Consider the following 72,089-nt stretch of genomic DNA (forward strand, 5'->3'; position numbering starts at 1 on the left):
GAAATTTTCGAAATAGGAGAGCTAGAAATAAGGATAGCTTTAATTTTCTTTTGCTGTTCTGTTTCAGTCAGAATCGTCCTGCTCAAGTTTCCTTTCATTTGAATTTTTGTCTCCGCCTACTCCGTCACCGAAAAGCAGATATTAAATTTTGCTTCAGCTGTGTTTTGTTGGAAAGTGTCGGCTTTCATAAGTGGGGGGGGGGGGGCAAGTTGCCCCCCTGCCCCCCCCCCCCCCCCCCCGCTTGATACGCCTATGCCGACAACTAACCCGAATATTGAGCGCGTGGGAAGATAATGCCCATCAAGTCGCTATCCTTTTCGGCTCACTGTTACGTGCTTTTTCCCGCACCCACAGTGTATGGGTCGCTCATTTATGTGGCTTTTGGATTTAATATGGAACATCACGGCGATGACAACAGCGAAAATTTGCCTGGAGTGTCGATATAATTACTTTCCCCATCAAGCGCGAAATAGAATATATATATATATATATATATATATATATATATATATATATATATATATATATTCTTAAAGTTTGCCTGTGGCAGATAGCACAATTCCAGTTCAGGAGCTGGTCTACTCGAAGAGACGGACATTACTTGCACAAGAAATTGAAATACATAATCGAATAATTAACGGAAATTCACTAATTAAGCTTTTATATAACTACCTGATGGCCCATATTGCAATTTATAAATTGTAGCCATGGAGTTCGCAAGGCGGATCCACTTGGAACGAATTCTCGGGATGACACCAGTTTCGAGATATTAATTATCAAACTTTGCGGAGAAATGCATTGGCGTTCCAGTTAGTGTCTTAACAAAACGTCGCTTTGTGCATTGAAGCACAAAATTAACTGGAATGCCAATGCATTTCTCCGCAAAGTTCGGGAATTAATATTTAGAAACTGGTGTCATCCTAAGATTCCAAGTGTTTCCGCCTTGCGAACTCCACGGCTACAGTTTGTAAATTGCAATATGGGCCATCAGGTAATTAGTCCACAACTTAATTAGTGAATTTCTGCTAATTAGTCCATTATGCATTTCAATTTTTGTGCATGTCCGCCTCTGCGAGTAGACCAGCTCATTAACTAGAATTGGGCTATCTGCCACAGGCAACCTTACATAAATCTTGAAAGTGTTCGCTGAAACACCCTATATATATATATATATATATATATATATATATATATATATATATATATATGTGTTTTAGAATGCTGGTCGGGCCCCAGCCCCCCCCCCCCCCCCCCCCGCCTGGAAAAATGAAAACTTTTCGCTTATGGTCTCATGTACATTGCGATGCATGTCTTCGTTGTTTTCAATTGGTGTTATTACAGTTTCAAGGTCTAAATGAAGAGATGTAGAAATGTTTTTTAAGTGCTAGGTATTGCTCAGAGGAGCACCTTATAACACCGTGATGATGCATATCGGCACGGTATTAAGGTGCTTCTCTGGGCAACCCCATGCACTATGCACTCATAAACGGCGGAGAAATTTTCGAAATAGGAGAGCTAGAAATAAGGATAGCTTTAATTTTCTTTTGCTGTTCTGTTTCAGTCAGAATCGTCCTGCTCAAGTTTCCTTTCATTTGAATTTTTTTCTCCGCCTACACGTTCGAAGCGATTCCCGCCACGCTACACAAAAAAAAAAAGATGAAAAGAAAAACGTTTTAACAAGCGCGTACCCGCTCGAGATCGTTTCGTGTTCACAGATCGCACGCGCGCACTAAACCAAAACAGGGAGGCAGAAAAGTGAAACGCGCTAGGTGCGCTTAGTACGCGCAATCGCCCGTGCGGTATTGTGCGCGTGTGCGTGCGTGCCTACCTGATCGCTTGTTAGCGATAACAGGCACGGCGGACGTCCGAATCGATGGAGCCGGCGCGCACCACTTCAGAGCCCTCTGGCACTGAGTCCGATAACTACAACCGAGTCAGCGGAGCCGACGCAGCGGCGGTCGGAGCTGGCCAGCTAGAGTTTTAGGAGAGTCGCTGTGCGCGAAGAAGGGGTTCTCTGTAATATCAAAGCCCGTTTTTCTTTTCTTTCGGAGCCTTTTTTTCTCGCTAGAGCCAGTGGGTGCCGTTAACCAGTCCGAACCATTTGCACGAAACTTTTAGGGGATCGAGCAACGCGCTGACGGACTTATGTGAAGGGTCGAAAGTCGGTGCGCCCAGCTCTTCGCATCCGCCGCTTTGATCCGGTGTTGGTGAGGTTGCGAAAGGTCTAGGCCTAAACTTGCAGCCGATCGGCGCTGTGAAGGAGCGATGCATCCCGACAAGAAGGCGTGGCTCTGGGTAGCTGTTCTCGCGTCTCTTCTTTGCACAGCGTACTCGACTACCATCAAGGACAAATCTAAAGACTCCGAGGAATGGGACTTCGAGTTCGAGGAGCACTCGCGAGATGAGGTGAGTCGTGCGGAGGAAGCAGCGCTAACCTGCTCCTGCGCTTCATTTTTTTGCGATCACACTGGTGGTATTTCTGAAAAATGCAACTTCATCTCGTGCGCCCACTACTTGTCACAAATCGCTGGCGCTTGTGCTGGCAGAGTTGTGTAGGGGTGTTAGTTACGCTAGCTAGTTCCTGCTGCGAGAGCAAATCACCAATATATCCTACTTGTCACCCTCCTCTAGCGATGAGAAAGGAATGTGTATCGAACGCCACCGATAATAAACGCCCGTTTATTATCGGTTGTGTTTTATTTTGGGCATGACGTATTTACGAGAAATAATAAACCGTACTAGATATTATGCGCTTAGAAGTGGTCAGTATTAAGTTGCTTGCGAACAACGAACAACCTTCGTTTATAGTTGCTATATCCCCGATAGTTGAGGTTTGTTTTGGTCCTGATGGAGCGTACGCCTTTCCGATGTTCTAACTTTTTTTTTTTTTTTTTGTTCAGATGTTCTATGGCCCGCCCTTAGTTGCTGCGGGTAATCGACAAGAAATATACGTATCAGTTTTTTTATTTATTTTGCTTGTATTTTTTCGCGGATCGCTGCGCAAACTAAGGCGCTCAGTACGCGCGTATGTGGGGTGTGTCAGGTGCCGACGAGGTCACGATCGGATGTCTTGATCTCAGCATTTCGTGCTAGAGGAAAGAGGTATCACCAGTATATTTGCTATATTGTTTGCCTATTTTATTTTTTAGACTTCGACGCAGAAGGATTCCATGAAAGATCTAAAAGCGACATACAACGCTTGGTCCTTCGCCGATGGTGAGTAGCATGTCAAGATTTTTGCGATGCACTGCCAGAAGATAAAGGAATAATTTCGATTTGTTAACGAAACCTTGATGCAAGCTTAGCTTAACGGCAGCTCTTGTGTGTTTCAATCTGTCTCTTATGTTCTACTCCTTGGTGTTGCAGCCGACCTCTGTCGCGCCGTTCAATGCAAGCCGACACAGGAGTGCTTGATTCAAGATGAAAACACCGCTATCTGTGTCAGCGCGAAGAAAGTCAAGAAGATGAAGTAAGACATTTGTGCGTTATAATATATTTTATAATCACCTATAGATGGTGTATATTTACTTGCTGGGCGTATGAATATTGTGTATTTTCCTGTCAGTTATGTAAATTCAGTCCTATAAACTGGATTAACTGGAACGGCAACAGCTTTAAGCAGCAAACTGTATACGAATGAAAATTTATATATCGGCTGCTGTAATACTCATGTGCAAAACTGTTTACTCTGTTTTAAACAAATATTAATTTGCTATTCTCCACAACCAGTGCACATGTCATATACAGCTTCCCTTTATGCATTATATATGCTTCTGTGTCACCAATTATAATGTTCAGGTACCAACCCTCGGGAAATGAAACGAAGGCAAGATTATCCTTTTCTACCTGAAATATAAAATTTAACATTGCATAGGTATTACAGGAAGGTGAGCCTAATAAGCTCTTGCTTTCATCGTGATGCCATTTTTGTCGTGCAACACTTTTACCATTGTTCAATCACTTAATCTGCGTGTCACCTCTGCGGAAAAAAACAGGTTTTATATAGCATTTCTTGTACAGGAACACCAAGAGCTAAGATAGAAAGAAGGTGAGCATACTATGGGAAGAGCTATGGGAAGGTGAGCACAGTAACCTGCTCTTCAGTTCATGGATTGAAATACAAAAACATCAGATGGAGATTATGGGAAAGTGCCAGCTATGTTTTTTATTTGCTTCCTTTGGTCCTAGAGGTGAGGGTTGTTTTGGACAGTGACAGCTGCAGAGCTGAAACTATTAGAAATAGGAGGTCAATCAATGTATATATTTATTTTAATCACATCGCTTATCTGTAGGCATTCAGCATTGACTGAGGCTGTTATATAGAGGGTGCTAGATTAGTGCAGGGTCAGTGTGAGTGGTGATGGATCCATGATAGGAAACATTGTGAGATGAACACAAAACAATTGTGTAATTTACTGTTAGCATGGATACATTGAATGTAATGGACAGGAATGAAAGGCTGAAAGGCTTTAAACATTTGGCAAAGATGTGTGAGCTATGCTGTAATTTTATGGATGCACTATAATGGGAAAGAAGTAAAAGTAAGTTCACTTTTCACAGCACAGAGTCATGAAGTTAGAATATGTGCCTCAGCATTTGAGGGTGAAATGTTAACAATGAATTACCTATGAAAACTTGGGCTTCAAGGTTTGACATCAGTAACTGAGTTGGTGCTTTGTGCTGTGCTCTAAAAGGGCTTCTCGTTGAGCAATAGGAAGCACCATGTAAAAAAAAAATGTTGCTTTTAAATGTGGATGCTTGTGTGTGCCACTGTGCTGGTTTTTAAAACAGTGCTGAAAAATATTCACCCACTGCTGACACGGTTCATGCCACATCATCATTCTGGGCATCTGGAATTACTGGCACTGCCATCTTTTTTTGTTGGGATAAACATCATCTTGAAGGCACCCAGCATTATGAATACAGTGTTTTACACAAAACTAGAGTGAATTGATGAGGTCCATTTTTTTTTTTAGACAGGTTAGATCGCAATAAATTGTCAAACTAAGCATTTCCCCCCTCCTTCCCACCTTATCATTTCTCCTCCTGCTCATGACTGGCAAATTTGTGCTGGGGGGCCTATAGTGGAAGAAGACAATGTACTGTTATGACGTTCATGCAGAAATCATTTTATTTTTTTTACTAGCCTCACTTCAACAGTACTAAGTTAATCTTGAATTTAAGAAAAAGTTGTGGCCAAGTGGGTACATTGCTACACACCGCCACTATGTTCCTTTAGTTATTCACTGCCTGTTACTTGACATGGAATTCTCTGTGATGCTTGAGGCCCCATTGCCCTCAGTATACCTTAGCAAATTATCAGTGCTGCACTTGACTTCTCAGCAGCAGCATCTTGCCTGTCAACAGCCAACATTGAAGTGCATTGAAGGTAGTCAAAGGAAAAATGGACGCCGACCACAAACATAAATAATAACAAGACGTTCAGCTCCCACGCAGGAGCCTTGTTCACAATCTGAATTCACAATTGTTAACAAGGTTCCTGTGTGGGAGCCAAAATGTCTTATTATTTATGTTTGTGGTTGGCATTCATTTTTCCTTTGACTATGATTAAGCCCAGCCAGACGAGTTTTCATCATACCTTGACTGTATTGAAGGTGTCAGTATTTGCATACAGATTTTTCTTCTTATTTTTAGCCTCTTTCACACAGAAAATTTTGAGTGAAGCTGGGGTGGACGCATATTTTCCAGTTTAAATTGAAGAAAGTGCAGGGCACGTTTCTGTAGGTGAATTTTGTACCCCATTTTCGGCACTAGTGTTTAAATTTGATGTCTATTTTCATTTTTTAACCTTTTAAATTTAGTAGGTAATGAAGGGGTATCAAGCCAAGTCTTTATAATGCTGTAATTTTGTGCCGTACTTTGTTTGAGTACTTGCTTTCTTTTTTGAGCCTCTACTTAGCACGCTAAATTTTGAAATATGTACTGCTATGACAGCTATCTCTTAGTTATAGTGGTTGTGGTTATGCATAATCTACTGCAGATATCTGATGTGGCATTTCAATAATGCCTCAATGTTTCATGCATAGACTGAATGACTTGAGAAGAGGCGTGAGTAACAGCTGAAGTTTTTACAGACTATAGGACAAACAGTTTTTTTTTTCTCTAAGTTCCCATTGGTGTCGCCAATTCGTACTTTAGTTGTTCCTTTGCATACTGAAAGTATAGCTGTTTTCATTTTTTTTTTTTCATCTGCAGTTTCCTAATTGGCCATTTTCATTTGTTGCCATGGGTGACCAAGTAATGCAGCCTGCAACATAAAGAAACAAATGAAGCAAATATTGTGTTCTGTTTTTTCTTTTTCCCCTAGACTACAATATTTCATTGTTTATGCATGGAAATTGGGAAAAAAAAATTATTTCCAATTGGAGGCACAGCGCGCAGTTTGTGCATCTTCATTTATTTTTAAGCGCTTTAGTTGTAGCTTTACAGGTGTGTCTAGGCTGTCACCAGGTTTTGATGTGTAATGCACTATGAGCCCTCATTAGTTGGCTTTTGTAGTTTGGGTGGCATGCCCTCCACCCGAAAATTATTGTGAATGGCGGGTTTGGTATAATCCAGTATATGTATAAATTGTTTGTTGCTTTCTAGCCACAGTTAAAAATGCCTTCTTCATAAAGTATGCCTGCTGCATATACACTCCCCTCTGTATACATTATTTCTACATGTTGTACCCCTGTACTTTGTAGTTGGGCTATAAACTGGTTGCTACAGCATAATCCAAACTCTTCTCGGTAAAAGAGCATGCATTTGTAGTATCCCATTGCAGTGTGTAGCTGCAGTGGAGTACTACAAGAACTGGGTTTCTTGGAACCTTGGGTCTTCTCACCTGATCCTGTCTTTTGACGTACTAATAGTGCACGCCTGTGGTCAGGCTTTCTCAGTCACCATGTATATTGAAAAGTGCCAGAACTGGCTCGAAGTTGCAGCTGACTTGAGAAGTGACTGGCCCTTATGCCAGCCCCTTGATGCAGTAATATCGGCTGTTGCCATCTTTGTTTCTGTGTAATGAACATTATATTGGTGACGTGTATTCAGGTGCCACACACCTGTGCTCTCCCCTGTATGCATAACTTGTGATAGGGAGTGCAGTGACACAGCTCTCCTGGAACTACTTGAAAACTGGTAGAATTCTCTGCTGCCAAAATGCTTGGGACCCCTACTTGAGTTATCCCTTGTATGTTGAGTTATCAAACTTTGCAATCATCTTCACTTCACTAGATGCATACTCAATGCAGGGGAAAAGATTATGCAAAGCCTCACTGTTTCCATTTTGGTATGACCCAGGAAGTTGGCCAATTAGTAAAGTTGCATTATTTAAAGCGATGCTAACGAATAGACACACAGAGAAAAAGACAAGCAAGGTGATGTGCCTGTTACAAAATGTTTAAAAAAATTCACAAATAATTGCGAGAATGGCAAGGCCTCCACACAACCACAATGTCAGCGTAATAAGTAACCAGTAGACCAACGCATAGAAATGGTGCCCGAACTGATTCTGACCAACGAGTCTCATTGTTCGTGGGGCCGCCATGTCCCAAGTTCTTACACTGTAAAAGAGTTTTGTTATCTTGCACCTGAACTGACCCTTGTGTTTGTACAAGATAGCACCTTTGTATAGCGCAGGTAAACAGTAAAACAGGTTGCCGTGCATGATGAGGTGCAACTAGTCTCAATGTAAGACTGTTTTTGCACTCCCAACTTGCACATAAATGCAGAACCCTGCCTGATTGGTTAAATCATAATCGTGTACTGTTTTACAAACTGTTAAGATAAATATATAAATCAAAGAACGAAAGGAGTGAATGAAAGGAAAGGGAGGTTGGAATATTATTGACAACCCAATAACAAAACAAAAAATCGAAACAAACTAAGCAACTATTTTTCTGTCTCCCACATTCCCCGTGTTTTCCCTACGTTCACTATTGTTTGATTACATGTTGAATAGTGCATCTAGAGTTCATGTTACATTTGCATGTTTGTTACACTATTCAATTGCAATTGTTTCACTTTTAGGCTTTATGTGCTCAAGCCAACCTGCATAATTTATAGCATTGTTGTTTGAATTTGTTATAAGCCAGAATATTGACTGTGTATTGGCTGGTTTAGTTATTAATGTATATTTCGTTCACAATCACTTATGCACAAGCACATCAGTCTTTTTTTCTTCCCCCATTTGGTGGATCTTGCATAAGTTTGCTTCCTGCTTTCTTCTTCCACATTTATAGCATCCAACTAAAACTGATCAGTACGTAAAAAAAAAAGAATGGGCTGTTTGTTGCTCAATACATTTAAGGATATTAGGTTTCACGAAGAGGCTTTGTTAGACCAATATTACATGTTGCTACATATACAGACTAGTCACTGTGGATCATGCCAAAGCCCCTGTTTGTAATTGATCCATTTGGAACTAAATGTGTCTACTTGCTCATAATTTCACAGAATACATAAAGTTCTGTACTCTTGACTGTAGTCTGGCCTTGTCAGACAGTTGGATGCATGAAAAAGTTATTGGCAGAAGTTACGATAACTGCGCACATGAGTGTCATCCTATAAAGTGCAAGAAAAGAGGGCCCTCCTTTGCCGCATATTCACGGCAAACGTGGTTGTAGCACTTGTAATGCAGAAGGCATTGGCACTTGTGAAACCTCTGTGGCACCTGGTAGTCGACCTGTACGTTATCGGTGATGGTTATCTGCACACTTCTTCCGAGTGCACTCAGAAGAAGTGTGCTGTGTCTTAGTGCCAGACAAACTTTGTCCATGTTGCAAGTCTGCATATATAGTTGTGTCACCATTATTATGCTTGTAAATGTGTGTTCTTATGCTGATAACCCCCTGTGTGTGCATGCCTTTCTAATTGCTTGTGCCAATGGAGCAGTGATCAAGATGGATACCTCACAGGCCATTGATTACTGCTAAGTGGCTCCATTCACATCCATGGTATGAAAAGGCAGCTGTTAAAAACACAGACATAAGAAGGAGAACAAAAGTACAAACACCGACTTGTGTCCGTGTTACACACTGGCCTTTCTATACCATGAATTCCTAACAACTTGCTGAGCTTTCTGTCATTCTAAGCTTCATTCACATTGTCTTAACTATATGACATAGCAGTTTATGACCGGCGGCCGCATTTCGATGGAGGCGAAATGCAAAAGCGCCCGTGTAGTGCATGTTAAAGAACCCCAGGTGGTCAAAATTAATCCGGAGCCCTCCACTACGGCGTGCCTCATAATCAGAACTGGTTTTGGCACGTAAAACCCCAGAAGGAAGAAGAATAGCAGTTTATGACACAACATTTTTCAACAGAGCAATATGCAGAGCAAATTGTGTTGAAAGTTTAAGGCAGCATGTGCAGCCCACATTTTCACTCATGACATGCAGCTTGCCCTATATGTTCAAAAGAAGCAGTTATGAAGATTTCACAGTTTAAAATTTGTTTGCACATCTTGCATCCCTTCACATAATGGTAGGCTGCTTTAGCTTTGCAGTTGCTTTTATGACTTCACTGTAGCAGTCACTTTTGACATAACTTCTGACCTTTCAGTACTGGCATAGTGAACCGTAACTTCTAATGTGTCATACACAACCTCTAATTAAAGAGACTCTTGTAAAGGATGGGGCTGCATACACCAAAGGTGTATGCAGCCTCATGCCCCCTGCATTTTGTGGTGGTTGAAGTTCTAACATTGCAGAGTGCTGTGTAGCCACACAGAAGAGATGTGTAGGGGAGGCATTCTGTAAGAGTTCACCTAGTGGACATGTACATTTCGTCTGCTGTTGCAGTTCCGATTGGCCGGGCTGGGGTGTGCTTTCACACATGCCACAGCCAATCAGCACTTCAGCAGCAGACGAAATGGACATGTGCACTAGGTGAAATCTTACAGAATACCTCCCCAGACCACATGCATACTATGTGTTTGAGACAACTGCTCAATATTTTAACTTCGTGAAAGCTTTTTTGAGCATGTCTCACAGTGCCTTGTCTGAATAGCTCAGTGCTGCACGAGTATACAGTGATGACATCTCACTATGCTGCTTTCTTACAGCACATTCTAGCACTGCTTATTCTCTTATAGGTTCAGTGCTAAGGGGAATGCTCTTGTACAATTTAGGGTGATTGTTTCTGCATGTCTGATGGTACACAGCCAAGCTTCAACCTCATGTGTGTGCCCGCTTTGCACTATGCAGAAAGGCATCCCTGTCTGGCAGCTGGGGCAGCTATGACAGGAAGCAGAGCACAACAATGCCTTCCACCTCGACTGCAGCCGGTGCTGGCAGCACTGCAGCAGTCAGCACCACTAGCAAGCCATGGAGCAGTGCAGAGGCAGAAGATGATGACGACGATGATCAGTATCTGGAAGAAGATAGCAGCCAAGAGGAAGAGCTGCGCTGCCCACCGTGCCCCATGTTCAAGGCGGACTATGTGTGTGGCACAGACAACCAAACGTATTCGTCGGAGTGTCGGCTCCAGTACCACAACTGCCGCCAGCGCACTTCAGTACAGGTCTCCTGCAAAGGATTCTGCCCCTGTAAAGGTGAGCGCACCACTGTAGGTACTTTCACTCATTTGGCTGTAAGTAAGTTCACAGTTGGAGTGCATACGGCAGGCATTTCCAAATCCTAACTGGGAGATTACCACTGTCGTTGAAAAGAAAAGTGTACTATCATTGCATTCTACTGGTGCTAACATATGGGGCAGAAACTTGAAGCTTAACAAAGAAGCTCGAGAACAAGTTAAGGACCGCACAAAGAGCGATGGAACGAAAAATGTTAGGTCTTACGTTAAGAGACGGGAAGAGAGCGGTGTGGATCAGAGAACAAACGGGGCTAGCCGATATTCTAGTTGACATTAAGCGGAAGAAATGGAGCTGGGCAGGCCATGTAATACGTAGGATGGATAACCGGTTTACCATTAGGGTTACAGAATGGATACCAAGAGAAGGGAAGCGCAGTCGAGGATGGCAGAAAACCAGGTGGAATGATGATGTTAGGAAATTTGCAGGCGCAAGTTGGAATACGCTAGCGCAATACAGGGGTACTTGGAGATCACAGGGAGAGGCCTTCGTCCTGCAGTGGACATAAATATAGGCTGATGATGATGATGAAGTTCACAGTAAGGTAATCTAGGACAAACAAAATGCATATGTACCGTATCTATCCTAATCAAACACATACGTTGTTTCCAGGAATATGGGTCCGAAAATTGCTTGCGCGTTAGAATTAGATACGAAACCAAAACCATCTTTGCAGCATCGGCAACAGCCTGCCGTCAGACGTTGCATCATTGCTATCACAAGATGGTGACAGAGCACATTTTTGTAAAGGTTGCTGTGGGCGTGGCTGTGGGTTCATTTTGTGCTCGGCTAGAACCTGGAGCAGCATTCTCAGTCAATCACTTTTGGAAATACTCGCAGTGGTGGCCTAGCGGTAGAGCATCTGCCTCGTATGCGGGAGGTACCGAGTTCAAATCCCCGTACTGCCGGAAACCCACCGGTTTTTCTAATGGGTAGAGATGTCCCCTGACCTGGTGCTCGGCTGTCGTGGGGGTTCACATCTCGAAAGAGGGCCCAATAGAGATTTCAGGACTTGTCTCTGGGTGCCTCTTGTCCAACCACACACGGCCTTGTTGACGAGCATCCGCCGCAGCTGTAGGAGGCAAGTGCTGCCGCCGGGCACCTACCGGTAAAATAGGTACAAGTGCGCTCCCGGCCTGGTGCTCAGCCATTATGGGACTTCAACACTTGGAAAGGGGTGTTTGTCCTCAACCCGAAGGCGCACAATTGTGGCGCCCCAAGCACCTCAATAGGTGCTTAGGGCACCACATAGGTGCTTAGGGCGCTACATGGGAAATGGCCGCCATGGGAGCAGCCCAAACATCACTTTTTTTTTCTGTGCTCACAAGGGCTTCGACGGGAATTCAGGGCGCAGGCTCCTTTCCCAAACATATCAACATATCACCCGCGAAGGAAGCCGAACGCCAGGCCAGAGTACACTTGTACCCATTTGAACCAGTGGGTGCCCAGCGGCGGTGGGAATTGAACCCACAACCTCCCGCAGCCGAGGCGGGCGCTCTACCACTAGGCCACGGCTGCGGTACTATTTTGGAAATACTATCACTTTCGCGAGATGTCACGTGACTCGGCACCAGATGCGTCGGCGTATACGGCTGCCAGCATTTTTCGCACTGTGCCAAGCTATCTGCGCAGTGCCGGGAATGCATTCAGCCGCATACGTCAAGTCCCATGCAGAGTCACGTAATATCTCTCAAAAGTGATCGCTCGAGAATACCGCCCCTGTGTGCTTGGTAACTGAGGCCAATGAAGTGGAAATGGTGACAACAATGTGCGGCTTGCATTGTGAAAGCTCACCAAAAAAATATTTCCCTTCTGTGAAGCTAAATTCTCCACGTCTCATTTGTTCTGATCACGAACGGGGAGGGGGGGCATGTTACATTCAGATGCACTTTTATTTCCTTTCTTTAAACCCACGAAACTTGGGTGCACGTTAGATTCGATGGCACGTTAGAAATAAGCAAATGCACATATAACAACAATACGTGAAAGGTAGAACAAGTACTATTTGCTCACATTATTTTCACCTTTCATGTACAGTAAAATCTCGGTAAACCTTAATTGCTTAAATGGAATTGCAGGTTAAACAGTGCAACACACTCTCGATTGATTTTGTATTCGAATAATGTAGAAAAATCTTTCATTAATCGGAACCGAAATGTTCGCAACTCCCTATAAACGTTACTATAGCATCAAGCTCTAACAGTGTTTTTTATGAAGAGCCAGGTTCTGATTTTTTGGCATCGCCTGTCTTCCCTAAAGAAAGTCATTTTTACTAGACGCGCACCATGCATCCAATGTTTTTCTTTACATGTTACATAGTGATGCTTTTGTCCTCGATGTTTGCACCAACGAAAGCGGCAATGAAGCAAGGGAAGGACTCGAAAATGACTGTTGCGAAAAAAAAAACGTAGTTTTTGGCTATCGGAGTGCAACCAATCTCTGTTCAAGTTGAGAGAGGATGCAGATTTGGTTCTTGCATTAACCGTACTTTGGTTTGTCTGTATTGACAGCACGACAATGGTCAAAGTACAGACTGACAAGGTCGCACGCAAGCATATGTGCATGCAGCAACACATTTCGCGACCTTTTATTTTTTGTTCTTTTCTTTTTATTGTCACTTGGAGAATAATTAAATCACTTAACTTCTGGCAAACCCATTATTTTGGACTGCCGTTTACTTAGACTTGTAAGCGGTCCCTGCCGAGTCCAAATTATCGGTCGGCAACTGTACTGGTTCCGGAATAAGTGCTAAGCACCTGTCAGTTTTTCTTTATCTAGTTGCTACATTCACTTGTACTCAACATTTCTGACAACTGTGTTAAGAGGGTGTATAACATATAGTGCTGCACCCCTGCACATCTTTCACAATAAACATAACTCTTGCATATCGGAACATATCGCTCCAGTCCTTTGAGGTTCCATTTAACAAGATTCTACCGTGCAGTTGAGTCCCACCACAGTAAAATTGGCTGAGTGTGCAAAAAGTTTAATTGTTTGTAGCTTCCTAATCAGCTCAGATGGTAGAGCAAGCGCCCAGGAAAGGCGTTAGTCCCGATTTGATCCGTGTACCACAATCAATTTTTCTTCCAACTGCGAAGCCTTCTGTCTGAAAAACCTATGTAGGTTTCCTTTGTTTGTAGCTTCTGCAAAACTGGGGGAAGCCTCGTAACATTTAAGTCGTAGCTCAAATATAATGTGTTATACTTTCCCAGGTAGCAAATTTTGCAATTGTAGTTATGTAAAATGTTTTTATATGCAGAAATTTTGATGCACTTACAGGAAGTTAACAACTATGGTAGACTGCACTTAAGCAGAACTTGTGGAGAAAGAAAAATAATTTATTCCAAGTTTCATTTAAATAATGGAATCAGAAATCTTAAAAGATATCTCTATTTCAAAAGTGTGAGTGTTCTATATATTACTGAGGTGCAAAAAAATTGTCTAATTGTACTCTATCTGCATTTTGATGGATTCCTTTTGACAAGTTTTATGTTTGTAAAGCAATATACATTGCGCAGGAATTATGCAACCATCATATTCAACATACTACTGGAGAATTTCAATTTTCATGCCTTTCTAGTTGGTTTGATAGTGTTGCACACACTCGCATCAAAACTGTTCAAGTCACCATCGCATAGCTCTTGGCTCTTTTTGATGATCTCACTCGTCATTTCAACTGAATAAATTTTGATGACTTTCATTATTCCAGCAAGCATAATTGTATTGCACAGTCACTATTTCATTGTTTCAATCATATCTATCATCCATCATATATTCCATCATATATTCACAACATATCATGTGCACTAATAAGATGAGTAAAAATGATGCGGAGGACTTGTTGACCTAACAGTGAGGAAAACTGTGAATTGAATGCCTTGATAACATGAATTATTGGGTTGGTTGGTTCGTAGAATTGCAATGCATTTTTGAACCCCAGTGCAAAGGAACGAAAGACAAAGGGAAGGCAGAATGAATGCTAAACTTCAGCTGAAGTATTTGCTACACAGAAAAAATTAGCTTTGAACACATATGCAAAACCACACAATATTTTGTGCAGGCGTACATGAAAAACATATGTTAATCTGTGCACATCATCCATGCATTTGTGCAGCTGTCACAAAATTCTTTGCAGATGAAGAAACTCTGCCTGAGCAGTGAAAGTTTACTGATACAATTATCGCACTCTTTCTTGATGCAGTATGCTTGTTAGATTTCACTAGAAATTTGCCTGGGGAACTTATGCAAAATACAAGTGCACTTGAACTCAGATGTGTAAGAGCACCAGCGACAATGATCAGTTGATTGCCCCCTCCCCCAATTAATGCCTTTAGTGCTGCATAGTGCGCATGTAACCTTTTGTTGAGATGAACCGAACTGTCGATTGATGTTACACTAGCCGCAGGAAAGGGGTAGTATTGTGTCTAAGGTCTGTCCCAAAAGTTGATGCAGTGAGACACTCAATTACTCTTATAATGATAGCAGAAGCTCTTGGTTTGGTAAAGTCGTCCATTCACCGGATTTATACTGAAAATTAGAAATGAAAGGTTCGTGTGAAGATGGTGCCGAAACTGCCAACTCCTGAGCAAAAGTTGCAACGAAAACAATGTTGCATTGATTGAAAAACTTCAGACAACACCAATGAACTCTTGCAAAAAAGTTGCAGTTTCACCCGAAAGGCGAAGCATCGATTGCAATATCAAATTAGTACACAGCTATATGAAGTAAGGATATTAGTTTATCGGCCATATAAACTTGCAAACATTTGCTTACTAACTAAATTAACAAGCACGGTGTCACGTATGCACAGGCAAACATGAACACATCTCGCTCGATGACCGCAGGAACTCGCTGTCAAAATGCTGGAGTGAGGAAGTGCAGCAGTATCAGCAAGCGAATTGACCTTCATGCTGTCTCTCGCTGCATTGCGAACTAAACATCAAAAGCACAGTGCATACGAAGCTACCGGCACTCCGCGTACTTTGTCCACATCGCAGATCGCTTTGAAAATGAGGCCCACGTGGGCACGCCATAAGCAGCAGCCACCTGAGTAGACCCCCCCTACCTCCCTGGCCTCCCTCCCCCCCCCCCCCCCCCCCCGGTGCCTTGCGCGCACGAGATTGCGCTGCAATCGTCGGCTGACTCTTGCAAGCTTTCACTCGCACATACAGCGTACAACGCATGGCGAAAATGTTATCGTGTTTGGACTTCATTAGAACAACACTGCGACAACAATGGCCGAAATGCGCTTGAAGTGTTTGTATAATTGCAATCGCAATAATAGTCACCGGTGACGAAACTTAGATTTACAAATGTGAAATCGAGCTGAAGTCGCAGCGCAGGGAGTGGAAAAAGACAGATGAGCCGAGGCCCCCCAAAAAAAAGCGCGGAACAATAAAAAATTTAAGTAATATTTATTCTGTTTTTTGACTGCTATGGAATTGTGCACCATGAATTGGTACCAGAAGGTCAAGCTGTCAATGCAGCTTTCTACGTGGAGGTCCTGAAGCGTCTGAGAGATTGTGTGCACTGCAAGCGACCAAATTGGTCACGCAATTGTGCTAGATTCTGCACCACGATAATGCCCGTGCACAGTCTGCATTGATAGTGCATCAGTGTTTAGACACAATTACACCACTGTGCCGGAACATTTTTTTTTTTTTTACTCTAATGCAAACTGGTGCTTCGGGGGTGGTATTTCAAGGATCTGAGAACATTGCAAAAGGAAACGACATCACTACTGAAGTGCCAAAGGTTCTTCCAGCTATAAAAGAAGAGGTGGAACCAGTGTATTGTGTCTAATGGAGAGATTTTGAAAGTGACCTCATTAATGTGTCTGAAAGTTTGTGAAAATAATTTGCTTTTAAATACTGCACGAACTTTTGAGATAGACCTCATAATCAATGGTGGCTCAGCAGTCAACAAAACATTTAGTGGTTTTATTGAAAGCCTTCCTTTTTTTTTTCTTCTGCTTTTTAATTTCATTAACCGTGTTGCACACCCTAAAAAATGTATTTGGGGGATGAAGGATTATTGTTGTTTTTATGTTCAAGTATGTCATCTTCATGTTGCATCGAAGTATATATTCTTTGTATTCGAATACAAAGTATTCTTTGTGACCCTTGTGAACTCTGAAAGTTGTTTGCCTGCAACATTATTTTTTGCTTCTGTTTCTTGATCAGCTCAGATCTGTAATAGCCCATTTACAGTTTGACTGTAATGAAATTCAAAATGTAAACTCATTTGCAGTGACAGGTCATTCTGCAGTCTTTTCAGCTAATATAAGGATGACAGGAGCTAATGAGCTTAATAAAGGTAGTATAGCAGCTAACTTCCATGTGACTCCATTATGTGGAAACAAACTGCAGTGTTCTTTGTTAATTCTTTATTGCAACCTTTATCTATAATTGATAATTTTGTTGTAGTGCAGTAAAAACACTATTTAGTCAAAGTATCTTTTCCCGTTACAGCTGTGAAAAGCCTGGAAGAGCAGCAGCGGGAAAGTAGACAGAAGGCTCGGTGGGACCGTTACATGGCAAAGCTACAAAATACCATTGACAAAGAGAAGAAAACCAGCAAGGATGCCACAGGCAAGCCCGCTGCCTTTAACAACAGGTGTGTGTGCATTTTACTGAGCATGCTTAGGAACAGTCATTCAAAACAGCGTTAAGTCTGCAGTATGAAGTTGCCGTGCTGAAGTTGGGACCAGGTTTTAAAAGGCTGTTGTGGGTGGGGCAAGAAACCTCCCTGAAAGCTGCTTTTGCCATGCACCAACTGTAAGCTGCTTTTGCACAAACATTCTTGGCAGGATGTGTAAGCAAAATAATACTGTATATCAAATTATTGGTGAATTTATGTCCCACTTTTCCATTTTAGCCAAAGAACCAAAAAATATTTGCCTGCAGAAATTTTGGCACACTAACAAAGAACAAGAAAACACTCGCTTTGTTACTTTTGGCCTCCAAAGACACAGGAAGAAATTTCACGGCTTATGAGACAGTTGCAGTGCCATATGGCAGCGAATAGCAATACCACTTTACCATTACCGTGGAACTTCAATATAATGGACACAAATATAATAAATTATTGGATGTAACAAAGTAAGTGTGAAATTTGGCTGGTCATGCTTTATTTCAATGGGGTGATGTTCTGCTGTAATGAAGGCAAAAGTGCAGGATTGAACACAGTACAGGACTGATTTGGCACCTAAAACCCCAGAAAGAACTGGTTATAGCAACGCAATTTTGTTTTCAGGGGGCTCAAAATATATATCCTGGCAGCAAAATTTCAAATACGATTGCCAACCGATTTTTCAGATGCCTGATTTCTCGGAACTGCATGCTTATTTTGATGATGATGATTTATTTGATGATGATTTATTGGCATCCCCTTTGAAACGGGGTGGCGACGAATAGTCACCTAGCCTGCTTGATTTAATCAGGTATACTACACATGTTCTTTATCTCGCATTTTTTTATACCTTTTTCAAAAATTTAGCTTGTACCGCTGCCTATGATTTTAAGAGATCAGGTCGTATCCATCTTTTCCCTGCTTTTTTTCCACCAGTACTCTAATCGTCTCTTGCTGATCTCTACGGCTGATCTGTTTATGTTTCCTTCCACTTTAAACCCAAGCGCTTCTGGGAGTTGCACGTTACCTACGGTTCTCGCTGGGTGGATCCCGTCGCATTCCATTAGGATGTGCTGAGTGGTCTCTGGATCTTTACTGCAGCATACACATGTCTCATCTAGTTCCGAATATTTGTTCCGATATGTTTTCGTCCTTAGGCAACCGGCTCGAGCCTCAAATAGCAAGGCACTGCCCTTTGTGTTATCGTACAGATTTTCCCTTCTAATTTCTTTCTTCTCATTCTTGTAAATCTCCATTGTCCTTTTCGTTTCCATTCTTTGCATCCAATTCACGGTCTCTATTTCTCTCACTTTCTTTCTGATGACCCCTGGTTGTCTATTTACAGTTTCGATTATCCTGTACTTGGTTGCCAACTTCCTTGACCTCTTCCTCCATTCTGTGTCCACGCTTTTCATGTAGAGATACTTGTGCACTTTAGCCGCCCATTTATTTTCATCCATGTTCCTGAGCCTTTCTTCAAAACTAATTTTGCTTTGTGCTTCTCTGACTTCAAAAGAGGCCCAACCCATGTCTCCATGCACTGCCTCATTTGTCGTATTACCGTGTGCTCCCAAAGCCAACCGGCCTACTGATCTTTGGTTAACTTCTAAACCCGCCAATATATCCGATTTTAAGCATATAATGGCATTTGCGAATGTTAGCGCTGGCACCATTACTCCTTTCCAGATTCCACGCACCACCTCATACTTATTGTGGCCCCACAGTGCTCTGTGTTTCATTAATGCTGCATTCCGCTTCCCCTTTATTTTCAGATTATCTTGGTGGTTGCTTGAGTAATTCTTTCCTTCGTTTATGTGTACGCCGAGGTACTTATATTGCTTCACTATGGGTATTACTTGCTGTTGAATTGACACCACGAAATTACTCGTGTGTTCATTAAAGATCATAATCCCTGATTTCTCTGTGCTAAACTTAAGGCCTAGATTTGTCGCTGCGTTCCCACAGATATTCGCAAGTATCTGTAAATCTTTTTTATTGTCCGCTAGTAGCACAATGTCGTCTGCGTACATCAATCCAGGGATCTTCTGTTGCACCATTTGTCCATTACGCATGTAGGATAAATCAAAACCTAATTCGCTGTTTTCCAGTCGTCTTTCTATGCCCTTGACGTAAAGCGTGAACAACAATGGTGACAGAGGGCATCCTTGCTTCAATCCTTGGTGAATTCCCACCATTTCATTTCCTTTTCGACCTTCCCATGCCACTTGTACTTGGTTGTCTCGATATATCTCCCTCAGCAGCTCCACGAAATCGTCATCTATGCCTTCGTATTGAAGAATATCCCACAACAATTCCCTGTCTACGTTGTCATAAGCTCCTTTAATATCTAGAAATGCTACCCATAAAGGTCTTTTCTGAGCTACTGAAATCTCTATGCACTGAGTTAGTACAAACATATTGTCTTCTAAGCGTCTGCCTGGCCTGAACCCATTCTGTAGTTCTTCCCCATGGCAATGCCACCTGGCCCTAGAACCATGGCAACTGACATTTTGGACACTGCACGATGTACTGCTCGACCTTTCTGACACGATTCATACACGCAATAGTGCAAACATATCAGCTGTGAACAAAGTTGTCGCTATGGCTGTGTGGTACCAGATTAAAACTTTCTGCTAACATTTAGGTCGTTGGCTCGATACCGGCCTCGGCGACTGCATTTCAGTGGGGGCGAAATGCACAAACACTTGCGCACCATGCATTGGGTGCACATTAAAGAACCCCGGGTGATCAAATTTAATTTGGAGCGATCAAATTTAACTGAGGCGTGTCTCATAATCATATTGTGGTTTTGGCACTTCAAACCCCATGAGTAATGTAAATGTAGATTGCAACTTTGGCTGCTGACTGCCATGCAAGTGGCACTGGTTACGCCTAGCGGCCTAGGCAGTATGGCTGCGATGAAAATTTGTACAGCCACACTTTATCAGAATTGTAATTTGTGTTGTGCTTAAATAACTGTGTCAAAAACGGGTCGTGCTTAAAGAAATAGTTCCTTTGCAAACACCACTAGCGCAAAGAGGAGGAGCCCTAGCTTTTCAGCAACAATGAGTGCACAGCACACATGAACAGCCAACATATCCAAGGTTGGGAATAAAGAAGGCAGCTCTCGCCACACAAACGGATTGTTTGAAAAGAGCGAGAAGGATTTCACTGGTCGTGCTCGCCAACACCCACCCATGTGTAGGTGCAAATGTATCATGAAAGACTGAATAAACCAATTGACACCTGATGCACAAAAAGCTCCTCCAGCAGTGCAAGGAGTTTCGTGTCAAGTAAGCATCTGAGGAAAACAAAGAAGCTAGTGTGGATACAAATGATAAGAAAGGAGAGGAGGATTATGTAGACGAGGTGATTCGCGGGCACATTTATACATGTTTTCTTTCGGGGACACTTGCTGCTGAGGTCTTTACATATCAATGACTATATAGTATATTATCACTTTTATCTTTTTTTTTAATTTTTTTAAGTACATCTGATGGCCAGAAAGGTTACCTCTTTTTACTCTTCAGTATTTGCGTTGGATCTTATTTTTAATTTTGAACATTGTCTCCTCCCACCCAGGCTGAAGTCCAAGTTCAGTTCCAAGGACTCGTGGACCAGCAAAGACAGCCATAATTCGGTCTTGACAAACAAGGTGTCTTCTCCTGTCAGCAAAGACAAAGGTACAGAATCTAGCACATTTGCCTCGCTGTTCATTTCTTCATTCATGTTCTATAGGAAAATGTTCTATAGGAACAGAAGAAGGCAAATGTTGCACCTTTTTTTTAGTGTGCTCTTTTCATACAAAGACACTGAATTGAGCATGAAGAATAAATGAAACTAAGGGCTTGATTTTTTTTAGTTACCATCACATGAAACCATCACACAATGAAGCCTGGGAAAGCATAGGGGGAATTAACTGTTCTTTTTAATTGAAATGTAGAAATAATAAGAGAAGGGGAGATGAAAGTGGATGAAAAGACAAATTGCCACTGGTGGGAGCCGAACCCACATCTTCTGCATTACCTATGTGTGCAGTGCTTTACCATTGAGCTTCTGCAGTGGCCATCCTCCCATACACTGTATTGGGTATTTGTGTGTGTGTGCTAGTTCTAGCCCCGACAGTGTTAGCCAGTTCCACTCATGTCTTTGGCAGCAGATCTAGAATAACTTGAAAATTTAACCAGTTTCACATAAAATTTCACGTAAATATGCAACAGGTGAATAATACCTGCTTCTTTTTGCAGCTGGTCTTCAGATCAGTATTGAATTCATTTCGTCGGCATATCACTTTCATCACGAGAAGTTTGAAGGGCAGAAAAGCTTCTGGAGGTATAGATTTGACACTTACTGTAACATACCATAACAATAACATAACAATAATGTAACATATAAAGAGTATATTGTCTTTCTTGTATTTAACATGTATATTCCTCAGTATACGTGATGGCAAATTCTTGTATTCTTATGCTTGTATTGGATTTTCACAAAAGTATGTTCTGTTACACTACTTTGAATTGTATTAATACGCACTCCTGCATAAGGCCTGAACTACAGGCTGGCAGTACTTAAATAAATAAAAAAAAAATAAGTTTTACTTTGGCATACAGTGCTCAAACATGTTTATTTTGTTTTTTCTTAACATTGTAGTTGCATTCAGTAACATTCTTTATCTGGATCATTTCTTGTCTGTCCAACTCTCTCTTTGATTCTTTTAGCACATACGTTCATTACCTTACCACTTCATTTAATTTTTCAAGGACTGCTTTATTCTTTTGTCTTATGGACACCCTTTCTTGAGTCACAAATGAGAGATTTGACTGGTGGCTCCTGTCCCCATACTTGAACTTAGTTAATACATTTGCCTTTCTAAATCTGAATTAAAGGAGGCCCCTAGAAACTGACTATGTAGTGATTTTTTAGAGTAGCCTTGTGATGAAAACAGTATATTGTACAACATACCAATCAGCCATAATGTCTTTAGCATTTTATTTATTACACACCCTGCTATTTGTTTTCTGAGAAGCGTATCCATACTCCACTATTTTGCAGAATTTCTGGCACTTAGCTGTATGGCTAACATAGCAATTTATTCAGTAGAACCTAGTTCATGTGTTTTTGAAAAAATGTGAAAAAAAAAGTGTACCATCCGAAGTAACTAAAAATTCTGACCCTCAACGTTTGTTTTAAGATGGCGACTGTAAATCGAAATGAAATTGAACTGGTGGGCAACGTCGGAATACAATGCCTACCATGCCGCCGGAGCAACACGTGATGCTCACATCACGCCGCCAACAGTGTCGCGTTTGTGTTATCGCCATAGAGTTTCATAGAATAATTACTAGAGGGAACTCTGGCACTTGTGTCTACAGGAGCTGCAATGGGGACAGTTCAGCCACCATGGTAGTTATGGGAAGTACATGGATTTGCCTGAACTTCGTCCAGGCTTCAAACGGCTTTGTTACTTTGTAAACTCGTCATTTTCAACAAAGTGCTGCATAATAAATAATTAAATTAACATTATTAAAATTGTCCGATGGCAGGATTCGAACACGGGACCTCTAGCACAGAAATGTTCAACATTACGCCACGGACGCATGCATCGACAAGCGACATAAAACGCCCTTATGAATTTATCGTGGGCAAGCCAGTGCTTTGAGACGCTTGGCACGTTCTGATTTGGCCACCTCAACAAGCTGAACTGTTGCAATTAGTAGCGATTGTGCGTGTTCACGGTGTCTTCTACACTTGAAAAAGTATAGATTGCTCAGAAATTTACGACAATGAAGGCATATAAAGCGTAATAAACAAAGCCATAAGAACATCTGAATCCACAAGTACAAAGATCAGACAAATCCATGTACAACATAGACCACTTATAACGTAACCGCTTATATTGCAGGACCGGATATAGTACGGTCTTTTCAGACTCCCGTTAATTTTCCCATAGAACTCCATGTATATGCATACCGCTTACAGTGCAGCCGCGCGAGACGAAATACCGGTTATAATTAGGCTTCCGCGGGAAAATCTCGCTGACAAGCGTGGTAGCGAGCACGCTTCTCAACGAGGTGCGCCCACCGATGGGAGAGGAGATCAACGAGGGCGATGCGGAGGAGGAGCATGAGACGTGGAGCATGAGACGTGGAGCATGAGTCCAAGGGCGATAAAATTGTCGCCTCGCGCCGTGCGTGCAAGTGAAAGCGCACGGGGGACGCCCGTCTTCACGGAGAGCACGGTGTAAGAATAAGCTTACACCGTGACGGAGAGTGAACGCACAGCGGAGAGCAAACGCGACTTCCATCACGCGAGAGGTCGTGGGGTTATGGGAGGGAGGCAGGGGGGGGGGGGGGGGGCGACGCTGTGCTGCGGCACCAAATGCGTATCTTGCAACCAGGCACAAGGGGAACTGGCGACGCTATCTCCCACGCGAAAGGAGCAAAGCGGGAATGCAGCACGGGAGGGAGGGGGGGGGGGGGGGCGGCTTTTACTCTGCCAACAAATGTGTTCACGCCTGTGCCGGCTGTCGGTGTTGTCGCGCACATCGTATCTTGGAAGCGATCTCCGCACGGCTCTGACCTTTGTATGCGCTGTGCTTACGCCGCTCGGTTTCCGTTGAAGCGATAGGCCGCACGAACCTTCGCTCGCTGTGGCGGCCGCGTTTCCCTACGCCCGTGTTTTGACAGTGGTTGTCTGCGGTCATACAGTCTATTCATGTTTGCTTGTGCGCGTTGACACCACACTTGTTAATTCAGTTAGTAAGCGAATGTGTCAAGTTTATGCAGCCGATAAAACTACTATCCCTACTCCTTATAGCTCTCTACTAATTTGCTATCACAATTGATGCTTCGCCTTTCGGGCGAAACAGAGACATGTTTTTTAATTACTACTTTGTCTGCTTCATGCGGAGATCGTGGGTTCTCGGACATTAACCTTTCAACGTTCGTAAATTTAAATGGATGCAAAACTTCCAGTCGCACGCTTCGATTCTTGGATGCGCACAGCTGCTTGTTCTACATGTTTTGCATACGTGCAGGGCTTGAAAATCGTTGTTTTGGTTATAGTGCGGTACTGCTTATAGTGCAAATATTCATGACTCCGGCGACTTACGTTATAAGCGGTCTACACTGTACTTCCCATCATTCCCATGGCAGCTGAATGATTGTAGGGCCAGAGTTCCCTCTAGTAATAATTGTAGGAAACTCTATGGGTTATCACTTACTAAAAGCGTATGCTTCTGACCGCACTACGTCCCACGCTATGTAAAACATATAGGTGAAGATGCTTATCGCAATAGTGCTAGTGGCGCGATCACTGTGAATACAACCCAGGAGGAGATTTGCTGGTACCTGAATAACAAACCGAACGCTCGCCGGCGTTTTCACATGAGACAGACTAGCGAGTATTGCGGTGAAGCTGCCACAGCGGGCGGCTATGGTTCTCGATCGCACGCATCTAGCATATTTTCTTGTTTACATGTGATCTAGCTGCCGGAAAACGTATCATACGATCACAGTTTAGTGGTGTACTGAATGTTGGTGCCGAAAGATTGTGTTTCCCGTGAACGTATGAACCAGTAAAAAATAATCCTGACCCAGTTGGATCTTTTTTTGTGTGTGTTTTTTTGATCGCGAACATTGGTGCCAGGAAATCGAGCATTACGGGATCGTATAAACGAGGTTTTACTGTGCTCAGAGCAAGCTTTTTATTCTGGCTGCATTTATTCTCTGCTCTATAAAAGTGCACACTTTCAATACACTCACACTTATTTCTTTACAGTGTTCTGAGTGAAGTAAATTGCAAATCGTAGTCACACAGCATGGATACTCAGCCCCAAACCTGTATCAGCAGTCTCACTATACTTTCTGCATTGCTCTGTGAAATCTGCTGTCATATGCACCATAAGTGCGAATGTGCCTTGATATTAGTAATCTGAGATGCAAACATCAGCACTGTAAGCGGTGCTGCACTCTTAACACAAACACCTGTTTTCGAATCCTATGCTATGCATACAGCCTAAGTGACCATACATGTCTGATTCTCACAACATCAGAATGGGTTGCTTGGAATTTCACAGGGTTCTCCCCACGGTGGGTGATGGAAGTAGTTTTGCCACCAACAACTCCCATCATTCCCCCATCTCTCATGCTCTGATTGACTAGGTACCTTATCAATTCAAGTCATGGCAGCAGCGAACCACTGCTGGGTACACAAAGAATGCATGTTGCATGTTACTTCCCATAAGTTATGAGTGCTGTGCTAGCTGCATCACAACACATTCTGATTGGTACCCAATGGATCCATCACTATGAACAGGTTAACAAGGAGGCCTGCTAGGCACAAATAAAATGCAATAGGTAGGAAAAGAATTTATGCTATCCATAAAGATGCCATGGTTGTATCACATTTTCTGCCATAAGTGGCAGCTGCCTTTGGCCACTAATTGCAATGTACCCACAAGAACCTAGCTGTGGCATACCTGTGCTACAAGGTTCTAAGCGTGAAAAGCCATTCACAATGAAGCCAAGCATCGCCAACTTTTTTGAAGGAAGCCACACCTTACAGTGGTGCGGCACATCACATCAGGCCCTGTGCATGTGCTGCACACAGGCATGCTTTTTTGCTTTGTAAAATATTACTGTGTAAATACTGCTATTTTAAATACTACTACTATTCACTCATCTGCCCACGCACCCCATTCAGAAGCCCACTCACTGCCTATGGAGAGTCATTGAGAAGCTGCTATATAGCCGGTAGTTTCATTTTTCATGACTCCATTTAAGTGGACTGTGTGCACATTTACTTTTATGAAAGGAAAAATGGGGATCATAAAAAGCTACACTTTATACAGTCCTGCTCTATAGATGCTCTATAGCCAATTGCTTTGTAGGTTATCTGAACTTTATCAGAGTTGCATGATTTTGCCCATGTTTGCTGTTAGACACCTGTATAACCCTGGTGTCAAAACTTGGTATGTCTGTTGGTGGCAGTCATTGTAGTTTTAATAGGTAATGGAAGGTGAGTGATTGAAAGCAGTTCCTTCCTTAATTGGAGTTATGGTAAGCAAACTGACCTGACCTGTTTGTGTTGCTCAGGGTGCACCAATGATGACCTACAGGCCATGGGCGACCGGCTGCTTGATTGGTTTTCAGTGGTCATGAGTGACCACCAACTGAGCACACAAGTGTCCACAAGACGAAGGACCCACAGAGTGTCCGATTGTGAGTCACTGGCCTTTCTCTTAATCTATGCATGCATGCATGCATGCCATCCATTCAGAGGTAAAACTTGCAAAACTTTTCTGTTCACTGCACTCAAGTTTCTGACACTCTCCACAGCTTTCAGCAATGCCAGCATAACTGGCACATCTGGCCAGAGCACTGATATTGAGGGGCTGTGTCGCAGTCACAGGCTGAATTTTCTATTGTGTCATATGTTTTCTGCAGTTTTCAGCAGCAGAACTTGTTCTTTGCCTAGTTGGTACTTGCTGTGAGACATAATTGCTGCTAAATAGACACACAGGAAAACACAGACACGAAGGAAAACAATGACAACTGCGTAGGCATACTGTCGAAGCCCATGCATTGTGATTGTTCAAGATTGAAGATTTATTTATTATGTTTTCACAATACAAAATACACAATATACTGCAAAACTATACTCCATTTCATACTTAGTGTGCAACGCTGTAGAAGCTATGCAAGAAGTTCCGTCATCAAAAAGTGTCACTCCGCATATTTCGTGGTCAAGTGGTTTAGAGATGTAGCTCTGAATCCAAAAGGCCCCCGTTTGACACTTTGTGTGCACAACTTTTTGCTTTTCTTTCTTTTCCTTTCTTTCTTTCTCTTTCTTTCTTTCTTTTTAGATACTTAAAATTTTGTCTCACGGGAATTTCCTTAGGCGTATTTCAAGCATCATACCGGACTTGTGTGATTATACGCAACACCGCAAAGCAGGTGCATCTATTGGTCAGTCTGAGTGCATGCCAACAGCCTTTGCTCATGCAAGCATCTGCGTGAGGCTGCCACGATGGGCTGCAAAAGAAAAACCCAAGAGGGAAAACAACAAAAAGAATGCACGCTGTAGCCTCCCAGTTTCGTTTTCGCGCGCTCTAATAGCCGAAATTCACCATGCCATAGTTTCACGGGAAGTCACATTATTCTAGAACAAAAAGCTGATATGGCTTGTACAGAAAGCTTGCTTCAATTTCTGAATTACAATGAGCCCGCTGAAATTAGAAGTTGAAAAGTTACATATTGGCTTTTTAAATAGTAACTAATTACCACGTATCATCTATCACCCCATGGTCGCCACCGCTGACGGCATGTCTCCAAAGGAACCGTTCTTTTATTTCAGAATGGCTATTTTTAAATATTACCTAAAGTCTTTGTAGAAACACCTGGTATACACTGCCACCTTGTTCATAATGTTCGAACCTTACAAGATAGGTTGTTTTTGTCTCTTGGTATACTGCATTGTTTCAACAAACACAACTCAAGAACAAAGAGACACAACAGGACACTGCAGCACACTTCTTCCTGCAATCTCATTAGGAAAACAAAGGTGCCACATCCTTGCATATCGTTTTTTTTTTTTCTCTCCCAAATAAGCTTCAGCAACGTTAAAACCTTCTTGGCCCCCAATAAAAAGTGGTGATGAATTAAGTAGAATCTTGATTACACAGGTCTCTCGGGACGGGGCATAAAATTCATATCACCAAAAGTTTGTATCACCAAAAACGTTACACAATTCGAAAATTTTTAATTTAATTCGAAAAAATTCTAAATGTGGCTACGAAATTGCTGACTTGGTCAAAGTATTTTATTCTTTAATTCATTTTTTTTTATGATCCTAAGAATTTTCATAGCGTGATATTGCGGAGAAATACAGCAGAATTTGAGAAAAGTGAACTTTTTAATGTGTTGTCTTCGAAATCGAATCTGGAAGGAAATCGGGCTTTGGGAGGTGCTATGACACCCCTGATCAAGCGGCTTTCCGTTGATGCAGTGCCACCGTCTTGGTATCAACGTAAGCACGTCAGATCGAAGCTTCGGATAGCTGCAACAATTTATTTCTCCATGCAGAAATAAAAGAAAAAAAAAGCGCATGTCACACACCCCGTGAATGAGGCACCAACACCGGGCCAAATTCCAAAGCCGACTTATCAGCTTCCGAAAATAACCCCATGAAAGCAAGGACAATTAATAAGAGGCCCTCTGGTGCATCAGCGAACGCCGGTTGTGGTCCAAAGACAGTCAGAGCCCAGAGTTGTCAAAACACAACAAAATATATTCTTCAAATAAGGCAGTTACATACACACATGCACACTTCGGCTAGGTACATAACAATGCAATTCAGATGCACGTTAACAAAACTCGGGAAAATAATTAACGACAAGCACTAAGAGTTCAACACGTCACTCACGTTTGGGCCAAATTCCAAAGCCGACTTATCAGCTTCCGAAAATAACCCCATGAAAGCAAGGACAATTAATAAGAGGCCCTCTGGTGCATCAGCGAACGCCGGTTGTGGTCCAAAGACAGAGTCAGAGCCCAGAGTTGTCAAAACACAACAAAATATATTCTTCAAATAAGGCAGTTACATACACACATGCACACTTCGACTAGGTACATAACAATGCAATTCAGATGCACGTTAACAAAACTCGGGAAAATAATTAACGACAAGCACTAAGAGTTCAACACGTCACTCGTATTCACCCGTGCTGGTCTTGATCCGGACGATCTCGGCATAGCTGGAGGCAAATTTTGAAGAAGGAACTTCCGGAAATGCAGATGCTCGAGGAACTTTCCGACTAGCTTGCTGGGGAATCCCCTTCTTTCGCAGACGATCAGTCCTCGCGTCACATCTTTTCACCAGCGCAGTCTGATCCCCATGTTGATTCCCGCACGACGCTTTTATTGCCTTTGCCAATGCCTCTCGAACCTTCTTATGGAGTCGTGCTCCCATAGCATGAGCAAAGCCTGGGAATCCTCTAGACGTTTCTCGCGTTTTCGGCCGCGGCTCCGAAGACTCTTCGAGAAGGCTGGTGACTCATCTATTGGCTCACGCTCGGGCTATCGGCCTCCTTCTCTGTCTCGGCTCGCCGTGCGTGGGGGCCTGAGGGGCGTTTTGGTGCACGCCCTTTTTCTCTTCTCCGTAACCTTCGCGTATCATCTCGAAGTGTCTAGTCTCCATTGATCGTGTCGACTGTCTGTGGCGTATGCGCTCTCTCCCTCTGTCGAAGCTTCCGCGAGGCCGGCTTGCTTCTTTGCTGGCTTGAGTGATGCGCGGCACACACTTTGATTTAGCACACTTTTGTGACAGCACAATAAGGGAAAACTAGCGTTGCGATTCATTACTGCAGTCACGTGGCGCACAGGCAGCACTCCTACTGGCTGACGCGGATTTGAATCACTGGCACACTTGTTTCGCCCACATTTCGGCAGCAGCAAGCTTTGCATATTCCAAGGCCGACATTTCAAGATCTGCCTGGTTATCTCAATTTTCTTTTTGTAGCTGCGTCCTAGCTGCTGGCTGATTATGATAAGAACATAATTTGCTCAACATAAGGAAATCTGTTTACATTGCCGTGGTGAGGCTACTTTGTATCATGCGATCTGACAGGTGCAAAGGTCACAAAGTTTCGAATTGTCATCGGGCGCAGAAGACAACAGAAGGCGATCGGTACCTGCCGGCGCGCCGGCACCTTAAGCTTTGCCAGCAAGTTTGAGCCAGTCAGCGCCCCACGCCAGCTCCGTCAGAGATTGCGCAATGGCTCAGTTGGTCGTATCATCCGCCACAGTGCAAAAAGCGGTTCGCTTCACCTGAAATTTAGCACGTAAAATAGTGGACTTGGGCTGCGACATTTGGGAAATTCATATAGTCCCAAAATTCGTGTCTGGTGTGATCATATCACTAAGATTGTACTATTAACGTTCTCTTCTGAGAAAAAGAGATAGACCAGTCATTTGTGATATAAAGCAAGATTTCCATACCTTTTACTGAACATAATGAACCACAAGAGTATATCGCTAACATGACCTATAACGTTACTTCTGTGTTTTCAGATCACTTACCAGAGTGCAAGCCAGAAGTGGGCTGGATGTTCCACCATCTCGACTCGGATGGGAACCTGCTGTTGACGCTGCGTGAGCTGTATGACCTGGAGCATGATGATCGTGAACGCTGTCTCCAGCCTTACCTGGCTGTCTGTGACCTCAACCGGGACTCATTTCTCAGTACTATAGAGTGGTGTGCTTGCTTTAACAAGTCTCGTAAGTGTCTCTTCTCTGTTAACATTTATTTCACAGTATTAGTCCCATCGCGGTTGACATGAACGTCTGCACCTCCAACCTTCTTCCAAGGTTGAAGACCATTTCGCTTGAGCAAAAACCTCAGATGGGCATGCATTGCCATGCAGGCATTGTTTGAGCACTAAATTCTGTAACTTGTGTATGGTTCTCAAGCGGAAAATTTAGGTGCATATTCTTGTGTCAATTGTAAAGGGGTGCCTTGTTTGTGGGACAGTTGTTCAATATTACCAGCACTTTTATCTGAAAATCACCTAAAGATCACAATGTAAGTGCACAAGCGGGACATTTGATCATATAATTAACAAAGATGAAGCACAAAAAACTGCATCTTTATCTACATGAGTGCATAAAAAGTTGCATAAAGAGTTACAGCATTCCTTGCAGTTGCAGGGGCACTATGAGAAACACTGTCACCTGTAGACACCGGCGCATCTGGTGTCAAGTCGCATGAAATCTCACAAAAGTGAAATTAATTGTACTACACTGTTCTCATTGAAACTCTCCTGAGCTTAGCATGTTTAGAAACAGCAGAAGATTCAAGCACTTTTATTGTAACTGACTGAAGTGCTTATTTTCACTTCAGAACGACCATGTGCAGCAGCTTTGAGGCGCGTCACACCTGGTCTGATTGGTAAGTGACTTTTTCAACCATTATGTGGCTGCTGATTTACTTTTACACTTAAACCACGTTATAACGAAGTTGCCCCAAACACAAAAATAACTTTGTTATGTCCAATATTTTTTATAAGCATATATTTGTTACATGCTGATACTGACTAAAATATATTTATATTTACCTCATTATATCCATATTTGTTATATCGAAGTTCAGCTATAGTAGGATGGAGCATGTGCCTGTTTTTTATTGCCTGTATGCTACACATGCCTGATTTTTCTGGTTGTATATTGCCTCGTTTAGCTTGAAAAGACCTCTAGGCAAGGCAAGTTCCCTTACGCAACTCTTATGACATAACTTGAATTGCACAGCTTTTGCCATCTCAGTCTGCATGGCAGATAGTCATTGAAAAGGATAAATAGGCATTTACACTAAAGACACACCATTACTTGAATTGTTTCTCGTAGTCAAAACAGGAACTTGCTTTGAAAAGGTGAAAAAAATTGTGCCATAAAATCTGTAAAGCTTCCATATGGTCAGTGGCAAAACTAGCACTCTTTTATTGATTAGCATTGCTGTCATCGTGCTGAGTTTTTCAGGAATGACTGTCACTGATTCTTAAAACCATTGCTGTAGATACAGTAAAACCTCGATAATTCGAACTCGGTTAATTCGAAATTTCGGTTAATTCAAAGAATTTGAGCGGTCCCGTCATTCTCATTGCAAATTCTACCGGATAATTTGAATGGCCCGCGCGGCTCTATTCGGATAATTCGAAGTTTCCGGCTAGTAGCAACGTGCGGCGGTTAGGTTAGGGCGCTCCGTACAGTCGCCAACCGATTTTCCGAGCTCGTGGGGACAGAAAAATAGTCCGGAAAACTCGTTCAGGCCGAAGAAAAAAAGTTATTAGTGCGGCTTAAAAAAAATCTCCAATAATGCCCTGCCTCATACTACGCTTGGAGGGGATCGACTTGCTTGGATTTGCTCAGCAATGACGTCGTCTCCGTGTACAGTCGACACGAACGTCACCGCGTTGGCGATCTCCGCCAACGGAGTTCGCCATGGAGATCCAAGAAACGAGCTTCGCACCGCTTAGCTCTCGCGAAGGTACAGGAAGTAGCGCCGATCACTGAGACATGGGTCTCCGAGACACCTGCTCAGTTTACACGCCACGTTCAAAATAGCAACCGAAACTTGAGAGAAAACAAAACGACTCACTGAATTAACAAGCGTGGTGTCAGCGCGCACGAACGAGCGCGGCGCGGCGCAGCGAGCGAAGGTTAGTGTGGTCTATCGCTTCAACGGAAACTGAGCGGCGAGAGCACAGTGCATACTAAAAGTCAGAGCCGTCTGGAGATCGCTTTCAAGATACGGTGTGCGCGAGAAACCGCTCCGGCACTAAGTACGCAGTTAGAAGAGTAGAAGTCGCCCAGGAAGTCGCGTTTACGCTCCGCCGTGCGTTCGCTCTCCATGAAAGCGCGCGTCCCCCGCGCACTGTCACTCGCACATACGGCGGGCGTGCGGCAATGATTTTATCGCCCTAGGACTTTGTATGGAACCGCAGGGCGGCGACGCCGACGGCGAAAATCCGCTTGAAGCGTCCATATAATTGCTGTCGCAATAAAAAAACATCCCACAATAAATGGTTAGAACGATAGTACTGAGGGCATATACTAAGAAAAAAGAAAAAGAGCAGTACTCTGGAGCGTTTTGTCAGCCAAGGAAAAGCGGGCATGGTCTCCGAGACTGGAGAATTGCGCGAGCCCTCTATTGATAGCGCGCGTTCCAATCTTGGAGGCTATACAACGAGCCACTGGAATCCAAGCCAGTGCAAAATCCAACATGGCGGCCTCCAAGATTGGGTAGCGCGTAGAGTGTACTAGAATATGTTCGAGTGGGACGAGCGGCTGGGGCGGCGCATGCTTTACAGTGAGGCGCCCGACGTGGAAAAATACTGGGGCGGCGCTGCGGTTGAAGTGGATTGGGCCGCTTCAAGGTCGCGCCGTTGGAAACTGCTGGCGATACTGCTCGGCAGGGTCATTCGTACTACTTCGTGCGCTGGTACTTGCGTTCAGACCGATCAAATGGGGTTCATAATTGCATATGACATGTATTTATGCCTTAAGAATAAATTGCTTTTCTTTCTCTTATTTATTTATTTTTTTATTATTTTCTAATGCCGCTCGGTGATTGCGCGTGCATTGCGGCCGCAGTGTCGGCTTTCATTCTACTATGTTATTGTACGGTTCCCTTTGGAGAAAAAATATTTTTATCGTTCTTCATCAGCATGTATCTCTCGTGTGTGTTGTTGTGCATATAGTTTTCCATCAGTAGGTCTCGTGAAACGCAGACGGAGAAACACATGTAACCTTCCTGCTTGCCGCTTCAAACAAGTGTACAGCATATCTGCCCCATCCGGCGCCTTGTACTCAGATTTACGGGAAGCATTGTTATCGATAAACAAAGAGTAAACTGCAGCGCAACATTCCATTCAAGTTTCCGCCCTCCTCGCGTAACAGAATGCGGAGTAATAGGTACGGGGTCATTTATTGCGGTAGGACCTCGAGCACCGAAAACAGTTTTAGTTAATCATTATATATGCTCATCTTTGACCATATAAGCCGTACGTGGAAGTTGTTTCCCCTGTCAATACTTCAAAAAAAAGAAAAAAAAAAGAGAAGAAAAGAAAGAAAGCAGAGTAAAGAAAGCGGAGTAAACAGAATGCGGAGTAATTGGTACGGGGTTATTTATATATTGCAGTCAGGCCTCGAGGGCCGAAAACGGTTTTAGTTAGCCATTCTATATGCTAATCTTTGGCCCTAAGCCGTACATGGAATTTTTTTCCAGTCGATACTTCAAAAAAGAAAAAAAAAGAAAAAGAAAAGCCTGCGCGGTAGCCTAATTAGTGCCTATATCGTGGATACGGCGTTGCGCTGCTAAACTGGAGCTCGCGGGTTCAATCCAGGTCGCGGAATTTCATGGGAATGAAATGGAAAGAGAATCGTGTACTTCTATTTAGGTGCGCGTTAAAGAACCCCAGGTGGCAAAAACTAAACCGGGTGCCTCATAATCATATCATGGTTTTGCCACGTAAAAGCGAAGAATTTGCTTATATTAAAAAAGGAAAAAGCAGGTGGCTGCGTTCTTCGGCCTATTTCTGGAGATGTAAACAACATCAATTATTCTCGAGTCTGATTTCCGAGAAAACATGTTACGCTTATCCTATATACCATGCATAAATGTAATGCCGTTCCCAAATGTATGACCGCTCAACTCTGCAGCTTGTATATTATAAACGGCTGCGTTCAGTTATCCATACACTATATCAATGAGACTTGCACACACACACACACACACGTGTGTGTGTGTGTGTGTGTGTGTGTGTGTGTGTGTGTGTGTGTGTGTGTGTGTGTGTGTGTGTGTGTGCGCGCGCAAGTGTCATTGATATGCTGTACGACGCCGATTAGTCATTTCCGTCCGAATGTAACGCATAACAGCACTACTGAAATCTCAAAGGTGAGTGACTGCATGCAAGTGAGGACTGTTATTCCGAATGATTTTGCTGCCGGAAAGTCGTGGCTGTTGCGCAGAGGCGCAGTGCCTGACAGAATTAACGGACGGGTGTTAATAAGTCCTGCTTAACAAGTTCCCAGCTCTCATTCAATATAAACGCCCCGTTTTGGGGCAGCCTGTAAATCTGCTTACTTGATTCCGACAGGGAAAACTTTTTTTGACAGTCTCACCATGTGTGCAACCCATTAAAACTGGGTGCCCCATGTGGTACGTACTTCAACGAGCGCGGCAGATCTGCACATATCTCTGCGTGTATGTGAGACATGCAGTTCCTTTAATTGTTTCACTATGGTCGGTATGATAGTGCACCGGATAACTGAACGCAACCGTTCAGTTTATATATATATATATATATATATATATATATATAATCACATGGTTTTGCCTGCTATGAATATTATTGCTGCAAATGAGAGTTTTATTTCCAGTATTCACTAATAAGTGTGTTTGTTACTGCAAACACATGCACTTATTCCGGTCGGGAGTTCTCACTTATTCAATTAGTGCACTTAGAATATATGTTATTTTTTACCTTACATATATATATCGTAAATATATATGTCCATGTACCTTTGATTTAATTACCTAGAAATACATTGGTCATTCTTCGCGCCACGCAGCTAATAAACCTGGTTTATATCAGTCTAATATTGTTTTCTTCGATCATTGTCCCTGATCAATATCCACCAACAAGAAGCGCGTGTAAAATGACAGGATATCAATAATAAAATTTTGTTACGTAGCCTTCATGGCGCGGAGATACCATTTACTTTTAGAAGACAGTGGTAAAAACAGCAGTTCACCTGGCTAAAACTACATTTCGCACCGGCCGTCAAGAGTCATGGGCGCACCAAAATGAATAAACCATTTAAAAAATGTACTGCACAGAGGTTCTGCGAGAAAAACTGGGCGTCCGCCAGCGTCCGCGTAGCGAACGCGCGCTCGCTAGCAGACGACGCGCTTGACAACGGCAGCAAAATGGAAGACGTCGCGTTGTATAATCTATGCCTCAAATATATATGTTTGGCAAAATGGTGTAAACATAAATTTTCAGTTGAAATAAAGCGCTATTTGAAAAGCGCACTATGCGCAATCGGCCTCGGCGCCCGCAGCGAAAGTACGTTGAATATGCCGCGGAGCGCGTCTCTGCCCCAATCCACTTCGCTCGCAGCGCCCTCGCACTATTTTTCCACACGCGGCGCCTCAGCGGCAGAGCGCCGTTCGGCCCACTCGACCATTGTCTAGTACACTCTAGTAGCGCGGCTCGGAAAGAGCGATTTAGTCCCCAAAATCAAACTTTGGGGTCTCAATTCGTCGGAAAAATTGGGTGCGAAAATGCATGAACTCAATGGGAACCCTGACGGTGCATTTTTGAAGTCCGGAATATCCAGCAAGTCCAAATTTTTGGAGTCAAGCACCACCACGCCCACTTTCGCGGCAGTTATCGATTCCGTGAACATCGTCCGCAACTTTGTTGAGTGCAGTGCGGGTGATATTTGTATGCTACGTTTTTTGAGCCAGCTGGAGAGCATGGCACTAGGAGCGGCGAACCAGTGCACCAAGTAATCCCGCATTGGTGATTACATTGAGTAATTTTTCTTGGACATGGAAAATAAAGGTGATTTCTTTTTGTGGCAAGTTCTTGCTTGTTTTCTTTTTTTTATTATTCATTTCGGTTAATTCGAAAATCCGCTTAATTCGAAGAATTTTCGCGGTCCGGCGACCTTCGAATTATCGAGGTTTTACTGTATAAAGATAGTGTGATTTTAAATGCGTAAGCATTTCTATGCTTACCCAACAAGAAAACTGTCCGAGCGTCCGTCCATCCGCGTAAGACGATCGCTTTAAGGTTCGCCAGCTGTGGAAGAAGATGACGAATGCGCGAGCAGTGGCACGAGTGCGTCTCTATAACTACATGACGTGTGCAATCAGGCACGCACTAGGCACACCTTTAGTAAGCCAGAACTGTGCAGCAGCCATGGCTTCGGATCAGGACGTCATCAGCACACCTGGTGCTGCCACCTTCAGTAGTTTGCTTGCCTCATGAGTTCACATTGTGCTGTGCGTCTAGCCGCAGCGCTGTCACATTTACCGTAATGGCGCCAAGACGACCGCCGCCGCTGAGCAGTGCTAAGATTACCAGCATGTTGAGTGTCAGCACTCAACACCACATCGTTACTACGAAATGCTTACGCATCATTCAGATAACTCCCTGAGGAGATTCTACGTAAATTTTTTTTCTTTGTCACACATAACGCATGTTAGGGGAACATTGTGTGATAATTACTAATGATCTGATTAATTACCCAATATTCACAAGAACCTTTTAATTTTTTACCAATGCCACATATTGCAAGTGCAGAATTCAAGCCTGACACTGAGACTAGCCTCAGTTTCAGTATATCTGTCTCCAAAATTTGCTACGAAATACTTTGGTGTTCTACATAATGCCCTACAGAGTGTAAGGAAATCTTTTTGGGAAATTGTTACGTGGAATACTGATGTTTCTTGTGGCAGTTTAGGGATAGGCATTTGATAATTGGTGCTAGTCTCAGGATTCCTACTGAGGGTAAACAGGGATTATTTCACAATTTCTGGTGTCTGCTGGCATGAATGTGTTGTCAAAAAGGAACCTCTCCACCTCTACCGCATTGTTTGAAAATTAAAGCATTCACTGAAACACAGACTTAATACTGTGCCTGTTGTAGGAGCTGGGAGTCGTGGTCTATCCGAAGTTCCGTGAGGTCAATCTCACCGCTGCCCACCAGTTGTAAGAGTTGGGAGTCGTGGCCTAGCCAGTGGTAGGAGTTGGAGTCGGGCATATCCAAAGTGGTAGCTGACCCATGCCATCGTCCGCCTCATCCACGCTGAAGACGTCGTTGAAGGGAGGAACAGGTTCTCATTGACAACGAAGAGTACTGGGTTTATTTACATTATTTACATGAGAAGTATGAGAACGAGACGTTACGTCTCATCAGTCTAGCATGACTGGGTCGAAGCACACTGGCTCGAAGTACTGCCTACATCTTGGGGCAGATGGGAGAGCACTCCCGATGGCCCGCACAGTCTGCTTAAATACCCTCTGTCCAAGCTGTGGTCCCACCATCCTCCAATCGGAGCGTCGAGAGTCACCGAAGGGTTCGCCTTGAGGGCAAGGGTGCGCATAATCCCCGACGCCTTCGTTTCCCGACCACATTTGGAGAAGTGCCCTCGGGCACACACTGCTCACTCACCCACAGAAAGGTGGGAACACAGGTGGCTTCGCGCCTGACTTGAACTGACGTGTCTGTTGTTCCTGGAATAGCCAGCCATCGTTGGGTTTGTTTGGAGAACGGCCTTGGCGGCCAGCTGGTCTGTTGAGTGGCCGTGAGAACGCATCGTAGTAGAGGCCCTTTTCCAAGAGTCTCCTCCTCCTAGTGTCGTGACACGTACTCTTTGAAAGGTGTAGAGGCAAGGTGTCACTGCTGATCTTTCCCGGCGGGACGTTTTTCAGCCTCCCGAAGCGATTCGTCGCAGGCAATCAAGAGATACTTCCAAGATCGCTGCCCCCACTGGTGCACAGTTTCTATAGAAACTGTGCACCTTTGTTGCTTTCATGCATGAGTCCAGACTCAAGCGAAAGGTTAGAGAAATGTAAATATGCTAGTCTGTGGCAAAATTCAGTCCCTAAACGAGTTAGCTCAGGAGGAAAGCATTGACATAAATCTTAGCTGAACGAGCAAACCATCTGTGCTTGTCAACCATGTACAGTGATATTGTTGCAGAAAGCTTTGGCTCCCACCCAGGTATGACAACATGCTCCTCTTCAATAATTTTGCAGGGGCATATAAACTTCGCTGGATTTTAATAAAGTTGTTTACATCCATCCAGGGGCATACATCCCACAGTGTGACGAGGAGGGTTACTTCTTGCCAGCCCAGTGCCACAGCAGTGCAGGCATGTGTTGGTGTGTGGACCGTCATGGTGCTGAGTTTGCCAACACACGCCGGAGAGACAGGCCTGACTGCGGTAAGTACTACACTCAAGCATATTGGTTTTGTTCTAAACTGAATATGCGCTGATAAGCTGGATTGAGAAATTGCAGATTTGAGGCATTCAATTCACCTTGTTCCTCCCATTGTCATCCCCCATTGTGACCCTCTTTTTTCCCCTCTTCCCCTTCCCTTACGTAGAGTAGCAGGCCAATGTTCCATTTTCCGGCCGACCTCTCTACATTTTCAAATCATTAACCTACTACTTCTTGACGCATTCAAGTATTTCTATATGCCCAAATATGTTTCACCTATGGTTCCAGTATTTATCTGCTGTTGTCTAAAATGCTGGTGGTGCTCTGCCTAAAACATGGTGTTGTTTTTAGGACTCTCCTAACTCTAGTGCAGTAATGCATCTGATTGTATCCACTCTGTTTCTTACAAGCTATCTTGGGAATCTTTCTTTTTAGTGGCTGAGTTGCTCATAGATCATTACCATAAAGTTTTTTTACAAATGTAAAAAAGCATCCATTTATATGTCAGAAATGGGTTCTGTACTGTAGCATAGATTTTACAAAGTGCTACAGTAGAATAAATTTTGGTTAAGTCAACTGGTGCAGTTGAACCTTGTTATAATGACATTGCATGCGACATGAAAATACCTTCGTTACATCCTATTTCTGTTTTAAGCATATATTCGCTACATGCTGATATTGGCAAGAAATGTTTAAGATTTCCTTCGTTATATCCAATAATTAATTTAATATGTTCATTATATCAAGGTTTGACTGTATAAGCATTACCACATGTAATGTGTAATGTGATCTCAGTCATATGCTCACTCATGCACATAAAAACATCATCAATATTTACTTTTAAAAAATTATGTTATGCACGCACATGTAAATTTCATGGTATCAACTATAAATATCAATGCTCTAAGACAGAAGAAATTTTTTAGGTTATATATAAAAAAACAAAACATAGCCACACATACATACATTGCATATTACATGCAAGCTACATAACCCTCTGACAATGGCATGACAATGCAATGCAGCATTGTGGTGCCTAGAAGATACAATATGTCAAATATTCTCACTGGTTCTGTGTGAATTAGTGCCTAGTACCTAAACGTTTATTTGTCATTGGGCATAAGCCTTCAATATCACATAAGAATTACAGTGTGACACCCAAGTAGTCTTGCTCTTTCAATGCCACAGGACTCGGCTCATACCTATATTTATGCAGTTTCAAGTTTATGAAACTCTGTTCTGAGTTGGAACATTAGCCAGCTGGAGCAAGTTTTCTCTCATGTGATTGTGTGAGAAAAAAGAACTTCTTAGGAGCAAGGTGCCCATAACAAGACTTTCAAATTTAAATTCTGCAGAATTCTTGATAATAGCTAGCACACAGTCTGTATAGAGTAAGCTGCATGTGCACAAGTTGCTCTCTGTGTCTCCATCTAGGGGGAGAGAACAGCTACGTTCCAAGCCTTCTGTGCAGCAAGAATAAATATATTGCAACTGAGCACACCTGCGAGCGATTTGGCAGAAAATAATCAGCTGGTGACCGCACCGACGAACCTCACTTAGTCATAAATGTGACAAGCCACTGCTTCAAAGTATTTGCCAAATAAAGAACAAAGAGCAAGAGGCACTGATCCTGATTCAATTCATAAGCGGAATACATTTATAGCCTCTTTTTTAGAACAAGCACCATATAGGCTGCTCCGCCATTTGGACAAAGCTTTATGAGCTCCGAAAGCGCTTTTACTTGTCCGCCGAAGCTGTGGCCAAAGCTTTGTGTCAACCAAAAAGTCAGCGTCTACGATACCTCCCGAAACAGGTTTCCTGAGCCGCACTGGGCGTCATGTACATGAATTGTAAACACGGAGGCAACGGAGAGAGCTGAAGCAAGCAATGAACGCATAACCACGTGATCAAACATGGCAGTGCCCACGGGATCGCCGCAAAAAGGGTCAATATGTACCGGCCAACCCAACCTGCTGCTGTGGCTCAGCAGCTATGGCGTTCTTCGGATGAGCATAAAGTCACAAGTTCGATTACCAGCTGTGGAAGCCGCATTCAGATGAGGCAGAATGCAAAAATGCTGATATGCTTAGATCTACGCACATGTTATTTAAACCCCCTAATTTGATTTCATTTGCCCAGCACACCACATTTCTACCCTTGTTGCTTCGCATTTTATGAGCACTGAGTGCTTTCACGGTAAGAACTTGGTTAATATGGTTAAAAGGCTGTTAAAAGGATCTGGTTAAAAGACTGTTAGCTTGCTGAATACAGCAGTTCATGTGTTCAACTACTGTGCTAGTCGAAAGTAGGTGTACTTGAGCCACAATTTTTTGGTAATTTACACAGCAGAGTGTGATGCTGTTAGGTTGTACATGTCTTTTTGAATTATAACATTGCTTTTAGCACAAATACTCCTGCTGCAAATTATTATTATTATGGTAGTTTGGTTTGAAATATTTATATACAGTACAAAGGGGAAACTTTTGTTCTCTGAACTGCCCAGCAACTTGGGTCATGTGAAGGGAAACATTGTTGTACCTTAGAACTTGGGCTCAGAAGCTGTTAATCGCAGGTTTAGAGTGTCAAAAGTATCAAGCAATATATCTAATGAAGTTTCAATAGCTTTTGAAGCTAGCAAAGTGTATTCTGTTTGGTTATTTGGTTCAGGTCAGGCTTGAGCTTAAATTAAATTCCTGAAACTGAGTGCGGAACACTAACTGAGAATACGGCAGCGTAGGTAGGGTTCTGCACACAGAGAGTGGGCTGGTGGGAAAAGCAAATGGGCTCCAGTATCTCAAACATAGCTGTCTCTTTGCAGAGTCACTGATGAACAAGACCAACCGTGACAAGTCACTGGAGGATGACACAGAAGAGGACAGTGACGAGGTTAAGGACAAAGACGAAGGATCGGGAGACCGCATTCAGGACTTCTGAGCATCCTTCCCAAAACATGGCTGTTTGAGCCTCACCCATTCCCCTTTTTGCCCCGCGCCCCTTTGCAATTCACCACCGTTTCTCCTTGACGCAACGCACCCGCTTGTTCTGTCGGTGATAGCAAGTGCAATAGTCTGGGCCTCATCTGTTCTGGTTCACAGCAAGGAACAAACAAAAAAAAATTGGGCGATCGTTGCCAGGAGGAACCACATTTGTCTTCAACAGTTGGCATGACACTTATGTGTCTCATATTTTAGCAGGAACTGACAGCAGTAGTGGCATTCTAATATGAACACATTGGCTCTACTTCTTGCAAGCCACAGGTGTGTCTTTCATCATAGGTGCCCTGTTTTTTTGTTGTTGCAATTAAAGCATTGTTTTTCAAAGTAACTGAGAACTTTTTTTGTTGTTGTTACGTTGAGGAAGTTGCAGCATTAGAGCTCAACTGTGTCAGTAATTGATCAAAATTTATTATTTGTTACCACTGCTATTTAGTGTGGGCTTCCTTGGAGTAAGAATTGACAGGGAAGAAGTGTGCAAGCATGATGTGCTGTTATATGTGATGTGCAAGATTCTTCAAAGTTTTATTATTTGCTTTGTTGTTGTGTTAACATGTTGCAGTGTCATATAATTACCTTTATTTTGCAGCCCGTCACAGAAACGCTCAAATTGTGTGGTTTTGGAGTATGGCGTATTCTGTTAAGCTAGTGCATTTTATTTGCTCTGGGCAACTTATCATGACAACCAGTGGTGACAATTCAGCATGTTTCACACCACATGGTTCCATGTTTTGCGAATGCTTGCTTTACGTTCATCTGAATCACAGTGTCTTGACTTGAGGTCATGATTCAGTTATGTCTTTACCTAGTTATATTATTTCTTGGAGCTCAGTGAAGAACAAATTTTAGGGGCTACATTAAGCTATTAGCATAACCAAGGTTTGCTTTTTATGAAGCATGTAGCATATAACTTGTGAGTATGTCTATTTGGGGCTAGGATATACAAATATATTTTAAAACACTTGTTTACTGTATTGAAAAAAAAAATGTTGTATTATGCTCTGGCGTGAATACTCTTACAGTTTTCTGCATATTGCCTAATGGTTTAATTATTATACAGCAAACATGGTTTTAATTACTGGCTCATGTTTAATGCTTGCCTTTGCTTGCTTACATGAACCTTATTTATATTAACAAACTGTGTCACAATTTTTTATTGTTGCTGGCTGTGCTAATTTTGCAAAAGGTTTAATTAACTATGTCATGTGGTGGAGCTTATTTTGTTAACTCTGTGGTGCCATGTGTTTATACTGTTCCATTGTTGCTTTCTTTGTTTTCTTTGTATGCGTTCTTAATGTTCCCGAGACAAAACACACCTATGTTTGTGTCTGCAGGAGAAAAGTGAGTCTTTTAGCAACCTATGTTTCATAGAATTTGCACAAAGCCAACAGAATCCAAGTCTTCCATTTAAGTTGAGTGCCACATGTATTACCTTTGTTAAAGATGTGTTTATTTAGTTTTGTGTTCTAGGCTTTGAGGACCTCAATAGCTCTCATTGATGGTCATGTTCTTAAAGTCTCAAGCTTCTGCAGTGTCTTGCTTGCATTTCCTGATTGTTTAGAAGGAATTATTTGGAACTGACATAGGGAAGAGAAGTGTAAATGCAGCTCTGACTGCTTTTGAATGTCATTTGTTTCACAGCAACGGGCTTATAAGATTGCACAAGCCTTATTAGTAAGGTGTCTTCCAGGAAGCCAATTCAGTGATTTAGTGTACAAATACTTCTGTGATAATAGGTTAGCTTGTGCTACAGCGGTTTGATGAATCTGACTTTTCTTTTTTTCGTAGTCCCAAAATTTAAGCTTTTAATAGTCTGGTAAAAAAGGTGTAGTTAATCTTGCATTGTGGTAAACTAGCTTAGACAATACTAAAATTCCTGACTGCATGCCATACATGGACAAATTGACAAGCTATGCAGCCGATTCTGTTAATGTTGGCATGTATCAATTTAACTCGTGTAAAAGCTTTTCTTTCCCCTTCTAAGCACTTCTTTTGCATATATAGAGTTTTATGTAACAGTATAATTTTCAGATGGTTAATTTTCTCGAGCCAGTGCAATGATTCCATGTTCATTTAGCAAAGAGGTTATTAAGAAGAAAGTCTGTAGGGGAAAAAACAAAAGTTCTAACTTGCAAGATACCCTTTTATTTAAATTCAGAATCATTCTTGTGGGTCAGCTTGTCTTCTTTTTTTTTTTCCCCGAAAATCAAACTTGACGCTGAGTTTGATTTATCATGTTTGAATTTCATTATTGTTATCAATGTGTATATCTGTATCCAACTTCCAGTGTCTCAAGATATGGTTCACGCCAGCAGTTAGCCTCGCTAGCTTACCTGTGCAGCTTGTAGTTAACACATGCTAAGGCATAAGGGTGTCAAAACTCTCAAGTTTGAATCTCATCATGATTATGTGACGAAGCAGTGGTTAACCTAACGTTAATAATATGAGATTTGGCTATTGAGTCTTCTGAAAGCACTGATGCCACTAACATAAAAGAAACCTTTTTTAGACATGAAAAGCGTATTCTTGAGCATTTTTCATGTAGTAGGATTGCTAGTGTCAGTTTCCTCCATAGTGTGTTGCACAAGTGTTTCATGCTTAACAGTTTGAACCATCTCAACCGCTATGTTTCAGATGCATGTGCATTACCTTGTCAATGCCTGAGTTTACATTGTTGAATAATTTAAATGACCTTCCATGCAAGACACTTGCTAAGTGCATTTATAGACATGAATGAGAACAGCTTCATTAACCTTTGCAGCAACTTCATGCATTTTTGCATGTCTAAAGTGTATCTCGGAAGCCCGTTGCTTGTGGAACAAACCTTCAGTGCCCATTTGGGCTGCTGTTTTTTTTTTTTTTTTTTTTTTTTTTTTTTTTTTTTTTTTCATGCGGGAGAAAGATGTACATTCCAGTGAAGGCTGTGAAAGAAACTGCTGCTGTTGGTGTAAGAGTGCATAGTTTGTTGGTTGGTTTTCTACGGCCTTTCTTTGTTGTTCCTTGGCATGGCTTGATATCTGCATATTGCTTCTCCTTCATTTCTGTCCAGGAAGCATAGCAGCAACAGTGAGAACGCCGTGGTGATGAGACCATTTTTGTGCATGCTGTCTGTTCTGTGACCTATGAGCAGGAACTACTATGAGCCTTTGTGTGGGATCTTCATGTTCTGTACGCATGTTTTTAGCACTTACAGAATCTAGCACCTACAGAATTAGCGCATGTGCAGGATTTAGTGTGTGCAGAATATTTGTGATCTGTGCACCTGTTTTACTGCATTTCCTGTCCCTCTGTCTAATCCTCCAAGGCAAAGGGGGTGACTTTTGAGGGCGTACAAATGTGTTCTCAAAAGTCTTGTGTTGGTGTTTCAATCTGCTCAGAAACTGAGCATAGTGTGACAAAACAGATGCTGTTGTATTTCTCATTGTTTTTGTGACCCCTAGATGGCAGCTTTGAACTGTACAATATTCAAAAGTGAGAATGCCAAAAAAACTAAAGCAATTCCACTTAAGTCCAGTATTCATAACAGCAATTCTCCAATGTATGCCAACCACCATAAGCAAGAAGCTGGGAACTGCATCATGTCGTGCTGTCAAGTCCTGTATGTGGCCAAGCTGATGTCAGCTGAAACAAGGGGACCCGTACACTTTGCTGTTACAATGCCGATGCTTGTCTGAGGCTTAGCTGTCAGAAGTATGCGAAAATATTCTTTGAGGAATTTTTTGTGATGCCAAAACTGCACAAAGAAACTCGCAAAGTTATCTGTGAGTATTCTCAAGCATACTGCATTCCCTTTTGCTTTTGGCTGATAAATTTCTGCGATTCCTTGTTAACTCTTGCTTGTAATTGGCATAATCTATCTAGGCAAGTAGTGAACTCTGAAAGTAATATTGCTGTTTTTCCCTACTTAATGGAAGTTGCCTGTGACATTTTATCACATGAGAGACTGCAAGGATTAGTCCTGGGCTTAATGGGACTAGTGGATGGTAGTCCACAATGCATAACTAGCATCTTTGTTTCACAAAGTGTAGCAGTACAAATGTCTTCTTTTCTTATAAGTGCCATCCGATGTTTTTCTGTATGCATTTATGCCACATGTATTTACTACTTGCATATGGTCATGGTAACCACTATGTAACAATGTTTTTGTAGGCTGTGATGAATAAAGTACCACTACGAGACATACATTATGTAGTGTATGACCTAGTGTATGTGTAATTCATACATATAAAAGGCAATTTGTATACAGACGTATGCCACTGTGCAAACATAAGACTGTTCGTTTTGCAGACAAGCACCAGCATCTCATCTGCATGGAGAGGCAACATAGAGGTGCACAATTGTTTATCTGCCCTCCTCTAGGGATAAGAGTTCACCAGTTTAACGTATGGAAACTTGGTTACTTGCTGCTGTCTGTCACGAGCACCTGCACCACCCAGGCGACTGTACAGCTGCACTCATAAAGGTTCACAATAAAGGAAAAGGCATATGGCTCTCTGCCAGCTAGTGTTGAGTCATTTTGCACTGGTTTGGACATGTAGGGCAAAGGCACATCGAAGTCATGATGACCCTCTACAGTAAAACACACTAGAACAAAGTTGAAAGGGGAGCTGCGGTTTGTTATATCCACTACTTCGTTATAACAGTTGTCCGTCTTCGAGACCGACATTGGCTGCCAGGAAGTGGGGGAAGGGGGAAGTGCTGCTTTTAGCAACCATTAGATAAGCCGATGTGCAAAAGCTCGAAGCCTGCTGAGCACCACCAAAGGACCGCAAAAGACTTTCTGCTGCGTCTTCATCAGCGACATGACTGCTTTCACTAATGCAGTTGTCAACGCGCTAATCTATTTACGCCATCGTTCGTGCGCGCACCAAGTAAGCGGCGTAGGCCTTGTAACGTTTTGTGAGCGTGCCAGCAGAGCGCTGCAAGCCTCTGGTTTCGTACATATATCGTCGCTGTATGTACGCGAGCTCACGTTTCTAAACGCCAAAGAAGCATTTCTTTACGCTGGCTATATAGCGACGAGACGAAATCGGAGGATTGCAAAAGAGCTCCACCGTGCCGCTCCCACAGTGTACTGAGTTCTTCCTCTGGCAAATCGTAAACTACTGCTAAACCAAAATCGTGCAGCGACTAATTGCAATTGTCACCCTCTTAACATTACAGGTAAAGATATTCTCCTATTGGGACTCCACATTCGGACCTAAAACAAGGCAAGCAGGTTCTCGGCATGCTCCGTCACATTTCCACTTCCTCTCAGGAGCTGAAAATTGTTGGCTATGTGCAGTGCTTAAAAAACAGTGGGGGGGGGGGGGGGGGGGGCTCAAAGCCCCCCCCCCCCCCCCACTGTTTTTTTTTTTTTTTTGGAGGGGCTGGGCCCCATCTCGGCAGGTTCACTGTAGCACTGTGGCATCCATTCGACAAGCGCTGGAAGTGATTTATTACCACTAGTAATATTCTAACAGCAGGGCAATTCTAACTCTAAATTTTCTATTAATAATTGATTTATGGTAATTAATCGCTTTTATACGAGCGTGCGTGAGTCTGCGCGCGCTAGCGATATATGCTGGTCGCCGCCCTATGAGCCCCCCCCCCCCCCCCTCCACTGAAGGGGACTTTAATAAGCCTGGATCATATGTATGAATTTGACAGTTTTAGCATGACGTTACCATCTTACCGATACCGGCTGCCACGACTGCGCATGCCGCATATGCGCGGAGTTTACCGGAACGGCCGCTGCCGATTACAGTGATTGAGCCTATGCAGCTATACGTGGCCCAGGCTGCCCGTTTTGATCCAATTCGTCCCCGTTACTTATATTATATCCATCGTGATAGCAAGAAATAAATGACATACAGTCAAACCTCGATTTAACGAAATTCGTGATGTAACGAACTATTTTTATTTCCCGATCTTAGTATACCATTGAAAACCGTGTATTTCTTTTTCTCGATGTAACGAAGTAAGTTCGTGACACGTTTTCGACTTGACGAAATGTTTTGGCCAATTCAAGCATGTAATTGGAGCCTGTATGGCCGGTAAATCTAGCAAAAAAGAATGAGTACAGCTTGCACTAGTGGAGCAACGCTGGAGCAAACAGCGGAGCTTGTGATCGACCAACCTACAGCCAGGGTCGCTATCCCGACGACGCTGGATACTCAAACGCAGACTCTCGCGTTCTCGAAACTAGGGATCTTCGGCTCGACGACGCCTCTTCTCTGCTGCAGCTTCGGCATGGTATCATAGAATAAAGACCATGGTATTCCGGATCGGCTCGCCGCCGACGCGCAGATTCTCGCTTGACCGCACGACGCGCTTCAAGACGCGGCCTGGCGCAGCGTTGGCATGTCTAGGCGAAGCGAGGCACAAGTGGTTGCTAGGCGACGCGAAGTGACGTCATGGCTAGACGGAGCAGGTGCGCGGTCATAGCAGCTCGGCGCGGCGCTGCGAGGCGCAACTGTGCCAAGTGGTTGCAATAGGCAACGCGTAGTGACGTCATCGCCAGGCGCAGTTTCTGGTCTACGCTGTACGGACAAACCTCCAGCTTAAACAGCTCGGCTCTTGAAACTATGAAAATGTCGACCGAGAAAAAAATTGTTTGCAAGCATTCTTTTTTTTTTTTAAGTTCGCGCAACGGCATAAACTATTAAATATAGAAATGTAGGCCGGTTTCGGCGATGAACATCAATAGTGCTCGATGGTTGTTTCAATAGAGCCAAGAATCATAGTCCGGTGGTCCCGGGGGGAATGAAGGCACACTGTTTAGCGCCGTCGTATCTGGTTTAGACCAGGGCATGTCCACAGGTGTTTGATTGTAGCTGCGGACGCTCCAGCTGGGCAATTTTGGGCAGGTATCCGCAAATGGTCCACGGAGGTGTTGTGGCCAGTCATAGCTAGGTCACCGATGGGGTAAGTGCCGCCCCCACACGGAGTCTCCGCAACACCACCTCCTCCTGGCGGGTGAGGCCGCCTAGGAGGTTTGAACCACACGGTGGAAAAGCATTCTTCCGCAAACAAGTTCGAACTGCAAAAACGCCATCGAAGCGCGCGCGTAGCGCTGCGCGATTTGTCTCGTAACAACTTGCGGAGGCCGTCGCGCACGAGGTCGCGGGATCAAATCCCGGCCGCGGCGGCCGCATTCCGATGGAGGCGAAATGCAAAAACGCCCGTGTGCTTGCGTTGTAATGCACGTTAAAGAACCCCAGGTGTTCAAAATTAATTCGGAGCCCTCCACGTACTACGACGTGCCTCATAATCAGAACTGGTTTAGGCACACGAGAGCTTATAAATCCTACAGCACACTGGAGGTGGGGAAGGGGTGAGCGGCGTGGTGACGTGATCACAAGCACGCGCTAGAGGGGGAGGGGGGCAGGGGAAGCGCGCCTATCCGCCCTCTCCTCCTTGCGCGCGCGTCTCCTGTAGCTGCGCATGACTGTCCATATGCGGGCCACGCGTTGTATCTTGGAGGTAATCTTCGGCAAGTGCAAAGGCCGAGCCCAGATGGTTGGTTCCTTCATGCGCATTTTGTTCCCGCGCGTCTAGTGTTGGCGGTCGCCTAATCTCAAGTATCCGAGGCATGGTGCGAAGCGTTCGCTCGCATTGCGACAGCGGTTAACCTTTGCCTGAGCGCGCGACACCGATAAAACTAGAACCTTACTTCGTGTAGCCTCTTTGCTATCGCTATCAATGCTTCGCCTTTCTCGCGAAACTACAACATTCTTTTAACAGCGGAGCTGTTTAAGCCGGCTGTTAGTCCGTTAGTCGTCCACAAAAAATGTGGGCCGATCCTGGCGGTAGTGAAAAAAGGGTCCAAGAGCAATGGCACATACCGCTGTGAACTAGCGAAGCTGAGCCTGCCTAAGTCTAGCTAAGCATGGTTGGGACTACTTAAGCTCAGTCAGCCATCGATAGTCAATCGATAGTCAATCAATAGCTAATCAATAATCAAAAAATTCCGGAAAATGCTGGGGATGACTTGGTAGTGCTTACCTAGCCCAAATACGTAGCCAATACCTTGCGATAGCCAATCAATAGCTAATCGATCAATAATCAATAAAATCCGGGATATGCTGGGGATGATTTGGCAGTGCTTAGCCTAGCCCAAATACGTGGCCAATACCTTGCGATAGCCAATCGATAGCCGATCAATAGCTAATCAATACTCGATTAATAATCAATAAATTCCAGAAAATGCTGGGGATGACTTGGTAGTGTTTTGCCTAGCCCAAAAGCCAGGACTAGCTAGGGGCCCATCAGCTCCACTGTCTCTTTAGCATTGCGCCTCTAGTGCAAGCTAAGCTAATTTTTTTTCTCGCGACGAATATTCTTTTTTTTTTTTTCACTTTTGTTTTTAATTTGAAGGCGCTATCTGATGACGGCTCTGAGCACTATGCGCGGTCAGCCATGGCGCCAAGATTTACGGCGCCACGTGATGCAACACGCTAATTTCGCATGTCGTGAGCCACGCCGATGCATTGCTCGATCTCGGTGCGATCTGCACGGCGTGCGCTGGCGCTCATAACCACGCTATCATGGCCCGACCGTCTTGCCATTTGTTTATAAGTGATCACTGACAAGATACTAACCACCAGGAATGTCCTGGGAACATGTGAAATAATTTTACTGCTGAAACATTAAAACCTCGAATTAACGAAATTCGCGATTTAACGAAGTTTTTTAGCTGCAAGTACAATTTCGTTATATCGAGGTTCGACTGTAATCGCGGTCATCGCTTAGTCCCTCACGCTGAGGACAAAGCATAAGCGAATTAATATGTTTTGTCATTATTGAGATGGAGTTGTTCTACGACTGCTAGGCCTAAAGCGACAGCACCGAAGCGGGAAAGTGGCGATGTCCACCGAGCAGATGGTGCCATATCAATGCACAGCGTTGATTAACATTTATACTGCGAACAGATTATTATACTTTGTGCAGCGCGGCTAATACCCATCGACATTACAATAAGATTGGGGAATCCCAGATGGCGTAACGGTAAGAACGAAAGACGAACGAATAGACAACCACGGCGCCGCGCGGGGGCGCTGCGGCGCCAGTCGCGGAGACGATGTGAAGGAGACGAAGCAGACGACGCGCTGCTGTACATCATAGATGTTATTAGGGTATAACTTCGGCACGAAAGAAAGGGTTTATAGTTCGGACTCAAACAGATCCAGCAACAACACATAAGCCTGAGAGATCAAAATTTAGCATAGAAAGCTTTTACTGGAAAAAAAAAAGTCGCAGTTTCGCCCGAAAGGTGAAGCATCGATTGCGATACCAAATTCGCAGAGAGCCAAACGAATTAAGGATAGTGCTTTTATCAGCCATATCACTTTGTTAACGTTCGTTTGCTAACTAAATGAACAAGCATGGTGTCTGCGCGCACATCAAACTCGATGACCGCGGGCACTCGCTGTCAGAACGCTGGTGTGAGGAAACGCGACAGCAGCTGCGAGCGAAGTGACCTTCGTGCGGTCTATCGCTTCAACGCAAACTGCGCGCACAAAGCTACAGGCCGCCGAAGCACCTAGACTATGCCCCAAACGCAGATCGCCCGCAAGATCGCGCAGCCGCCACATACGCAGTTGCAGCGTATGTGGCGGCTGCGACCTGTCAACGTCCAACACGCGAACGCTCTCGAGTGAGGCTAGATTAGCAGGGCTGTTTGAGGAATTATCAGGCATTTCCTGGGATAACCCTTGGCCTTAGTGAGGTTAGAAGAACTGGTGAGGCTTAGACAGTGCTGACTAACGGTCACGCCCTCTGCTACAGCGGTCTTCCAGATAAGAGAGAATACGGGGTAGGATTTCTAACCCATAAGGACATAGCGGGCAACATTGAAGAATTCTACAGCATTAATGAGTGGGTAGCAGTCGTCGTAATAAAGCTGAATAGGAGGTATAGAATAAAGGTAGTACAAGCCTACGCCCCAACCTCCGGTCACGATGATGAAGAAATGGAACAGTTTTATGAAGATGTTGAATTAGCGATGAGAAAGGTGCAAACTCAGTATACTGTAGTCATGAGCGACTTCAATGCAAAAGTGGGGGAAAAGCAGGCTGGTGAACAAGCACTTGGCAACTACGGCATCGATTCTAGGAACACTAGAGGAGAGATGTTGGTAGAATTTGCGCAAAGAAACAGGTTCGGAATAATGAATACCTTCTTCAGGAAACGTAGCAACAGGAAGTGGACCTGGAAAAGCCCTAATGGAGAAACAAGAAATGAAATAGATTTCATACTCTCGGCCGATCCCAGCATAGTGCAGGATGTAGAAGTGTTAGGTAAGGTAAAGCGGAGTGACCATAGATTAGTGAGGTCTAGAATTTCTCTCAATTTGAAGAAAGAAATAGTAAAATCAGTCAAGATGAAACAGGCCAACCTAGACGCAGTAAGCGTAAAAGCAGACCAATTCAGGCTGGTGCTCGCAAACAAATATGCAGCTTTAGAACAGAAAGATGAAAGTAACATAGAGGTAATGAGTGAAACCGTAACTAGGCTGATCTCAGAAGCAGCAATTGAAGTGGGAGGTAAGGCACAAAGGCAACCAGTAGGTAAGCTCTCCCAAATAACAAAGGACCTAATAAGAAACGACAAAACATGGAAGTGTCAAACTCAAGAGATCAGATAGAATTCGCTGAACTGTCAAAACTGATTAACAAGAATAAAGTAAGGGATATTCGAAATTATAACGCGGGAAAGGTTGAGGAAGCCGTAAAATATGGACGCAGCGTTAAATCAGTGAGGAGAAAACATGGCATAAGACAAGGCAAGATGTTTGCACTGAAAAATAAGCAGGGTAATATCAGCAATTTCGATGACATAATAAGAGCAGCGGATGAATTCTATACTGACCTGTACAGCTCCCAGAGTAGCCAGGTTACTTTCATTCGAAGTAGTGATGAACAGGATACAGAGGCGCCTTCTATAACTAGCGAGGAAGTTAGAAGGGCCTTGCAAGACATGACCCGAGAGAAGTGGCTGGAGAAGATGGAATAACGGTCGGTTTAATAAAAGATGGAGGAGAGACCATGCTTGAAAAGCTTGCGACCCTTTACACGCAATGCCTTACGACTTCAAGTGTACCAGAAAACTGGAAGAATGCCAACATTATACTAATCCATAAGAAGGAAGACGTTAGAGAATTGAAAAATTATAGACCCATTAGCTTGCTTTCAGTATTGTATAAATATTCACTAAGGTAATTTCCAATAGAATCAGGGCAACATTTGATTCAATCAACCAAGAGAACAGGCTGGTTTTATGGAGGAGATATTCTACAACGGATCACATCCATGTCATCAATTAGGTAATCGAAAAATCTGCGGAGTACAATCAACCTCTCTATATGGCTGTCATAGATTATGAAAATGCATTTGATTCAGTAGAGATACCAGCAGTCATAGAGGCATTGCGTAATCAAGGAGTTCAGGAGGCACACGTGAATATCTTGGGAAACAGCTACATTGGTTCTCCACAAGAAAAGTAGAAAGTTACCTATCAAAAATGGGGGAAGGAGACACAATCTCGCCAATGCTATTCACTGCATGCTTAGACTAAATAATCAAGCTCTTAGACTGGGAAGGCTTAGGAGTAAGGATCAACGGCGAATATCTCAGCAAGCTTCGGTTTGCAGATGACATTGTCTTATTCAGCAACAATGGGGACGAATTACAACAAATGATTGAGGACCTTAACCGAGAAAGGGTAAGATGGGGTTGAAGATTAATATGCTTCCCGAATTGGCTTCGGCACCACCCCCTCAAGACAGAGAGAAATAATTTCATGGAAGCTGCAGATGTATATATATATAGTCAGCGCTTGTAGTCAGATGTAGTCCGCGTTTGCTACTTTTCCTCTTATCGCAACAAGACGATCTGCACAAGCCTTCGGCATGTTCTCTCGGGGACGGGTAGGGTAGCCTCAAAGGAGAAAGGGGGTTCCCTACTATAGCGGAGAAAATGAAGCGTGAAGTTTATTTTGATAATTCCTTCCGTGTCCAGTGATGTGATGTAACCCAGAGATGAAAGTTCTCGTAAGAAAAAAAGCGAAATTATTTATATATACTCTCTGTGCGTCAAAAATGCAATAAAAACGCTGAAGACTGAACGTCTGCTAAATGGAGTCTTACTAATCGAAAAATTGCTAAACCGCAGACTGCGAAGGTATTTGTGTAGCATCGATCATGCAAGTTCTTGTTATAAAACACACCGCTTCTTGCAAGGGCGGCTGTCCGACGTTTATGCAAAAACGAGAACTATATACTAATATTGGACAGTGACAGGTACTGGGCACTCCCTAAAGTTGATTGAGGAATCAAAAGGGAATGAATTTGTTTAGGCCAGAACAGTGTTGTTTGAGCATGTATAGTTTCGAGCACGCGGTACGCGCCATTAAATAGCCTATAGCGTCGCGCATCGACTAACAAATTAAGCGTACGAAATGTGAAAATTACTTTCTTGCCAACCGCAGTCTTTCTCCGCTGTTCTAGCCATTACTCTCGCACCCTCTACATAGCAAATATATCCTTCTTTCTGTCAAATCGAGAGGTGGACAGTGTTTCTCAGCTGAATGATTTCATGGGGTTTAGCAGCATCACAGGGCTTCGGATTACTTTTGACCATCTGGGTTTCTTTAACGTGCGCTTAGCTAAGCACGCGAGTTTCACTGCATTTCGCCCCCATCGGAATATGCGGCCACCTGGGTCGGGAATCGAACCCGCGGCCTCGTGCTCAGCAACACAACGCCATAGCTGCTGTGCCACCGCGGCAGTTGAGTGTTTCAGCGACGACTGCCTCCGTTTAATTAACAAATAGGGATCCTAGACAAAATGATCAAAATTATCAATCACTAAACGGATTCATCGTAGACGCACTATAGAACTGTAATTGTAATTAATAATACACCTAACACCACATTTCATTGCTTGTCAAATGTTGCGTTTTGTTCAAATGGAATGTTCTGTCGATTTTTTTTTTTTTTTTTGTCTTCGAAATTGCGGTTCGACATCCGAATTTTACTGCACATTTTTTTTCTTCTCACGACAGATGCATTCACAGCTTTTCTTTTTTTTTTTCATCCAGTGAATGAAAATAATCATTCAAAATTTTTCTGTCATACTTCTTTTTTAAACACGTGCCTTTCTTTGCGCCTTGTTGGCATACATTACAATTATTGTTTAGAATATGCGAACAGCCTGCGACGTCGTGGTAAGCCTTTGTCAGGCCTATCGTTATTTAGCTTTACCTTTGTTTTCTATAACTTACAGAAATAAAAGTGCTTCTTCTCTCTCCTTTTCCACCTCCACTTCTTCTTTAAAAAAACAGTCGTTAACATTAGGGGGCGTGTGGTTATTGTAGAAATAAAGTCAGCCAGTACCCAAAGCCATAACCAAGTGCTAGGACCAGTTTCGAGACATATAGACTCGAAATTCACGACGAAATACATTGCTGTTACAGTTAACATTGTTTCCGCACTGGGAAAATGTGCACTGCTGGAATCTGTCAACTCGAATAGCAATGCATTTCACCACGGATTTTGAGACAGTTTGACTTTACTGCGGTAGCTGAATGAAAAGATATTTCGGCTCTTTTTTTGCCCCTCTATACCCTATAGCTGCGGCCGAGGAATCGTCATCATCATACGTTTTCAAAGCAACGAGAAAATATAAGATGTTGACCAAGATATCATGTATGCAGAGTTCAGGGAAGTCTCCCGCTGCGGTCTTCGTCGTCGATGTAGTCCAGCGAGCTCACGCTGTTTTGGGTGGCACAAATATTTTCTTGAATGGGCCTCTGCAGATGTTGTCGTTGTTTTTTCGTGTCAGTAAAATACATATATATATATAATAGCCACCATTCTGCACAAACACTTTCGACATATCTTTCCGAGTTCCTTACTTCAGGGCGAGCTGGTCTGTGCTATTTGAGGATGCAAGCCACAGTACAGTAGCGCACCCAGGATCTGTGCCAGGGGGGGGGGGGGGGGGGGGGGGGGGGGTTGACAGTTTGCCAATACCATCTAAACAGCACTAATTTCGATTTCCCACCGGGAAATTGTCAAAAATGCGCATTTTGCGAGTGTGCAGACGATTGCGCGTCTTACATCTTAGTTGCAGTACTCAAATGCTCAAGGAAAGAAAAGGGGTTAAACAAAAAGGGGGGGGGGGGGGTTACAACCCCCGAACCCCCCCCCCCCCCCCCCCCGTCGGTGCGCCACTGCCACAGTATACTATGCTGATACACAATATGCTATTAAGACTCGTGCCGCTGACTGCACTGTTGCAGCGGGTCACGAGTCCCGAGGGATAGCGTTAGCCCAGTGGTCTAAAGCTTGACCAGCAGTGGAGAGGGGCCCAGGCAGAGATGAGGCGACGTAATGTATAATAAAACCTTTAATTACTTCTCTACATAAGAAGCGGTCAGCTCAACCAACTGCTCGACAAAGAGCGAACGCTCAAAGCCTGTGCTGAATGTTGGGTGCTAGGTGGGCGAGGAATTTGTCTTCTCATGAACGGCCCTCGCCCAGGAGAGGGAGGGAGCGGACTCGCGCCACGCTTGCGGCCGGCCCTCGGTACATGATAATCGGTACCGAGCGCCGCACTCACAGACGGTCGCGGTTTTGGTCGCGTGGCACGAATTGAGTGTCACAGAGGTGAGTCGTAACAAGGAAAATCACAGAGAGATGTGAGCGCTGTCTCTTCTCGGGTCAAAACTTTCTGATAGCTTTCCTGGTGCTATCTCGACCTCTCTCTGCAAAACAGAACTTGCCCTCGAAAGGAAAGTAGCACAGCTTTAGACTCGAGTCGTTCATATAAACTGTTATGCCCATTTCCCGTCTGACTTTTCGGTTTTATGATCTATTCCTCTACTTTCGCGCCCTTAGCGTAACGGAGCAGGTTCAGATGCATGACACAGGCCCTCTTCGGCCTCACAATGATGCAGATGTAGGTCCTTGGGATATCCTGGCACGTACCCACTCTGGGGTATTGGCCAAGAACCGAGTAGGGCGAAATGAAATGTCCAATAGAGTACAAAATTTTATGCTGGCTAAGTTAGAATCGGAAGAGAGAGATTAAAGCCTACATGGTTTTGTAAATAATAAAAATTCTACCCCCCGGTTCCACTTTTTCTTCTCAATTTCCGTTATAGTTGGTCACGTTCTTTTTCTTACTAACCATGCAGTGCATAATTTTTACCATGCATAGGCCCTGACATGCAATCGAACATTCCATTTCCACTTTTTCTTTTGCCCCATGTCCGCTGGGAGACTATCGTCGCGAAGGGGGAAAAAAAGGAAGACGAAGGCTAAGTTGTTCATTTTCCTCTGTGCTCTACATCTACATCTCTGTGCGTCGCTTTCTTGCTTTTCTGTGCGAAGCTCACTACACCGGCCCAACCATGTCTATGGACCCAATCGACGCCACGCAAGGCATGGTGAGTTCAGTCGCGTTGACTGAGACCTGCGCTCATGTACGCCACTGTCGAGGGCCGTCATCGCTGTCATTTTGGCTATGCCGAAGCGGTTCCGATCAAGCAAGCGCTTAAGATTTACTTTGTGTGTAACAAGAGAGACAGAAAACACTGCCGAGGAGATCGTGCTGTCCGCAATTCGCGAAAGTTCAAATATTATCGTCGTTGATTTGTGCGCTGCGATGACTTCCGCTGAGGTTATATCAAGTTCCACCAGGACTGCGTCGTCAAAAGCAGTTAGAGAGCATGTGTCGCTGCCGTATTTACGCTTGTTATTGGCGAAATGCTGGTGGAACAGTTCCACGTGGGGTCTTGTCATATACGATGTGAGTGTGAGGAAAACATGTTAGGGAAACAAAAGCAAGTCGTTGTTTCAACGCTCGTCGGCATATAGGATGAACACCCTCTATTAAATCTGTATCAGAAAAGTATTAGTGACATAAAAGGTCCAGACTTTTTTTTTAATTCAATTTCTACTAACTATTCTTTATTTATTTTATTTATTTGCATACGCTCTAGGAACCAAATGTATTACAGAGAGGACTGATTTTAACAGAAAATACAATTCAATGTTTTTTTGAAAGCGCTAAAGTTTGTTCAGTGTGTCGTCGAACAGAAGAAAGCGGGCTGACCAAACAGCAGCTTGCGATCCTCGCATGATATCTACGGGTCCACGCGCGGCTAATGCGCGGCTTCCTGGCAAGGCAATCATTTCCGATCTCCTACGTGCATTTTTTTTTATCTATATGGAAACTTATAGTCAACTTTAGTATCGGCTGTTGAGACTCGGGTAGCGTTTAGGCCGGTGACCCTTCAGCCAAAGGGATGAGTACGTCCGGGAGTAAGAGCGATAGAAAAAAGGGTTTATTCTACATATTTACAGTGCTCCAAATATGGAAGCCCACTCTATGGGAGACCACTTTGAAAGTCTCAGCTCACTACATGTCTGAGCACATATCAGAACACGTCAGGACACACCACTGCACGCAAGGTGTCTCCTTATAAAACATTCGTCTTCCCTAGTTGACCCGACTAGGGAATCAGATGACCTTGATGCGGCCAATCAGAGGGGTCGTATTGTTCACTGAACTCCACCTCTAATGTTGCGCCTTCGAAGTATGTATGAGTGATTATTAAAAGGAGGAGAAGAGAAAAGTACAGCGCCGTAACTGCCTCTCGTGAGAGGGCACCTCAACAGCGCTGTACGGGGGAGGGGGTGAGGACAAACAGAGTAGTGGAGAGAGGAGAGAAAAAAGGAAAAGGAAAAGGGAAAGCGCAGCCGAACACAGCCGAGCTACAGTGTACTAGAAGCCAAGCGGTAATTCGTGAAGGGGCGCAGTTTAGAGCCGCTGACACAAGCTGGTATCCTCCAGATACTCAAGGAAGCAAAGACGAGGCAATCCGGAAACAGGGGGTTCACACTCCTTCCACGAAAGTCGGTGGCTTATTTTCTTGTCCTCCGACGGCCAGGATCGGGAGAATGACCTTCACGCTAATCCCCGCTTCTAACGAAGGGTGGCGATTGTGGTCGGTCGCTTCTAAGTGAGCTTCTTTGTCCGAACGTCACTGCCGGTGTCGGGCCACGTCGCCAGGTAGGCGGCCGCTGATGAAGGGGGTGGAATCGGGGGAAGCACCCAAAGAATGCGCACTGCCGAGTTGGGGCGCTTGTTTACCCGTCTCGTCGGTGTCGGGGACTGTCGCCGTCTGGGCGACGCCGATGAAAGGGCCTTCTTCGATGGGAAATAATCAAAGAAGGCGCCCGGCCGATTCGGGACGCAACACGGCCCTTGTCGGGACAGAGCCCGGCGTCTCCTGGTAGGGAGCGCGTATACAGGCAGTTTTTTTTTATTAGTTGTCCCACAACACTAGTGGAAATCCACCTCTCACAACGGGGCTGCACAGCGGCTCATCCTTAAGAAATTCTGCCCGTTCTAACTGATCTCAAGTTTCCAACGCACCATGCGTATTCTCGTACATAGTATATCTGTCGTATTCAGCGAGATACTGCAACCATCTCGGCCATATACTATACTGGGGCTTGGTATACAACTCACATAGGGCCCGTGCTGTAATAAAGGCCCTCACAGCGGCACCTATAGAAGCTCACGACATTCTCTCCATTCAAAGATACGCAATAGCAAGGTCAAGCTTCCACCGCGAACCGCGTGCTACGCAGAAGGCAGAAGAGGCGAGATCGATATGTAAGATGAATTTTTTTGCCTCAGTCTGAATCGGCATCCTTTCACGACAGTTCTTGCACAGTTAAATGAATAAAACAAATATCTCGATAGGCTTTAGCTTCTCTCGCCTCAAAACGTGGCGTTTGTGCGCCCCGACTAAGTGTTTTCGCATCGGAGAAGTCGTACCGAGGTACGTGCGCTGTACTGTGACTTAAGAGCTTTACCAACGCTCTTGCACGACAAAGCGGGCAGCGCAAGGAGGCCTTGAGCAACGTTCGGAAAGAATAAAGTGTACTGAATGGGTTCGATTTGATGCTAGTTGCAAACTACACGAAGCCAGGAAAAGCACAGAGAAAATTGACCGTTTTATTTAATTGAAATGCAGAAATAAGCATTTATAATACGCTTTCGAGAAAATTCCGTATAGAGACCATGTCTTTAGTATTACATGTATAGTGTCGTTGAGCGAAATTACGGGCAAGAAGAGACGAAATGGACAGGACAGACGCAAACGTCTGTCCTGTCCACTTCGTCTTTTTCTCCCCGTAATTCCGCTCAATGACACACGATGCACCAACTGGCCCAACAGCCTATACGCTTATTATTACATGTTGACACATATGTGGTGTTGGTACTTGTCGTCGTTGCGGTCGAGCCAAGCATGTGGGTGGTATCCGAAAGTGCGCACTGAAGCTCGCGCACGGCGTCCTGCACGCCGAGAGCTTCGCCGAGTAAGCTCACGGCGAAGCGAGCCTATCCCGCTTCCTTTGTACGCGGCGCGCAGCCCATCTACTGCCGGGCGGCCGTTGCCTGGGAGCCCTCGGAGCCTCTGAGCATCGAGACCGTCGAGGTGGGAGTGCCCAGACAGGGAGAAGTGCGCGTAAAGGTAAGCACTCACGGCAGCTCGCATCTCTCACTGGATGCGATCGTTTGGGCGCGTGCACGTTCAACTAGCGACACATTGTAATCGAGTAATCGAGACGAACGAGAAGCACTTCCAACGACACAGAAACTTCTAGCGCACTGGGAATACATCTTTAAAAAAGAAACGTTAAAAATGTTTAAAATCGTTAGTTTTAAGTACGGGCAATTTTTAACGTATCTGTGAACGAAATGATGAGGGGGGAGAAAACGCGTGCGTTGATGAGCGCTTTTAGCATATACTTGTTCGCGCTGAAGTCTGTGGCACGTCAATCGTAGCACAGACAATCGTGTGCTGCGGACGGTTGAGAACTATGATTTGTTGCAATATCTTGAGTATAACGCGCCCTAAGAGCGGTATTTTCTATTGGCAGTGAACACTCGAAAATGAGTGGGACATTCGCTTGGAGTCGTGTTTTTTGCTTGTACCTGTGATGATCCTAGTCTTTTTCTCTTTTTTTTCGTGACAGCGACACGCGATCTCAACCGTGCAGTACTTCCCGATCAATAAAGGTGTTGTGTCGATTGCTCACTTTCACTGTCTACACTTACCGTGAACTACGCTTACACTCTAGATTTCCAGTTTCCCTGAAAGTCAAGTAGTAGACACAAGGTAGTTCTGCCATTCAGCACCACGTAACGACAGAGCATGACTAAACCGCTTGGTTAAGCTATTTATAAGATTCCCCCATGCCATCCTTAGGGACAACTATAATAGCCTGATTTTCCAGAACTGGTACACGTGGGCCCTCCGAAGTATCCAACGCCGATTCTATGCAGAGACGAGCAGCAGAATGTCTCTCTCACAAAACGCAGAAGTTCACTTTATGTACAATACAGGACGCGATGAGTGAGATAAAAACCTGTTTTTAGGCAGCATATGACTGAAGCTCTCAGCCCGTGGAACTTGGACAGGGATTAGTATTAATATAGACCTATCGGAGAAATACATCAAGTGGAAAAACAACATACAATTCACTCAAAATTGGAAACGCGCAAAATGTAATCGCATTGTAAACGGGAACGAGAAATAAAATATACAATGAATATCTGGTACATGTAGTTGACATAAGTCGTTCGATGGTACACAAATACCAAAAGAAAAAAATGAAAGAGTGCGTTGTGACTATGTTGCTAAGCTTTTAAATTCTGGTACATGCAAAAAATCGTTGCGAAAGGTCTTCGTGTAAACGTTTCTGCATTTACCTTTGTGCATTCGCGCTCGCCTGAGTCATTGTTGTTTTCACGCTTGTGTTTGAAAATAGTGCATGTCCACTTATAGCGAATGCCAGCATTATAGGGCTTCCATGTATCTCTCTCTGTGCGCATTCATCTTCCATAAAGCTGCACTCCAGAGTTTCACAGCACCCGTGAAGGACCAGACGAAAAGAGTGGTCGGTGCACGAACATGGCGCTTTTATGGAATAACGAATCAATGATGGTTACAATGGGACAGCTAGGAAGAAGTTTCATAAGAGGTTGAAGGCGATTCTGTTAAGTCAACAAGTTTGACCTCAGCTTCATGCATGAGCTTGAAGTTAAGTGAGTCGAGTTGCATGTGACGTCAGTTTTCAGCAGCTGCTCAGGTGCATAAAAGGTCCAGGGGCGTAGCCAGAAGAAATAACATCGAGCACCTGCCCCCCCCCCCCCCCCCTCCCTATTCGAAATTTCTGTGTACCAGGATAGCTCTCATAAAACGACGTACGACAGCATCCGCCTGCTGTTTAGTAAGCAACTTATAAAACCGAATTGTGAGATGATAACTGAACAAGTCCTTCACAAGAAGGATGTCATTTTCCCGAAGTCACAGAGTAGCATTCGCGAAAAAGACGCTGTTAGTGATAACGCGGATTGTTTGGTTTTGTAAGTGCTAAACAGACGAGATATGACAGCAATATGTATTTTCCCAGGAAACAATGCCGTAATTGATGCGACTGTGAATGAAAGCAAAGTATAATGCTAATAACGCGTCTTTGTAAAAACATTCTCTTGATTTGATTACTGCTCTAATACCGAAGGTATACTTTTGCTTAATGAAGGCGGCGATGTGTTTGGAAAAATTTAGGTTAGAATCTAATTTGATGCCCAAAAATGATACATAGTCGGATACGGGAATGTGATGACCATCTATACTTATCTCAGGCATGCCGGGAAGTATCCTTTGGCTTGTTCGTGAAATCATGAATTGAGTTTTGGTAGGATTGATAATTAAATGATTGGAAAAACGCCATGCAACAATCTGTTCAAACTCATTGTTTAGTTCAAAATTGAGATTGCTAAAAATTTGTCACACAAGGAGATGGTAGTATCATCTGCGTATAGTACGCACTGTGCAGATTTAAGACACGTGGGTAAATCATTAATATAAATGAAGAATAGTAAGGAACCTAGTATGGAGCCTTGTACACCTTGATCGATAACTTTAGTACAGAGTTAGCACCTCCTGAACAAACAGTTTGCTCTCTATTATGCAGGTAATTTTTTATGAGTTTTAGTACTGGACCGGTAATTCCCAAGGCTTCTATAGCTTAGTAAAAAGTATGCTTTGAGTAATCGTATCAAAAGCTTTAGTAAAATCCAAAAATACCGAACCAACGAACAGTGCCTTGATTGCGACTGTTCGTTATCGTAGTTTCCTTGTTTTAATTTATTTTATCAACAGTATTACCGGACTTAGGTAAATTCATGAATGCATGAAGAAGTTTCCATTGTTGTAAATTAATGTAGACTAATGTTAATATCACCGACAATTAGGGATTGCTTATTTTTAAGAGATTTTTTTAAAACCATGGACACTTTCCTCGGATAATCAGGGATAGATGAAGATGGGGAGCGGTAGACACAACCTAGAATAAAACTGCTACGATTATGAGAATTCGGTTGTAAATCAGCTCCCATCCATACGGATTCACAGTGATTTACATTAAGAAATGATCAAGCCTACGCTTATACTTAATATGAGGTGAAAAAATATAACGACACCACCATGGCGTTCCGAAATACGGTGACAGTATTCTGTTTGGTATGAACAAAAAACCGTATAAATAACCATCCGTATTATCAAGTCATGTTTCCGAAACATAAGTAAATGAAAACGGATGACTAAGTTAGTCAATGAATCCTGAAATGGTGTCGTGGTTCTTGCGAAAACTTCGCGCATTGATATGAAGAAAAGAGGTATTAGAAGATGTAAGCAATGGTTTGACTTCGGCGGGTGATAGCAAAGACAGGATGAAAACTATTCGGGCACGAGTGTGCAATCAATGGATAGGACAAAAAAATGCAGCAATGAGCTAGGCCTACGCGAAGATGCGGAAATCAGCCTCTGAGCCTATACGGAAGGCCCTGCTGTCGGTTGATTTGCGAGCTTTAGTCTGGCAGTTTTCAGTCCATAAAAACTGTCATTTGTTCTCTTTTTTTTAGTGCCAGAGCTTTGCTGAACAAGCGTTTGTTGTCGACTGGGAGGTGTTCTTTGATCTAAATGGGATTATCAGTACTACCAGAAACGCCTATCTGGGAGCATCGCAGACGAGTTTACGACCCTTACGAAGAAATTGATTCTTCTTCTCGCGGGAACAAAAACGAACAATGACGTTCTCATCAGATGTCTTGCTGGCCACACAATGAACTCTGTCAATGTCCCCAGAAGAAATGGGGCACTAAATTACATCGGCAACCTTCGTCGAAATTGCAGAGCAGCCCTCTCCCTGTGATGATGGAATGCCTTTTATTTCGATGTTATTCGTCCTGCTGTACTGCTCCATTTCGGCTATTATTTTTGTTAACGCTTGATTCTGGGAAGTTAGCGCTTTGTTAGTGGATACCAGCTCACTGAATGTCACTCTGGGGGTGTCATACTGTTCGCTCATGAAAAGCACGCTTTCAGCTAGAGAAGCAAGGTTGTCGAATTCCCCGATCATCAAACTTCCCAGTTTTAGCGACAAGGTTGTCAACAAGTGAATCATGCTTATTGTTTAGCAGTGATTCCTGGTACTCGATTGTTTTAGCGAGTTAAGCATAGGTGGGCATCGCAGAAGACAGACCGGAATTGAGAGACACACTTGTGAGCAGCAGCCGCAGCTACAGTAGCATAGGACGCGGTGAAAAGTATAAAAACTAACCTGCAGAAGAGTTAGCAGAGGCTTATAGAATGCGTCCTTGTTCGTTCCAGCTGCTACTCTCAGAAGTGAACCTGCTGCCGAGACGGTCCTATATGCGCCCTTCCAAACCAACAAGCGCAGGCGCCGTAGGTCTCCGGGAAAGCCGCAGAGTCAGCTTGCAGTATCTGCGCAGCACCCTGCTAGGCAGTACGCAGAATGAAGCAGTATTCAGGCCCGAGTGCGGGGGTACGCAGATATGGTCTGCCACGCCGATGTACAGCAGGAATCACGCGATGGTAGCTGCAGTAGAAATAGCAGGGGCCTATAGAATGCGGCCTTGTTCGTTGCAGCTGCTGATATTTACGTAGGTTTGGGCATAAGAAACACAACTAAACGCATTGGGCATTAAGAATGCTACCTCGCATTCACGAGACGAGGTTGGGTACCCGACCTCAAGCTCATTAATTGATGAGGTTGAGACGAGGTACGTGGAGCCTTGTGAGGACGTCGTTTGCCCATTTTTGCCAGAGAGAGCCGAGCGAGGTCGGCGGGACTGTAGGCGCTTCCTCGGTTGCTCTTTTCCTAACACTTCCCTCTTTCTGTTCAACCTTCCACCACAGACAGCCTCCCCGACACAAGGCACGGGGCAGTGGAGTTTTCTTTGAACTGCGAGTGCTCCCAAAAGCGGAAAGGGAGACGGTGCTCGCTCGGTGTGTTATGGAGTAGCTGCGTGCCACTCGAATGTCCCTCTCCTTCGTCTCTCAGATTCTGCACACGGGCACGTGCCACGCCGACTCGAACACTCTCGAAGGCCTGGACCCGGATAGGGTTTTTCCTTGCATCTTAGGCCACGAGGGGGCCGGCATCGTCGAGAGCGTCGGGCCCAAAGTGACGCACTTCAAGCCTGGTACGCTATATAGATATATATACAGTTTTTCCCGCTTCAAGAAGTATGGGCAGAGTATTTGAATGATATTTCATAAGACTGCGTCTGGGTGGTTCATAGTGGATAAGCGTGCGGCTATAGCAGCTGCAGCACGAGAATTCTTCAAGAAGGGTGCCAGGCGGGGAGACGCAATATCTCAAATGTTATTCACTGCATGCTTGCAGAAGCAGTTAAGATTGGGATGGTCGCTGGCGTAAGAATCAAGGGGAATTAACCTCAGCAACCTGCAGTTTGAAGGCGACCTGGGCCCGTTTAGCAACGTTGGAGATTATTACTTCTAACAAATGACCAACGACATGTACCGGCGAAGTCCGAGAGTATCGGGCTTGAGCATTAATATTCAAAAGACTAAAGAAGCCCTGTGAGCTGCCTCCACGCCACCGCTCCAAACCACACATGATGATGATGATGATGATGATGATGATGATGATGATGATGATGATGATGATGACGACGACTGACTAAGTTGATGTGCGCTAGTCTGGCAAATGAACAAGAGTTCATGATTGGCAGTCAGCATCTTGAAGCCATGCAGGAGTATGTTTATAGTCGCAGAGGACCTGGATCGCGAGCAGGAAATCTCTAGACGAGTAAAAATTTTGAATGCATGCAGCAGGCATTCTCAAGTCACGAACGGCAGCTTACCGTTATTCTTGAAAAGCCCTGTGGGGTTTGAGCATACAGTATAACATAGAAATTATACATGAAACTCAGGGCTGTGCAAAGCCCAATGGAACGAAACATGATAGGCGGAACATAGAGACAGAAATACAGTAGTGTAAATTAGAAACCCAACGGGGTTAGCCAATATTCTTTGACATTAAGAGGAAGAAGATTAAGAGGAGATTTACAGCTGAGCAGGTAATGTAATAACCTGCTCAGCTGTAATAATAATGAGCAGGTAATCGGTGGTCTATTAGCCTAACAGTATGAGGGCGAAGGGAATGAAAAATGCAGTAGAATACGGCAGATAATTAGGGGTTTTAATGAGATTTGAATATTTGCAGGCATGTAGGATCAGCTGACGCAACAGAGGGGCGAGATTGCTTGGAGAGGCCTTCGTTCTGCTGTGTAGATTAAATGAATGATAATCATGGTTAGGCTAATGATGATGATGATGATGGTTGCGCAATCAAATCTCCATACGCAAACGTTCTTACGTCCCACCCCGGTATGAATTCTGCCGCCGCGGCTAGTAATAGAACTCTCGCGCAGAATCCATGCTGTGTAGTAATCCAAATGGCATCTCACTTGAAAGCTCAAGACGGTGCACAATTTTTCACAAGAGCGTTATGACGTCCGGAGGTAACACCCCCATGCATAATGTATCTCGTATTTTCAAGAACGCCGCATTCAATAAGGCTGCCGCCAAGGGTACTCCTATAACGCTATATCGTGAGTGCAATATCGCCTGACCATTTCGACCACTCATATATGCAGTGGGACATTGTTGTCGCTCGACGTGTTTGAAGGCACAGTGCCCGATTCTTTGAGCCTCGCTACACCTGTGTTATACAATCATCGGCAACTCGACTGTGCCGTTTTCGTAGACCAAGACGTTGTGAACGTGTCAGGCAATCATCGCGCATTCTCGTTGTGCAACAAGCGAGCTCTTTTTCGTCCTCCCGACTTATTCGCATGCAGGGGATCACGTGATCCCCCTGTCCACGCCTCAATGCAAGGACTGCCGCTACTGCAAGAACCCGCGCACCAACCTGTGTTCCAAGATCAGGTGCGTTCCTTTACTGTTGCTTTTTCCTTTTCTTTGCGGCAGGGGGAGCTGATAAACTATATACACGGCAACATTTATATACAAGCTTTATGTTTTTAACGAGGCAGACAAAATTACTATGCGTGGACACGCATCTTCTTCGTTGTTCACCACTTCGAACAAACATTACTGCAAAGTAACTAACTTGGCCACGTCTATTAATTTTGCCTGCCGAGAAAAGAAATTGTCAAAGTGTGTCATTTTTTTTTTTTTTTTTTTCACGTTTGGTATGTGACTGCAGTGCCACCGCATCTTACGTTCCGCTCTATCGCTCCTCTATGAAGGTGCTCATTTTCACATTTTAAATGTAACCGGCGCTTTTTACCTGAAGTAATGATAACGTATATGCATGACGGTTGGATGCTTGAATTTTCTTCGTCAGGCATAAAGTTGCCATAAGTCGGAGTAACATTTAAAGTGAACCATAGCCAATCGTAGCGTTAGGTGTCATGTTCAACATGTATAACATGCATGGCGTGCCCGCCGCCTGCCACTGAAGTTATGTTGTTCCTGTAAATTTTGATAATATCGATGCTACGTTCGGACCTTACAGAAAATAGCCAGAATATTATAGCTCGTGCCTCTGTTGCCATTATTTAATGTGAAAAAAAGAGGAGGCTATATATAATTATGAAAATGTGCACATTTACAGAACGCTGCCGCGTATCATGATAGGCGTACATGAAGACGGTACGCGTGGTAGTGTCTTCACTATATCGCTCCTCGTTTTTAAGGGCGTAGACTCCGAAGACGCGCTTTCGCGAACTCAGCAGCAGAGTGCCTTAACGTTTGACACATCCCTGTGGTTGACCTAAACAATCAAGATGCAGGTTTTAATATGCGAATCGGGTGTACCGATCGGGCTACTGAGGGACATGCCTCTGACCTGCTATATACACTCCACGCAAGGGAAATGCGCGCCGAAGGACTGAAAGGGACAGTAAGCAGGTGTGTGTGTGTGTGCGTTGGACGGGGGGGGGGGGGGGGGGGTGGAAGGGGTAGATCACGAACGGTGGGGTCATAGATAAGTACAAAATGAGCCATTACGCGCACAATTTGCGCGCGCGAGCGCACACACACACACACACACACACACACACACACACACACACACACACACACACCACAACGTGCTTATCAGTGGACAATCCTTCACCATGTACTGCCACTGACGCACAATCACAGCACGAGTTTGCCGAGTCCCTTAGCTTATTCGGACAAAGACATAAAACTATGTCACAAATTACTTTCGTGCGTTTCTTGAGTCGATCGCGTCTTTGATATTGAGCGCACAGAGAAGACTCGTTTGGCTAAAGCTGTGCTCCAACTGCTGCCGTCGCGAAATGTGTATGTCACGGTGGCGCTATAGTTAAAGGACCAGCGCACGGCTTTCTCTGACCCAGGTTGACCCAGGGCCGAGGCTTAATGCCGGACGGTACGACGCGGTTCATGTGCCAGGGCCACCGCATCTACCACTTCATGGGCACCAGCACCTTCAGCGAGTACACCGTGGTCTCCGAGTACTCACTCTGCAAGGTCAGAAATGACACGTCATGCGCAAATCGTGCGCTCGTCTGGTTGAGCTCGATGTGCGCCGTTGCCAAAGGTACCATTTGAGGCATTGTCAAAGTCCGGCCACCATGTTGGCGTTTTGATTCATTCAGAGAGGCCGTAGCAGCCCAGTGAGCCAATCAGAGCTGACAAGATGGAGAATTAGACGATAGGACGGAATTTTACGATGTCATTTACACGCTAGGTGTCATTCTATTCTGCCCGAATTTTGCACACTAGGTGTATACGTACTCGAATACGGGCTACAGAAGCTACTATATACTGGCGTGCTCGCGAACGCTGTTGTTGTTTAAAACGTAGTTTTGAAGAAATCTTCCACTGTTTACCCCTTTTTACCTCTGCGGATCGTACACAGCGAAGGTGAGAACTTTGGAAAAGTGCATACGCGGTATACGCGCTTTGTTTCATTTTCGTTTGTTGCCACTTACTCCAGCACTGAATGTTTGAACACATGCGTAAACACTTATGACGAGACAAACGCTGGACGCAAGTCGTCAAAGGATGCGTTCAAAACCCACAATGCAGAACAAGGCTGATTGTGCGAGGCATGCAAGCGATGTTATATGCATTTTAGGCAGCTACCAATGTGGCCTGTGCTGTAGCAGGTGCTACTTTACCCGCCGTGGTGGCGTATATAGTGGCTTTGATGTTGCGCTGGTAAGCCCGAGGGCGTGGGATCGAATCCCGGCCCGCATTTCTATGGAGGCGCAATGCGAAAACGCCCGTGTACTTGTCATTGGGTGCGCGCTAAAGAACCCCAGGTGGTCAAAATTATTCCGCAATCCCCGACTGCGGCGTGCCTCATAATCGTATCGTGGTTTCGGCACGTGAAACCCCCGAATTTAATTTTTTTCGGCGCTTTACGAGGGAAAAAACGGGGATCATTTTGGTTCTAAATTGTATCACCTAGTTCTTAAGCGAAGCTTTCCCGACCTCTTTCCCCGGATTTGGCGTCCGTCTCTCTTCGAGCGCCGGGAAATGTATGGCGCCGGGAACATCCCCCAAGTTGCCTAATTCAATCACATTTAATATGCCGTGTGTATGTTTGAAATACGCACTATTTTTTTTTTTTTTTGCGCTTCGATGCTTGGTATATAAGGTTTGCGACCCCCTTTGTGTGGAAGTTTTTCTTTTTCGCTGTTGTATTTTGGTTTACACGTCACGCCTCCTACCGTAGCCAGCCACTCGCGCACGGCGGTTAGTTTACCTTGCGTTGCGCGTGCTTTTCGCGTTCGTTGCAATTATTTGACGATATCTACGCGCAATTTTGCTTTTTTTTGCCCACAAAACTGTGTGCTGACAGGATTAAGCTGGTGTAAAAATAACTGCGATGTGAAAATAAGGTTTAGTTAGTGCTGTAGAGAAAAATGTAACGTAACTTGTCTGTCAATCTTGCGCAGTACTCACAAGAAACCAAACGATGCACAAAATACATTTACTTAGTAATGTCTAGTACAGTCAATCATGAAAGAGATATGTACATGAAAAATTATATGTACTGTGTGGCGCCTGAAGGTTATGTTGAAAGACGAGATAAAAAAAAAATTCGCAAGGTAGGCTCGACACACACAATTCGGGATAGGGTGAGTTTTTTTTTTTTATTTATTCATTACATGGAGGGGGGGGGGGGGTTTCAAGTGAGTACATCAACCTTATTACACACAATATAAATCGAAAACAAGAATACAAACAAGAAAACGCAACCGCGGGTAATATTATTCAAGATATCTAGCCAGAATACATCAGCTACCATCGAATACGTCGCATCAGCCAAACACATCGATGGCGAGTACAGAACATTTTATAAATAACCATTAGAACACTGATAACTACATCGAAAAAATAAACAACGCTGCACACATATCGCGTACAAAAACCGTAAATGAAACTAAGGCAGTCAAATACAGATTAGCAATGTTTTTCACTTCGAAAATTTCCCTCGTACTGGTCCTCTTCAAAGTGTTTCTAAGTACAATACAGCAAAAGTGATTATTGATATGAAAAGTTGCCTTGTAAATACAGAGAAACCATTACAGTGCTTAAAAATAAATTTTCGCAGAAGTAATGCTGTATTACCTCGCTTCACACGTTTCGAAGAAATGCACGGGCTACAACACACACCATGCCAGAAAGCGCCGAAACATTTTGGTGCCATGATGCCCCTTAACTCTACTACACCTAGGCATACCATGCACAGGCATTTAAAGACCGTCACAGTACCCACTACGATCGGGAATGAGCACGAATGACCATCGGCTTACGATCACCACGCTACAAATATATTCGTCTAAAAAAATCAGCTATATAACGTAACAACCTGAGATCCGCAAGATATCTCCTGAGAAATCCGAGAAAATCACAATGCTTCGCTTGCCACGTACACAACAGCCGCTCTCCCCAGAAGAAGCACTGCGTTCTTTAGTCCCAAATAACCAGTAGCGAAAAAAGAAACTGAGGAAACAAAAAAAGAAACAAGAGACACACGATGTGTGCTTCCCGTGAAAAAGTAAAATACGTCGTTTACATGACGATTTGTAGCTAATGTAAGACTATTTCGCGGCGAAGCATTTTCGTCAGTCCTTAAAATAAGGGTACTACTCGCATAGACTGCGCCGATCAAAACGGCAAAAGCCTATGCGACGCGCGCTCGCAAACCATAGGCTACTCAGAGTCTCAGACAGCATCGGTACAGTGCTTAGTTCGTGAGCGAACGTAGGTACGTGAGCGAGGATCAGAGAGTACTTTCTTATTTAAATGAAAAACATGGTGCGATAGTCTAAACTTTCTTGACACTTACCTCGCAAATGTAGGAGCTATCCGTTTCCTTCCAGTGATACCGCTTTACTTAGGCTTCCCATCTCTTCCTTCGCTCTGGGTCCCGGGGGAAGCGTAAACAACGAAGCCCTTTATGCGTCGATCCGATGCACTTGGGAACACAACAGCCCGTCATGTCGACTCGATGCACTTGACAAGCTTGTCATTCATGCGGCTGAACATTGTCCAGCAAGTAGAAGCGTCAGCGAAGCATCCGCGCGCACTGTGTCTCGAACTAAGCACCGGCACCAAGCAATCGCAACCGCTCGCTGTGATTCAAGATGGCGTCGCAGCGAGAAAGCGGCGGCGCGGGGGCGGTCAAAGGATGGCACCACCCTGAACGGCGGCGCTGGCATCGAGGCATCCTACGTGGACAAAAAACCAACGGAGTTTCCGGGGCCTGGTCTTCCGTCGTAGGCTCCGGGAGAGGGTAGGGAGGGGGGAGGGGGGCGTTCTATACTCCGGGCGGCCCGGGCGGCCGCACGCGCTCGCCCCGGCCGCTGTATGTTTAAAGCCATCTGTGACGGGGACACAGTCCGCCGTGCGCTGTGTTTTCGCGGCTTAGTTCGCGTTGATGCGAGACGAAG

At 44.1% G+C, this 72,089-nt stretch overlaps 2 protein-coding genes across 2 annotated transcripts in view; both read left to right on the top strand.

The window, feature by feature from the left end:
• Positions 1–1,920: 1,920 nt before the first annotated feature.
• LOC119436807 (proteoglycan Cow) lies at positions 1,921–45,913 on the top strand. The gene is made up of 11 exons (XM_037703795.2): positions 1,921–2,406; positions 3,150–3,216; positions 3,367–3,469; positions 10,212–10,558; positions 17,068–17,212; positions 20,810–20,910; positions 26,323–26,448; positions 30,298–30,504; positions 31,127–31,174; positions 38,603–38,740; positions 41,557–45,913. Exons 1-11 carry the CDS (start codon positions 2,266–2,268, stop codon positions 41,670–41,672), a joined length of 1,539 nt encoding a protein of 512 aa, XP_037559723.1. The 5' UTR covers positions 1,921–2,265; the 3' UTR covers positions 41,673–45,913.
• An 11,213-nt stretch (positions 45,914–57,126) lies between these two features.
• LOC119436809 (alcohol dehydrogenase class-3) overlaps positions 57,127–72,089 on the top strand; it is a 51,525-nt gene continuing 36,562 nt past the window's right edge. Inside the window, exons 1-5 of the mRNA XM_049660289.1 lie at positions 57,127–57,162; positions 60,127–60,264; positions 65,165–65,306; positions 66,990–67,077; positions 68,520–68,652. Coding sequence (XP_049516246.1) covers positions 57,127–57,162; positions 60,127–60,264; positions 65,165–65,306; positions 66,990–67,077; positions 68,520–68,652 — 537 coding nt within the window. The remainder of the gene's footprint in view (positions 57,163–60,126; positions 60,265–65,164; positions 65,307–66,989; positions 67,078–68,519; positions 68,653–72,089) is intronic.

The sequence above is a fragment of the Dermacentor silvarum genome, chromosome 1 (genome assembly GCF_013339745.2).
Source record: "Dermacentor silvarum isolate Dsil-2018 chromosome 1, BIME_Dsil_1.4, whole genome shotgun sequence".
NCBI lineage: Eukaryota > Metazoa > Arthropoda > Arachnida > Ixodida > Ixodidae > Dermacentor > Dermacentor silvarum.

Bases quoted from the DNA above. Each gene is read 5' to 3' on its own strand.
- LOC119436807 (XM_037703795.2), top strand. From the start codon at position 2,266: ATGCATCCCGACAAGAAGGCGTGGCTCTGGGTAGCTGTTCTCGCGTCT. The intron at 17,213-20,809 runs GTGTGTGTGCAT...CCTCCCACCCAG, and splicing joins CCCGCTGCCTTTAACAACAG to GCTGAAGTCCAAGTTCAGTT. The intron at 30,505-31,126 runs GTAAGTGTCTCT...TTTTCACTTCAG, and splicing joins TGCTTGCTTTAACAAGTCTC to AACGACCATGTGCAGCAGCT.